General features: G+C 37.9%; 2 protein-coding genes across 5 annotated transcripts; both read right to left on the bottom strand.

Annotated features, from left to right (window-relative positions):
* Nucleotides 1-23474: 23474 nt before the first annotated feature.
* Nucleotides 23475-54659, bottom strand: LOC133248151 (killer cell lectin-like receptor subfamily F member 1). Of its 4 annotated transcripts, XM_061417935.1 has the most exons (9): nucleotides 54569-54659; nucleotides 49883-50001; nucleotides 43186-43772; nucleotides 39930-40041; nucleotides 35923-36009; nucleotides 33934-34032; nucleotides 30750-30922; nucleotides 24723-24829; nucleotides 23475-23765 (listed from the first exon to the last, which is right to left on the bottom strand). In XM_061417935.1, the coding sequence occupies exons 4-9, from the start codon at nucleotides 40000-40002 to the stop codon at nucleotides 23657-23659; spliced, it is 648 nt and encodes a 215-aa protein (XP_061273919.1). In that variant the 5' UTR covers nucleotides 40003-40041; nucleotides 43186-43772; nucleotides 49883-50001; nucleotides 54569-54659; the 3' UTR covers nucleotides 23475-23656. The 4 variants fall into 4 exon arrangements, 3 of the variants coding, with proteins under 3 accessions (XP_061273919.1, XP_061273918.1, XP_061273920.1); XM_061417934.1 differs by lacking the exon at nucleotides 43186-43772; XR_009736626.1 differs by lacking the exons at nucleotides 43186-43772; nucleotides 49883-50001; nucleotides 54569-54659 and having other exon boundaries at nucleotides 30745-30922; nucleotides 39930-40315.
* Nucleotides 53773-60967, bottom strand: CD69 (CD69 molecule). Its single transcript, XM_061417937.1, has 5 exons — nucleotides 60733-60967; nucleotides 57975-58097; nucleotides 56637-56836; nucleotides 56152-56255; nucleotides 53773-54906 (listed from the first exon to the last, which is right to left on the bottom strand). The coding sequence occupies exons 1-5, from the start codon at nucleotides 60800-60802 to the stop codon at nucleotides 54798-54800; spliced, it is 606 nt and encodes a 201-aa protein (XP_061273921.1). The 5' UTR covers nucleotides 60803-60967; the 3' UTR covers nucleotides 53773-54797.
* Between the last annotated feature and the right edge of the window lie 11122 nt (nucleotides 60968-72089).

Here is a 72089-nt window from a genome sequence, read left to right as displayed (position 1 = left end):
AGAAGAGCCGAGTATGCAGTAGTCTCCAATTTTGAGACCATAGAGGCTAAGCCTCTGCCACCAGCCCAATTAGCTGAGCTCATAGCCCTGACTTGAGCTTTAGAGCTGGGAAAAGGAAAAAGATAGTCATTTACACTGACTCCAAGTATGCCTTTCTGGTGCTACATGCACATGCGGCTATTTGGAAAGAAAGGGACCACTTGATTACCCGAGGATCCCCAATCAAATATGGTTATCAAATTCTTCGATTCTTGGAGGCAGTCCATCTGCCCACTGAAGTTTCAGTCTCCCACTGTAAAGGACACCAAAAAGGGAACACAGAAGTGGCATGAGGGAACCAAGCAGCTGATCAGGCAGCTAGGAGAGCAGCATTACAAAACCATGACCTAATAGGGGTTGCCACCTTAGTTCCACAGACTAATTTGCCAGAAACTGCTTCATAAACTGAAGGCGAGACTCTTAAAGCTAAGAGCAAGGGCTTTCAAGAAGATCATATGGGGTGATTCCAAAAGGAGGGACTCCTTTTTCTGCCTGGAAACCTCCAATGGAAGTTGGTTAACTCCTTACATACCACTATTCAGTTAGGAGAAAAGACCCTCCAAAGATTACTAGAAAGGTCCTTCAGAGGAACAGGCTTCCAAACAACTATAAGACAGGTGGTCTCCTCTTGTCCCACTTGCCAATTAAACAACCCCCAAGGAGCTCGAAGACCCCAGCTGGCCCAGCCCGTCCAACGACGTGAGGCCTACCCAGGAGAGGATTGGCAGATGGACTTCACCCAGATACCAGTTTCTCAAGGGTATAAATACCTATTAGTTATGATAGATACATTCACAGGATGGATTGAAGGCTTTCCCACCCAGACTGAGAAGGCTGAAGAGGTAGTAAAAAAAAACTGCTCCATGAAATCATTCCAAGATTTGGTCTGCCCAGGTCATTACAAAGTGACAATGGGACACCATTTACTTCTAAGGTCACCCAAGGGGTCTCGAAAACATTGGGCATTACTTATTATCTTCATTGTGCCTGGAGGCCTCAATCTTCAGGAAAAGTAGAAAGAGCCAATCAATTCTTAATATCAGCGATAAAAAAGATAACCCAGGAGACCTCCCTAGGATGGAAAGAGGCTTTACCAATAGCTCTCCTCCACACCCACATTGCCCCTAAAGAACAAGCTGGTCTTAGTCCTTATGAGATGCTATATGGGAGGCCTTTTGTTTATGTCAATGACCTCTTCCTAGATACAGAGGTTCAGATCCTCCAGTCTTATACCATGGCCAATGGGCAATTCCAACAGGATATACACTTGTGGGGTATGAACCAGGACCCAAAAGATTCTAAAGAGTCACCACTATATGCTCCAGGAACTCAAGTCCTAATTAAAGTCTGGAAAGATGAGTCCCCAAAGGCTCAACTCCAGCCCACATGGAAAGGCACCTACCCTGTAATACTTTCTACCCCCACAGCAGTCAAGGTACCAGGACATGACTGTTGGATTCATTATTCATGAGTCAAGCCATGGAAGAAAACTGAAGAGGACACTCAATACACCCTTGAGCCCCTGGGAGATCTCAGATACCTATTCAGGACTACCAATGAGTGTCATTCTAACGAACGCCCCCAAAATCTGGTTGCTGGGAATAAGATTTCTCAGGATAACTCTAAAGAGCCAACACAGCTTGACAGAGACTGTACTCCAAAACAGACAGGAGATAGATCTTCTGATCCCTGAACAAGGAGAGACTTGAGCCATCCTGGCCATGTGAATTTAAAATTGACCAGTGTCCCTACTAGTCCTTGTTATGCTATACTGATGATGCCCTATGACAATTCCATGTACTGTCAATTGTCTAACCTGTTTTGTCTCTGCCCAGGTCAACCAGCTACAACATGCAGTACCAATTCAACAAAGATATAAAACTACAGCCGACCACAGAAAATATCACACACCCTTGGACACTGCTATAAGGACTCTGAGGATTGAGACTAGCAAGAGGGGAAGGCCTAATACCCCTCACCATCCCAGTTCAGCAGGAAGTAGCCAGAAAGACCTCGACGCCCCTATTCCCAAAGAATTGGGCCTCCCATCTCTTGAGGGGAGAATGTTAGGTAGGTAGAATAGGGAAAAGGAGTCCAAAATGGCAGTGGCTAAAAGACAAGGAACGTCAAAGGAAGGTCCGAGGACCAGAGTGAAGACTTCAGGCAGAACAAACAGCACTCCTGGCTAAGCCCAATTTGCATAGGGCAGGCCCAGGTGGAGGAAAAAACATATAAAAGGAGGAGCCAAAGCACTTTCTCACAGACTCTCTCTCCCGCGTGCGTGCGCTCTTTCTCTCTCTCTCTCTCTCCCTCCCTCCCCACGCACTCTTCCACTCTCTTCTCTTCCAGTCTTGGATTCTCCTGCTATCTTCTAAATAAAATGGAGCTATAACACTGATTTGCCTAAGAGCTGTAGCTCAGTTTGTCCAAGACCCGAGAGCTGTGACGAGCCGAGGGCTTAATGTCTGTTGCTCCAAATCTTTGTCGTGATGAGACAAAGAACCGAGGAACATATACTCGCGTGACACTATGACCAGTGCATTCTCTTGGCAAAACTCTATTAGTCTTTGCCCTGCTTCATTCTGTACTCCAAGGCCAAATTTGCCTGTCACTCCAGGTATCTCTTGACCAATCTTACAATCTCTTTTTATCTTACAGACTCATGTGTCTGTTTAGCCCATAAAATCAAGTTAATTTTCTTCTTAGAGGTATTGGATAGAAATAATTTCTGTTAGAAAACATGAAATTGAGAGATTAATAAACTCATTGTTGTTAATAATGGACGGACATGTATTTTGTTTTAGTTTCAATTCTCTTTGTGGTACAAAAAATTAGTATCAAACAATGTATCCAAAATAAATAAAGGGTAATATAAACTTTGGTCATTGTTCAAATAAGTATCTAATCTGATCGGTAGTCACTAAATCATGTCTGATTCTTTTGTGACCTCATGGACTGTAGCCCATCAGGTCCTCTCTCCATGGGTTTTCCCAGTCAAGAATACCATGGTGGGTAGCTATTTCCTTCTCCAGGGAATCTTTTCCTGGAGATCAAACCCAGGTCTCCTGCATTGGCAGGCAGATTCTTTACTACTGAGTCACCAGAGAAGCCCCAAAAGAATATAATATAGCTCTAAAATTGCAAATACTGACACTGTACTTTATAGCATGTATAGCAACATAGAATAGGTCTATGAAATGTTGGGAAGTAAAGCACAGAACACAGAATTGTGTAGAAACACTGTTATTCTTCCACTGCACTGTCTGGGGGTCATGGTGAATCCTCATATTTCCCAGTTTTTACAGTTTCTGGATTTAGGTATGTTTTCAGCAATACCAACAGACAGTTTGCCTGACTGCAGGGGCCTTAACATCCCCTCTGCACTTCTCCCTTTCCCAGTCTCTGGAAAATCCAGATATACTTCCTTTATTTCTGGAAATCACCAGAGATGTTTTCCGGTGTGTGGAATCACACAGTGTATGGCCAAGCTCTGAAGACAGATTAGGGCACACTCTATGCTCTTGTCTCCGTATCCATTTGCCTCTCTTGAGGTCAGAGTTTTTTAAAGATTTTTTTCTCTTATTCCTTAAGGTTCTTATAGGGTATCAACTCATTGCCTTTTCCCCCTTTTCCTTCCTTATTACTAATCTCTAATGGGGAAGTCAGTTACTGATTGTTTTTAAATTTTCTGTTTTTGAAAATCGAGGTATTCTTGATGTACAACAGGATCTTAGTTTCAAGTATATAGCATAGTGATTTGTTATTCATATTGAGAGAGTCATTTCCTAGGCAGGTTGATAGAAGTCTAGAGGTCCCCAAGGAGAGAGGGATCTGGACTTCTCAAGGAGAAAGGACAAAGAAAGGACAAACTTTTTTTCCTCTACATTCCTTAGGATTATATAACAATAATGTATCCTGCCTGAGGACAGTCTCTGGATTAAACCTTCTGGCTAATCCTGTTATCTTAAAATGTAAATTATGGGAGTAGGTCTGGTCTTTAAAGTGAAGTTGCTCAGTTTTGTCGACTCTTTGCTACACCATGGACTATAGCCCACCAGGCTCCTCTGTCCATGGGATTTTCCAGGCAAGAATACTGGAGTAGGTTGCCATTTCCTTCTCCAGGGGATCTTCCCAACCCAGGGATTGAACCCAGGTCTCCTGCATTGCAGGCAGATGCTTTAACTTCTGCATCACCAGGGTCTTTACAAGGATTATATAATAATAATGTATCCTGTCTGAGGACAGTCTCTGGATGAAACCTTCTGGCTAATTATTTTATCTTAAAATGTAAATTATGGGACTAGGTCTGGTGAGGTCTTTACAACCTCCAGACATTTTTGGATTCATTGGAGAGTATATAACTCCATTGCTAACACTAGCAAGGGGGTACTCTTTCTACCCCCTTCTAATGTCTATGTCAGAAGCGTTCCCTAACTCCTTTATACTTTAATAAAACTTTATTACACAAAAGCTCTGAGCAATCAAGCCTCGTCTCTGGCCCCGGATTGAATTCTTCTCCTCCAGAAACCAAGAATCTCAGCATCTTTGAGTGGTTCAGCAACAACCCTTCAATATGCACCATGAAACAATCACAAGTCTAGCTTACATCCATCATCACACAGAGTATTTTCTCTTGTGATGAGAAATTTTAAGATCCAGTCTCTCAGTAACTTTCAACTATGCAACACGGTGTTATTAACTAGAGTTGCTATGCTTTACTTGACAGCTACGGGATTTACAGAATTTATTTGTTTTATAACTGGAAGTTTGTATCCCTGACTTCTTTTATCCTTCAACTTCTTTTGCCCATCTTCCACCCTCTGCACATGGTAGCCACCAATATGATTTCTGTATCCATATCCAGGAACTTTTTTGTTTTTTAGATTTCACATATGAGTGAAGTCATATGATATTTGTCTTTCTCTACTCTGATTCATTTCACTTAGCATGATACTCTCAAGGTCCATCCAGCTTGTCACAAACGGTAGTTTCATTCTTTTTTATGGCTGAATTATACCCTTGTTTATATGGTACATTTTCTTTATCCATTCAGACATCAGTGGACACTTAGGTCATTTCCATATCTTGCCTGTTGCAAATAATTCAGCAGTGGGTATGAAGGTGCATATATCTTTTCAAGTTACTATTTTCCTTTTTTTTTGGTTGCACTGCAAGGCTTGTGGGATCTTAGTTCCCCAACCAAACATAGGCCTGTGGCAGTGAATGTGCAGAGTCCTAACTATTGGACCACCAGGGAGTTCCCTCAAGTCAGTGTTTTCATTTTCTTTGGATAAATGTCTAGAAGTGGGGTTGCAGGATGGCATGGCAGTTCTATTTTTAACTTTTTTTTAAAAAGCTTTCTCTCAACTCTTTGATTTTATTTTTAATTTTTTATCTCAGTGTTCTAAGCTTTAGGAAACTAATTCCTGATGTTAAAGTTCTAGATTCCCACCCCCCCCCCACCCCACCTTGAGGGATAGTTGCTTTACAGAATTTTGTTGTTTTCTGTCAAATCTCAACATAAATCAGCCATAGGTATGTATGTATGTATGTATGTGTATATATATATATATATATATATATATATATATATATATATCCCCTCCCTTCTGAACCTCCTTCCCATCTCCCTCCCTATCCCATTCCTCTAAGTTAATACAGATCCCCTGTTTGAGTTTCCTGAGCCATACAGCAAATTCCCATTGGTGATCTGTTTTACATATGGTAATGTAAGTTTCCATGTTACTCTTTCCATACATCTCACCCTCTTCTCCCTCTCCCCATATCCTTAAGTCAATTCTCTATGTCTGTTTCTCCATTGCTGTAAATAAATTCTATGTACCATTTTTCTAGATTCCGTATATGTGTGTTAGAATACTATATTTATCTTTCTCTTTCTGACTCATTTCATGCTGTATAATAGGTTCTAGGTTCATCCACCTCATCAGAACTGACTAAGTTGTGTTCCTTTTTATGGCTGGGTTAATATTCCATTTTGTATATGTACCACAACTTCTTTATCCACTCATCTGTCTATGGACATCTAGATTGCTTCCATGTTCTAGCTATTATAAATAGTGTTGCAATGAACAATGGGAACGTGTATCTGTTTCAACCTTAGTTTACTCAAGGTATATGCCTAGGAGTGGGATTGCTGGGTCATATGGTGCTTTTATCCCTGGTTTTATAAAGGAATCTCCATATTGTCTTCCATAGTGGCTGTATCAATTTACATTTCCACCAATAGTGCAAGAGCATTCCCTTTTCTCCACACCATCTCCAGCATTTATTGTTTGTAGACTTTTTGATGATGGCCATTCTGACTGGTGTGAGGTGATATCTCATTGTGGTTTTGATTTGCATTTGTCTAACAATGAGCAATGTTGAGCATCTTTTCATGTGTTTGTTAGCCATCTGTTTGTCTTCTTTGGAGAAACGTCTGTTTAGGTCTTTCCCCCATTTTTTGATTGGGTTGTTTGTTTTTCTGGCATTGAGTTGTATGAGCTGCTTGTATATTTTGGAAATTAATCCTTTGTCAGTTGTTTCATTAGCTATTATTTTCTCCCGTTCTGTGGGTTGTCTTTTCACCTTGCTTATAGTTTCCTTTGCTGTGCAAAAGCTTTTAAGTTTAATCAGGTCCCACTTGTTTACTTTTGTTTTTATTTCTGTTACTCTAGGAAGTGGGTCATAGAGGATATTGCTTTGATTTATGTCATCGAGTGTTCTGCCTATGTTTTCCTCTAAGTTTCATAGTTTCTGGTCTTACATTTACGTCTTTAATTCATTTTGAGTTCATCTTTGTGTGTGGTGTTAGGAAGTGTGCTAATTCATTCTTTTATGTATAGCTGTCCAGTTTTACCAGCACTATTTATTGAAGACGCTGTCTTTATCCCATTGTATATTCTTGCCTTCTTTGTCAAAAACAAGGTAACTATAGGTGCATGGGTTTATTTCTGGGCTTTCTATCTTGTTCCATTGGTCTATATTTCTGTTTTTATGCCAGTACCATACTGTCTTGATGACTGTAGCTTTGTAGTATAATCTGAAGTCAGGAAGGTTGATTCCTCCAGCTCCATTCTACTTTTCTCAAGACTGCTTTGGCTATTCAGGGTCTTTTGTGTTTCCATATGAATTGTGAAACTTTTTGTTCTAGTTCTCTGGAAAATGCCATTGGTAATTTGATAGGGGCCCCATTGAATCTGTGGATTGCATTTGATAGTATAATCATTTTCACAATATTGATTCTTCCTACCCAGGAACATGGAATATCTCTCCATCTGTTTATATTGTCTTTGATTTCTTTCATGAGTGTCTTATTAATTTCAGTGTATAGTTCTCTTGTCTCCTTAGGTAAGTTTATTCCTAGATATTTAATTCTTTTTGTTGCAATGGTGAATGGGATTGATTCCTTAATTTTTCTTTCTGATTTTCCATTGTTAGTATATAGAAATGCAAGTGATTTCTGTGTATTGATTTTGCATCCTGCAAATTTGCTAAATTCACTGTTTAGCTCTAGTAATTTTTTGATAATATCTTTATGGTTTTAAAGCGCAGGCGGCTGCGATGGGCGTGCTAAAGCGTGGCTGAGAGGAGCTACCCCACGTCCAAGGTCAGGGGCAGCGTCGGCGAGTGCCAGACTGCGACAGCACAGGAACGGCCGAGAGGAGCTACCCCACGTCCGAGGTCGGGGGCGGGGGGGGAGCTGAGAGGAGTTACCCCGCCTCCGAGGGCATGGGTGGCAGGCAGGAGGAGCTACCCCACCCCGCTAAGCCCAAGGCCAGGGGCGGTGGCCAGGAGGACCAACCCCACGCCGTGGCTACGCGGGCACAGGAGGGCCTAGAGGAGCTATCCCACGTTGAAGGTCAGGAAGGGCGGTGGTGAGGAGATACCCTTCATCCAAGGTAAGGAGCATTAGCTGCGCTTTGCTGGAGCAGCCGTGAAGAGATAGATACCCCAGGCCCAAGGTAAGAGAAATCCAAGAAAGACGGTAGGTGTTGCAAGAAGGCAGACACACTGAAACCATACTCACAGAAAACCAGTCAATCTAATCACACTAGGACCACAGCCTTGTCTAACTCAATGAAACTAAGCCATGCCCGTGGGGCAACCCAAGATGGGCGGGTCATGGTGGAGAGATCTGACAGAATGTGGTCCACTGGAGAAGGGAATGGCAAACCACTTCAGTATTCTTGCCTTGAGAACCCCATGAACAGTGTGAAAAGGCAAAATGATAGGATACTGAAAGAGAAACTCCCCAGGTCAGTAGGTGCCCAATATGCTACTGGAGATCAGTGGAGAAATAACTCCAGAAAGAATGAAGGGATGGAGCCAAAGCAAAAAGAATACCCAGCTGTGGATGTGACAGGTGATAGAACCAAGGTCCGATGCTGTAAAGAGCAATATAGCATAGGAACCTGAAATGTCAGGTCCATGAATCAAGGCAAATTGGAAGTGGTCAAACAAGAGATGGCAAGAGTGAATGTCGACATTCTAGGAATTAGCGAACTAAAATGAACTGGAATGGGTGAATTTAACTCAGATGACCATTATATCTACTATTGCGGGCAGGAATCCCTCAGAAGAAATGGAGTAACCATCATGGTCAACAAAAGAGTCCAAAATGCAGTATTGGATGCAATCTCAAAAATGACAGAATGATCTCCGTTTGTTTCCAAGGCAAACCATTCAATATCACAGTAATCCAAGTCTACGCCCCAACCAGTAACGCTGAAGAAGCTGAAGATGAACGGTTCTATGAAGACCTACAAGACCTTTTAGAACTAACACACAAAAAAGATGTCCTTTTCATTATAGGGGACTGGAATGCAAAAGTAGGAAGTCAAGAAACACCTGGAGTAACAGGCAAATTTGGCCTTGGAATACGGAATAAAGCCGGGCAAAGACTAATAGAGTTTTGCCAAGAAAATGCACTGGTCATAACAAACACCCTCTTCCAACAACACAAGAGAAGACTCTACACATGGACATCAACAGATGGTCAACACTGAAATCAGATTGATTATATTCTTTGCAGCCAAAGATGGAGAAGCTCTATACAGTCAGCAAAAACAAGACCAGGAGCTGACTGTGGCTCAGACCATGAACTCCTTATTGCCAAATTCAGACTTAAATTGAAGAAAGTAGAGAACACCACTAGACCATTCAGATATGACCTAAATAAAATCCCTTATGATTATACAGTGGAAGTGAGAAATATATTTAATGGCATATATCTGATAGATAGAGTGCCTGATGAGCTATGGAATGAGGTTCGTGACATTGTACCGGAGACAGGGATCAAGACCATCCCATTGGAAAAGAAATGCAAAAAAGCAAAATGGCTGTCTGGGGAGGCCTTGCAAATAGCTGTGAAAAGAAGAGAAGAGAAGTGAAAAGCAAAGGAGAAAAGGAAAGATATAAATATCTGAATGCAGAGATCCAAAGAATATCAAGAAGAGATAAGAAAGCCTTCTTCAGCGATCAATGCAAAGAAATAGAGGAAAACAACAGGATGGGAAAGACTAGAGATCTCTTCAAGAAAATCGTAGATACAAAAGGAACATTTCATGCAAAGATGGGCTCGATAAAGGCCAGAAATGGCATGGACCTAACCGAAGCAGAAGATATTAAGAAGAGATGGCAAGAATACACGGAAGAACTGTACAAAAAGATCTTCACAACCCAGATAATCACGATGGTGTGATCACTGACCTAGAGCCAGACATCCTGGAATGTGAAGTCAAGTGGGCCTTAGGAAGCATCACTATGAACAAAGCTAGTGGAGGTGATAGAATTCCAGTTGAGCTATTCCAAATCCTGAAAGATGATGCTGTGAAAGTGCTGCACTCAATATGCCAACAAATTTGGAAAACTCAGCAGTGGCCACAGGACTGGAAAAGGTCAGTTTTCATTCCAATCCCAAAGAAAGGCAATGCCAAAGAATGCTCAAACTACCGCACAATTGCACTCATCTCACACGCTAGTAAAGTAATGCTCAAAATTCTCCAAGCCAGGCTTCAGCAATATGTAAACTGTGAACTTCCTGATGTTCAAGCTGATTTTAGAAAATGTGAAGGAACCAGACATCAAATTGCAAACATCCGCTGGATCATGGAAAAAGCAAGAGAGTTCCAGAAAAACATCTATTTCTGTTTTATTGACTATGCCAAAGCCTTTGACTGTGTGGATCACAATAAACTGTGGAAAATTCTGAAAGAGATGGGAATACCAGACCACCTGATCTGCCTCTTGAGAAATTTGTATGCAGGTCAGGAAGCAAGAGTTAGAACTGGACATGGAACAACAGACTGGTTCCAAATAGGAAAAGGAGTATGTCAAGGCTGTATATTGTCACCCTGCTGATTTAACTTATATGCAGAGTACATCATGAGAAACACTGGGCTAGAGGAAGCACAAGCTGGAATCAAGATTGCCGAGAGAAATATCAATAACCTCAGATACGCAGATGACACCACCCTTATGGCAGAAAGGGAAGAGGAACTCAAAAGCCTCTTGATGAAGGTGAAAGTGGAGAGTGAAAAAGTTGGCTTAAAGCTCAACATTCAGAAAATGAAGATCATGGACTCCGGTCCCATCACTTCATGGGAAATAGTTGGGGAAACAGGGGAAACAGTGTCAGACTTTATTTTTTTGGGCTCCAAAATCACTGCAGATGGTGACTGCAGCCATGAAATTAAAAGATGCTTACTCCTTAGAAGGAAAGTTATGACCATCCTAGATAGCATATTCAAAAGCAGAGACATTACTTTGCCAACAAAGGTTCATCTAGTCAAGGCTATGGTTCTTTCCTGTGGTCATGTATGGATGTGAGAGTTGGACTGTGAAGAAGGCTGAGCACCGAAGAACTGATGCTTTTGAACTGTGGTGTTGGAGAAGACTCTTGAGAGTCCCTTGGACTGCAAGGCGATCCAACCAGTCCATTCTGAAGGAGATCAGCCCTGGGATTTCTTTGGAAGGAATGATGCTAAAGCTGAAACTCCAGTACTTTGGCCACCTCATGCGAAGAGTTGACTCATTGGAAAAGACTCTGATACTCGCAGGGATTGGGGGCAAGAGGAGAAGGGGACGACAGAGGATGAGATGGCTGGATGGCATCACTGACTCAATGGTCATGAGTCTGAGTGAACTCCGGGAGTTGGTGATGGTCAGGGAGGCCTAGCGTGCTGTGATTCATGGGGTCGCAAATAGTCGGACAGGACTGTGTGACTGATCTGATTTGATCTGATCTGATATACAGTATCACATCGTGTGCAAACAGTAAGAGCTTTACTTTCTCTTTTCTGATCTGGATTTCTTTTATTTCTTTTTCTTTTCTGATTACTATAGCCAGGACTTCTAGGACTATGTTGAATAATAATGGTGAAAGTGGACACCCATGTCTTGTTCCTGATCTTAGGCGGAATGGTGTCAGTTTTTCAACATTGAGAATAATGTTTGCTATAGGCTTATCATATATGGCCTTTACAATGTTGAGGTGGTTCCATCTATGCTCGTTTTTTGAAGATTTTTAGTCATAAATGGGTGTTAATTTTGTCAAAGGCTTTTTCTGCATCTATTGAGATTATCATATGGTTTTTAATCTTTCAATTTGTTAATGCAGTGTATCACATTGATTGATTTGCATATCTTGAAGAATCCTTACATTCCTGGAATAAACCCAACTTGATCATGGTGTATGAGCTTTTGATGTGTTGCTGAATTTTGTTTGTTAAAATTTTTTTGAGGATTTTTGCATCTATATTCATCAATGATTTTGGTCTATAGTTTTCTTTTTGTGTGCTGTCTTTGTCTGTTCTTGGTATCAGGGTGATGATGGCCTCGTGGAAGGAGTTTGGAAGTGTTCCTTCCTCTGCAATTTTTTGAAATAATTTTAGAAAGATAGGCCTTAAATCTTCTCTAAATGTTTAGTAGAATTCTCCTGTGAAGCCATCTGGTCCTGGGGGGATTTTTGATCACAGCTTCAATTTCAGTGCTTGTAATTTGGGTGTTCATAATTTCTGTTTCTTCCTGGTTCAGTCTTGGGAGATTGAACTTTTCTAAGAATCTGTTAATTTCTTCTAGGTTATCCATTTTATTGCCATATAGTTGTTCATAATAGTCTCTTATAATCCTTTGTATTTCTGCATTGTCTGATGTAACCTCTCCTTTTTAATTTCTAATTTTGTTGATTTGATTCTTCTCTCTTTTTTTCTCAATGGGTCTGGCTGAAGGTTTGTCTATTTTGTTTATCTTCTCAAAGAACCAGCTTTCAGTTTTGTTAATCTTTACTATTGTTTCTGTCATTTCTTTTTCATTTATATCTGCTCAGAGCTTTATGATTTTTTTCCTTCTATGTTTTTGTTGTTGTTGTTGTTCTTTTTCCGGTTGTTTTAGGTGTAAAGTTAGGTTGTCTATTCAATGTTTTTCTTGTTTCTTGAGGTAGGATTGTATTGCTATAAACTTCCCTCTTAGGACTGATTTTGCTGCATCCCATAGGTTTTGAGTTGTCATGTTTTCATTGCCATTTGTTTCTAGAAACTTTTTTATTTCCCTTTTGATTTCATCAGTAACCTGTTGGTTATTTAGAAACGTGTTGCTTAACCTCCATGTGTTTGTGTTTCTTACAGTTTTTTTCTTGTAATTGATATCTAGTCTCATAGTGTTGTGGTTGAAGAAAATGCTTGATACGATTTCAATTTTCTTAAATTTACTGAGGTTTGATTTCACCCAGTTGTGGTCTATCCTAGAGAATATTCCATGTGCATTTGAGAAGAAGGTGTATTCTTCTGCATTTGGATGGAATGTCCTGAAGATATCAATGAGATCCATCTCATCTAATGTATCATTTAAGACTTGTGTTTCCTTATTAATTTTATGTTTTTATGATCTGTCCATTGGTGTGAGTGGGGTGTTAAAGCCTCCTACTATTATTGTGTTACTGTCAATTTCTCCATTTATGTCTGTTAGTATTTGTCTTATGTATTGAGGTGCTCCTATGTTGGGTGCATAGATATTTACAATTGCTATCTCCTCCTCTTGGATTGATCCCTTGATCATTATGTAGTGTCCTTTCTTATCTCTTGTAATCTTCTTTATTTTAAGGTCTATTTTGTCTGATATGAGGATTCCTACTCCAGCTTTTTTTTTTTTTTTTTTTGCTTCCCATTTGCATGGAATGTATTTTTCCATCCTTCACTTTCAGTGTATACGTGTCTTTAGGTCTGAAGTGGGTTTCTTGTAGACAGCATATATAGGGTTCTTGTTTTTGTATCCATTCAGCCAGTCTGTATCTTTTGGTTGGAATATTTAATCAATTTACATTTAAAGTAATTATTGGTATATATGTTCCTATTGCCATTTTCTTAATTGTTTGGGGTCGATTTTGTAGATCTTTTTTCTTCTTTTGTATTTATTGACTATATAAGTCCATTTAACATTTGTTGTAAAGCTGGTTTGGTAGTACTGAATTCTCTTAACTTTTGCTTGTCTGAAAAGCTTTTTATTTCTCCATAAATTTTGAAGGAGATCCTTGCTTGGTACAGTAATCTTGGTTGTAGATTTCTCCCTTTCAGTACTTTAAATATATCCTGCCATTCCCTTCTGGCCTGCAGAGTTTCTACTGAAAGATCAGCTGCTCAGTGTATGGGATTTCCCTTGTATGTTACTTGTTCCTTCTCTCTTGCTGCTTCTAATATTCTTTCATTGTGTTTAGTCTTTGTTAGTTTGATTAGTATGTGTCTTGGTGTGTTTCTCCTTGGGTTTTTCCTGTACGGGACTCTTTGTGCCTCTTGGACTTAATTGACTATTTCTTTTTCCATGTTGGGGAAATTTTCAACTATAATCTCTTAAAAATTTTTCTCATACCCTTTCTTTTTCTCTTCTTCTTCTGGGACCCCTATTATTCGAATGTTGGTGCATTTGATATTGTCCCAGAGGTCTCTGAGACTATCCTCAGTTCTTTTCACTCTTTTTACTTTATTCTGCTCCTCAGAAGTTATTTCCACCATTTTCTCTTTCATCTCACTGATTCGTTCTTCTGCTTCAGATATTTTGCTATTGATTCCTTCTAGAGTATTTTTAATTTCAGCAGTTGTGTTGTTTGTCTCTGCATATTTATTCTTTAATTCTTCTAGGCCTTTGTTAGTTGATTCTTGCATTTTCTCCACTTTGCTTTCAAGGTTTTTGATCATCTAAACTATCATTATTCTGAATTCTTTCTCAGGTAGTTTGGCTATTTCCTTTTCATTTATTTGGATTTCTGTGTTTCTAGTTTGTTCCTTCCTTTGTGTCATATTTCTCTGCCTTTTCATTATTATTTTTTTTTAAACTCACTGGGTTTGAGATATATTTCTCCCAGGCTTCAAGGTTGAATTCTTTCTTCCTTTTGGTTTCTTCCCTCTAAGATTGGTCCAGTGGTTTTTGTAAGCTTCTTTTAGGGTGAGGTTTGTGCTGAATTCTTGTTTGTTTGTTTTTCCTCTGATGGGAAAGGCTGAGTGAGGTGGTGATCCTGTCTGCTGATGATTGGGGTTGTATTTTTGTTTTACTTGTTGTTTAGATGAGGTGTCCTGCACCAGGATGGTATTGGTGGTTGGGTGATGCTGGGTCTTGTATTCCAGTGGTTTCCTTTGTGTGAGTTCTCACTATTTGATACCCCAAGGGTTAGTTCTCTGGAGTCAGTGCTCCCACTCCAAAGGCTCAGGGGTTGATCTCTGGTTAGGAACGAAGATTTTGCAACTGGTTTGTTATGATATTAAGTGAGATTAAAACAAATAACCAAAAATGAGAAACCAAATATGAACCCCAAATGGCAGTAAAAATGCAAATAATAATTAAATTAATGGAATATACACATATACATATACACCAATAAGCAAAATCAAACAGTTCAACAAAAATAAAGTACAATAGATTGACCCAGTAAACACAGGAAAGCAAAAATTATATTTACCAGTTAAGAACAAAACTAACTAAAGCAAAAACTGGAAAACAATACTAAAGCAAGGTGCCAAGTGGGGAATAAAGCAATGAAAACAAAATAACAAATATGTTGAGAGGAAAGGAAAGAAAGAAAAGAAAGAATAGATATGCAAAGTTAATAGAGGTAGATGAAGAAGATTTACATACATTAAAGATTAAATGCAAGGGGGAAAGAACATTAAGAAAAGCAAAAAAAAGGAATAAATGTAGAAAAAATATAATAAATTAAAAAAAATTAAAACAAAATTATGAAAAAGAAAAAAGGAAAAAAAAACAGAAGAAGATAGAAGAAAGGGAAAAAGGAAAACTCGACAGAACTTCAAAAGTCCAACATAGAGGCAGAGGTTTATAACAAAAAAAATGTGACTGAATAAACACATACACACCCATAAGCAAAATCAAAACTGTCCAACAAAAATAAAAAGTACAATAGAATGATCTGGCAAACAAGTGGAACCAAAAATTATGTCTACCAGAACAAAAATAACTAAAGCACTAACTGGAAAACAAAACTAAAGCAAGGTGTCAATTGTGGAATAAAACAATGAAAATAAAACTAACAAATATGTTGAGAGGAAAGGAAAGAATAAAAGAAAGAAAAAAATAGATATGAAAAGTTAAATAGAGGTAGATAAAGAAGATTTATATACATTAATGATTAACTGCAAGGGGAACAGTACAGTAGGAAAAGCAAACAAAGGAATAAATGTAGAAAAAATAATAATAGGTTTAAAAAGTTATAATTAAAAAAAGAGAGGGGAAAAAAAGGAAAACTCACTAGAATTTTATAACAGAGGTTTATAACAACAATAAAAATGTGATTGAGAAAAAAAAAAAGCTCAGAATCTTAATTAGATTTCATAGTGCCAATAAAATCGACAACTGGGGGCGGGGAGTGTGGGAGCAGGAAAAAAAAAAAAAAAATCCTAAAGAATCTAAAGAACAAGTCAAAACATAAGAATAATAAATGTTTTTCTTAAGCCACAGCTGTCAGAGTCTTTTCCCTCACTGGGAGTTACAGTCCACCTCACCTCCCCAGGATGTCCTCCAATACTGTCCTTCATCTCTGAACCTACTGTGGGGGCAGCTCATTTTCTAATCTGGTCCTCCTCCTGTGTGTTCTTATCTCCAATGTCCACAGCTATCAGAACTAGTGCATTTTCTTTTGTGGGAGTTCTCAATGACCTTTTATATATTCCATAGACACAGGGTCTGCCTAGTTGATCATGTGGATTTAATCTGCAACTTGTACAGCTGGTGAGAAGGCTTTTGGGTCTTCTTCTTTAGCCACACTGCCCCTGCGTTTCAATTGTGGCTTTATTTCCACATCTGCATGTGGGTCGTCTACTGGGGTTTGCTCCTGAGGCTGCCCTGGAGGACTTAGGTTTGCCCCTGTGAGGGCCAGGTGTGGAAGTGGTGCAGCTGCTTGGGCCCACGGGTTCTGGCAGTGCCAGGTATTCAGGGGAGTTGGCAGCTAGGGCAGCAGGAAACACAGTGCTTTAGAAGGGTATGACAACCAGTATTGGCCAATGTGCTCCAGTATTTTTGCCTGGAGAGCCCCCCTTTCTGACAGAGAAGCCTAGCAGGCGACAGTCTACAGGGTCACATAGGGTCGAACACAACAGAAGTGACCCTGAGCGAATAGGTGCAATACTTTTTTGCCTGTGGCAGCTCTGCCCCAGTGAGAGTTGAGCCTGAAGGTGGCACAGTTGCTTAGCTTGCAGGGACCCTGGCAACGACAACTGTGCAAGGACACAGACTGCCTCCACCACAGGAGTTATGGCCCTATCAGAGTCTTTTTTTCTGAGCCTCTTGTGGCTGGCGATCAGAAGGCCTCTTTGGCCAGTCTTTCTCTGTAGCTCAACCCATTTAGGCACCTACAAGGTTTCCTTGCCTGGGGTCCTTCTCTGTTGTTTGGCGAGTCAGGCACATAGAGGCCCCCCCTGGCTGGGGTCCTACTCTGCAGACTGGCAAGTCAGGCATTTAAGGGGCACCCAGGGTGGGGTACTACTCTGTAGTACAGTGCATCAGGTGTTTGATGGGCCCGCCTCTCTATTGGTCAGCTGCTGATGCTGGTGTGTGGGGGAAGAGAGACTATGGTGATGGCTCCACCCGGTCTTACACTCACATCTTTAATTCACTTTGCACTAACTTTGTTTATGAAGTAAGGCAGCGGTTCAACTTCACTACCTTTCATGTGGCTGTCCAGTTATCCCCACACCATTTACTGAAGAGATTGTCCCTTCCTTTGGGGTATTCCTTGTTCCTCTGTCATGAATTAATTGACTGTATACATGTGGCTTTATTTCTGAGATCTCTATTGTGTTCCATTGATCTATATGTCTGTTTTTATGCCAGTATGATACTGTTTTGATTACTATAACTTTGTAATAAATTTTGAAATCAGAGAGAATCATGCCTTCAGTTCTGTTCTTTCTCAGTTTCTTTGGCTACTCTACATCTTCTGTGTTTCCATACAAATTTTAGGATTTTTTTTTTGTTCTATTTCTGAAAAATGCCATTGCAATTTTAACAGAAGTTACATTGAATCTCCAGATAGCTTTGAGTAGGAGGGACATTTTAACAATATTTATTCTTTCAATGTATCAGCATGGAATGTCTTTCCTTTTATTTGTGTTATTTTATTTCTTTCATCAATGTCTTATAGTTTTCAGTGTATAGGTCTTTCAGTTCCTTGGTTAAATTTATTCCTAGGTATTTTATTCGTTATGATACAATTATAAATGTGATTGCTTTCTTAATTTCTCTTCCTGATAATTTGTTATTAGCATATAGAAATGCAACATATTTCTGTATATTGATTTTATATCCTGCAACTGTACTGAATTCATTTATTAGTCCTACAGCTTTTTTGGTGGAATCTTTAGGGTTTTCTGTATATAATATCATGTCATCTGCAATAGTGTAAGTTTTACTTCTTCCTTTCCAATATGAACGCATTTTCTTTCTTATCAGTTGGGCTTTCCAGGTGGCTCAGTGGTGAAGAATCTGCCCACCAAAGCAGGAAGCGTGGGTTTGATCCCTGGTGGGGAAGATCCCCTAAAGAAGGAAATAGTAACCTGCTCCACTATTCTTGCCTGGGAAATCCCGTGGACAGAAGAGCCTGGTGGGCTACAGTACATGGGGTTGCAAAAAGAGATGGACACGACTTAGCAACTAAACAATAACAACAAATTTATTGATTATTAATGTTAAGAGTTGCTCTCCATGTCCTGAAAACGATAAACAGGAAACCTTTCCTAATAATGCCTTTCCTAAGAATAACTTTTTTGAACGGCTCCCTCTGCTGGATAGAGTCTGCACTGCTTATTGTTGTCAGACACAATGCTGGGACAATCTAGGCACAGCACAAGCAAGTTCCTAGAAATATCTGGAATTTTCCAGGAAATAAGATTTCCTGAAACCACTGTTAGCTGCGTTGTGAGGGGGAGTGGAGAGAGAGTTGTTCTGTATTCCCAACACTGCAGACCTCTTCTGTTAACATTTCAACACTAATTATAAAGGAATGAGGTCTTGAAAACTAGAATGGGGACATATGGGAAGATTCCAAACAAACTAGGGATATGGAACTCTAACTCCTATCGAGTTAGACTTATCTTTAACTTATCGAGTTAGACTCTTCCCTTAAGTGGAAGAGTCCTGGGTGAGTGAACAGAATGATAACTTGAATCAACAAAACATCATCCCTTCAGTCAACTCCTAGACATGAGCTGGTTTATAGAGCCAGAATCTCCTCGTCCCTTGAGGAAGTGCCCTGCTAAACTGACAGACTTCTTATAGTTAATCTTTTCCCCATGTTTCCCCAAAGAAATCTGTGACCATTTACCTACGTGACTATGATTTGAAGAATCAGACTTTGGGAGAGTTATGGAAACACCGACTCTGACTGACATTAATTTCAGGAGACCCAAGACATCACTAGCCAGAGTAAGTCAGTAGATCAGTATAAGAAGTGAGTTCTGTGACTGACTAGACAGTGAGTTCAATGGGTTGTAGAATCAATCATGTGGTTTTTCTCCTGGTTCTCAGTAGGGACATGAGAGCGAGGGACCAGAAAGTGTGGGATCCGGCATGGATGGAGAGGGGAGACTTGAGACCATCAAAGTCAGAGTCCAAAAGAGCCTTGGGCAAGAAAAAAAAATCACACCTGGAGTGTGATACACATTTATTTCTCTAGATGTTACCATTCCAGTATCAGTTTTTGCTAATATTTGCGAAAGACATCAATTAGATAAGGGAAATCTAGGCTCAGCCTCTAGCAGATTCTACATTGGTCCTGCAGTCTTCACACTTTTCTACCTCTATTATGTAAACTCAGAGAGACAATGAAGATGGGAACTCTTAGAGAATAGTAGGATATCATTCTTCTCAGAGGACAGATTGCACTAGGAAGGAGCAGCATGGATAGAAGCTCTCAGACCTTCCAGCTAACTATGGTTTTGGGCTCCAGAATAAAATCCTAAACACAATGATTCAATGGCTATTATTTATTATAAGAATTCAGAATACTTGAAGAATGAGAGAACTTTATCCATGTTAATCAGTCACTCACCCATATCAAGTATAATCAAAGGTAGAAGTTGACTTGGAATATTGGCACAAGTGTTTTAATTTTATTATATTTTTGATTCATAATTGAGAAAAAACAAAAACTGGACTCCATACAGAATTATTGTGAGTTTCACATGGGATACTAGATATGTGTATGATTTCTTTGTGTATTATTAAGCAACTCATACACACATTGTATACTCATCTTACTCTTTTGATGTTGATCATTTGGCCTTGTATACTAAAGACTGGAGATACCAAAATCTAATCTCTCAAGGGATTTTCCCTAGGAGTATGTTCTACTCAGCCTCACATAAGACAGTCTTGAACACTTGTAATAGATTCTCTTCGTTTTCAGTCTTTGAGAGCTTGACCCAAGATTGGCTTTCTTTTCTGAAAAGGTAATGAACTGACTTTCATTCTTTCCTGTATCCTTCTTCAACACACGAGGTATGAAGCTCCAGAGCCCCAGCACAGTTTGCATTGACACTGAGTAGGGGAAACCACAGGCAGGGCCATATGAAGAAAGTCCTCAGTTGAGAGTAAAAGGGATGAGGGAAGTTGGGGATATGGGGAAAATGACCAGATCCTCCTGTTCCTGTTCTGCTTATGGCTGGAGCCTATATCTTCTGTTTCTTGCAGCCACGAGAACAAACTCTATCTTAAGGGACACTGTCAGCAACTCTGCTGTAGCAATGGTGGCAGCTGGCTGCTGCGTGAGGAACTTGTGGGGAATGTGTCTTCCTCTTTGTCCTCTTTAGTTTCCTCAGCTCTGTGGTTTTAGCTTTCTGTAGCTCTGGTATCCCCTTTTTTTCTGGCAAATACTCCATAGTCACCTTTCCAATCACTAACCACAAGTCCACTAACTCCAATCACTAACCACGCCCTGCTAAGCACTGTCTATTTCTGGTCTTTTTGCCCCCTCTTTCCCTGATAGCTCTAAAAAAGCTCTTCTCGTTGGTTCTGATCTATTCTCCCTCACATCTCCCATCTTCTTATTTTTGTCACAACTTCACACTGGGTTCCAGTGATGTGAGTAAAAGGACCCATTGTCTCCTCTTTCCCTGAGAGCTCTATACAGGCTCTTCTCACTGGTTCCTATCTCAGTTCTGATCTATTCTTTATCACATCTCCCATCTACTTATTTTGTCATAGCTTCACACTGGATCCTTTTACTCACATCATTGGGTATCTCCCTATTACCAGACACCATTCTGACATTGGTCAACACGTATTAACACATCAATTTCCTCATGTCCAACCAATGGTCTTATATCCTGTCTTGAGTCTTCTTGGCCACTGGGTTCTGCTAATCTTTCAAGTGTTCTTTGTTGACTTTTTTCCTTGTCTTATGAACACTACTGTGTCCCTAAAATGAAACAATTTTTTTGTTGTTGTTGGGATGTAGTGCCAACATGTTATTGCTGTTCAGTTGCTAAGTCATGTCTGACCCTTTGCGACCTCATGAACTGCAGCACACAAGGCTCCTCTTCCTTTACTATCTCCCTTAGTTTGCTCAGACTCATGTCCATTGAGTCAGGGATGCCATCCAACCATTTCATCCTCTGTTGCCCCCTTTTCCTCTTGCCTCAGTTTTTCCCAGCATCGGTGCCAACATGCCACAGTTTAAATGCTTTGCTCACCAGTTTATACACAATGTTCAACTCAGCACATATAAGGTGGTTTGTGTTACATATGATATGCAAGAAAACTTGTACAGATATCATCACCTGTGAGCATAAACATCACAAGAAAGTTTGTCTCTGAAGCACTTAAAGTCCTTTGTTATTTATAAGATTCTGTTTCCATATCAGTCGTACAAGCAGACAAGTACTTGGGTTTTCAGTTGGCTTTTAATGATGTAGCAATTAAACCTCTGTTATCTCAGTCTGCTTCTTTCCCCCTCTCTTCTCCCCAACCACATATCAGCATTTTTACTTCTATGGTCTCTTAGGGAAAACTCAATACAATATATTTATATATATATATATATATATATATATATATATATATATATATATATATATATTTGTAGTTATTATGTAGTAGGTAATTTAAGAGGCAGTAGAAATATAAAAACAGTGATTGGACCCTCATGTTATTTACAGTCAAGTGAGGGCAGAGGATAAGGATATTAATCAAATATTCACTCAAAAGACTGGTATAATTAAGACTAAAAATGTAATAGGTGTTGGGGAGGGGAATGTAATGTCAAAATATTCAACCCTGTCCTGGAGCTCAAGGGAAAATTCTTAAAAACTGAGCAGAGATGCAGAGAATGTTTGGGAGGTAACTTGATGGAGGAGAGAGGAAAGAATTCCAGGTCCAGAGAGCAACTTCTGTTAAGGCAAAGTGGTGAACTGTATTATGAGTTCCAAAAGCTAGTTCAATGAAGTTGTGGTCCTGAGAGTTTGGGTAAGTTTGGTGTGCATGCTCAGTCATGTCTGAATCTTTGAGACCCCATGGATTGTAGCCCACCAGGCTCCTCTGTCCATGGAATTTTCCAGGCAAGAATACTGGGGTGGCTGCCATTTCCTACTCCAAGGAATCTTCTCAACCCAAGAATCAAACCCGTGTCTTTTGCATCTCCCCTATTGTGAGGCAGATTCTTTACCACTGGGCTACCTGGGAAGCCCAGGTGGAGGAAGAGACAATAAAGAAAGATTAGACCTGATAGGGATTGTTAGGCTTTGTTATGGAATTTGGTATTATTACAAGGAAGATAATGAGGTGTTTTTTAAAGGGAAAAATTGCATTGTCAGTATTTATTTTTAAATTGTCACAGAATTCATGGTAGAGAATAATTGAAATGGAGTGAAGATGTTGTTATTAAAGCTATTTAATTATTTTAGTGTCTTTGTGTTAAGATCATGAAAGTTGTGCTAAAGAGAGGAGGACATGTTTGAGAGATATTTCTGCTGTTTTTCAGTTGCTCAGTCATGTTCCATTCTTTGTGACCCCATTAACTGCAGCATGCCAGGCTTTCCTGTACTTCACCAGAGGTATTTAGTTAAAAATAAATAAAACTTGGTATTTTTCCTGGTGGCTCAGAGCATAAAGAGTCTGTCTGCAATGCGGGACACCTGGGTTCAATCCCTGGGTTGGGGAGAGCCTCTGGAGAAGGAAATGGCAACCCACTCCAATATTCTTGCCTGGAAAATCCCATGGACAGAGGAGTCTCATGGGCTATGATCCACGGGGTCGCAAAGAGTCAGACATGACTGAGCGACTAACACACACACAAATAAAACTTGGTGATATGAGATGAAGGTGGAGAGCAGCCTAGAGGTATGCATGTGAGAGAGAGTAATATCAAGATGAGATGGTTGGATAACATCACTGATTCAAGAGACATGATTTTGAACAAACTCCAGGAGATAGTGAAGAGCAGGGATGCCTGGTATGCTGCAGTTCATGGGGTTGCAGAGTCGGACACGATTTAGTAACTGAACAACAACAACAACTGGTTTTTAGATGGCATAATTGTCTTGTATGGCATATCCTTTACTGAGATATGGAGTGCTGGAAGATGGTTCCTTTTATGATGAAATTTAGTGGACTACTGTTGTAAGTTGAGTTGGAAATACCTTTGGGGTTTTATACTTGCTGTGTTAAATAGCCGGTAGAGTATACAGGTCTGGTGATCAGAGAATGATCTGAACGGCAGATATGACTTTGATGTGCACTGCTTTGTATGTGGTAGTTGAAACTGTGAGAATGTAAGAAATTAACTAAGGATATCAAGTTAAGCTAAGTGAAAGTGTGAATCACTCAGTCTGAAGATACAGAAAAGATAAAGGCTAAAATTAAAAAAAATACTGGCATGATGAGATGGATGATTGAATCACCACATCATTCAGATGTAAAAATATATTCATCATGTACACTCATTTTCTAAAATATTTTATTTTGTGTATCTCCCTTTCCACACTTCTGAGAATAGTGCTATAAAACACACACACACACACACACACACACACAGCCCTCTGAGCTTTCTTATGATCTGAGCTCAAACTTCATGTGGTGTCTCTTAGTCAGACAAATAGAGACTTATTTTCTGCCAAGTGGATTATAGTTGACAAATCCATGGATAACTTTTCTGACAATCTTCTTTGGTTATCTTGGTAGAAGACACCCAGGCACATTTCATACTCCGGGTTTCTCGTTGATTTGAAAACCTACAGAAAGAAAGCAGATGGTTTTCTTTACATCAGCCATGAGTATATGCATATGGCCAGAGGCTTACAAGGACTTCAGAAAATGTTTTCTATTTTTTTAAATAAAGAGTAAACTCATTAAAACTATTTAAATACACAACCATATGATAGGCAAAGCAATCCTTCCCACTTTATGTTAATTTCTCAAACGTCTCTCCAGAGAAGTTAATAGTTCATTTTTGTTGTTTAGTCTCTCAGTTGTGTCTGACTGTTTGTGACCATATAGACCATAACCTGCCAGACTCCTCTGTCCATGGCAAGAATACTGGAGTAGGTTGTCATTTCATTCTCCAGGGGGTCTTCCTGACCCAGGGATTGAACCTGCATCTCTTGCATTGCAGGCAGATTCTTTACGACTGAGCCACAAGGGAAGCCCTGATAGTTCATTAAAGAGAGCTAAAACATCACCTCTGACTTTTTTTTAGTCCATTCTGAGCAGTGTGTGGGATCCTAGTTCCCCGTGATAGGAGATGGGTTTGAATCCATGCCGCCTGAATTGGGAATGCGGAGTCTTAACCACTGGAACGTCAGGGAAGTCCCTCAGCTCTGACACTTTTATTGCTTAAAAATTGATCACTGTAAGAAGTGAGCAGAAAGTTATGCTCTGTAAAACAAGCATGTGCACTCATAAAAGAGTTTATACTTGCTAATTTACCTTTTATATAAAAAGCTAAAATCAGGCAACAGGGCAATCCTGTTTCATACATAAGTTTTCTGAGTGGATGGAGGGAGATTTCTTTCTCAACTTTCTGTGTGAATCATTTTATAGAAATATTTATCAGACTGTAGCAGTCAGGAAATTTATACCCATTAGATCACTTCAAAGCCAATGATGTCATATGTCTCTTTCTTGTCACATACAACATGGGATTAAAAACCACAAAAAGAAAAAATGCAAAAGAAATGCAAAAGACTTACAGCTGAGGGTCAAAAGTGCTGTTGTCCAACCAGGTCCATAATTTCCCTCCAGGAGGAATCCTCAAACCAACCCAAAATGAATGATGTATATTTTGCCATAGGAAAGTCTAAAAAGAATAGAAAATGTTGTATGAAATCAAGTGATTCTTACAGATGCAAGATAAAATACCACAGGAGCACCTTCTATGTGGCTAGCACTGCACTAGAAGCTAGGAATGAACAGGTAAGACAGGCTTCACATTTTCAAATAGATCACAGTGGAGGGGAAATCCACAGTAATGCAATGGGATAAAAGCCAAAGAAAAATTACTAAATGTCTATCGACAAATGAATGGATAAAGATGTGGCACATATATTACTCAGCCATAAAAAAGAATGAAATTTTATCATTCGTCATACAGAGTGAAGTAAGGCAGAAAGAGAAAAACAAATATCGTATGTTAACACACACATATATATAAGGAATCTAAACATAAATTAAAAAAAAATCTAGATGTACCTATTTGCAAGGCAGGAATGCAGACATAGAGTAAGAACATGTGAACACAAGAAGACAGGGAGAGTGGGAAAAATTGGGAGATTGGGATATATATATATTACCATGTGCAAAATAGATAGCTAGTGGGAAGCTGTTGTATAGCACAGGGAGCTCAGCTCAGTGCTCTGTGATGACCTAAAGGGGTATTATGGCAGAGTGGGAGGGAGGATCAAGAGGGAGGGAATATATGTACACCAATTATACTCCAATATAAAAACATAAACTGAGACTGCAAAGAAAAAAAGAACTATTATGGACAGTGTTAGTAGACACCAAGGCTGTGGCGTCAGGCTGCAGCTACTATTACTACTACACATCTTTGCACAGTTATTTATTCTCTTTATTTCTGCATTTTTCCAGTCACTAAAACTCTGACTATGATAATATTCATACCTATCTCAAAGAACTGTTATTGTTTTGTTAATAAGTAATATTAAACATGGCTTGGCCCATAATGAATGCTTCTTGCCTAAATAATAGTGATTATTACTGAATACAAGTATTAAACAATAATCTAGAAGCAAGAAAACACACAGGAAAAACACACAGAAAGAAAGTAGTCTCTGAGCTGATGGAGCACATATTGTTTATAAGTTTTTTTTTTTTTCTTTATAATGCCTTTAATAAACTGATTTTATAAGTATTAGGTGATACCTTATGTGACTATTATTCCATAGATATTTCCTGCATATGGTGATAAGAGTGTACATTACTGGAAAGATTTAGCTTCATCTCTATTAATCACAAAGTTTTATTGGGGTTACTGTTGAATGGTTAATAATGTAAGAACCTTTCTCTCTCTATATATATAAGGTAATTAAATAGCTAGCCAGTTGAAATAATCACTGTAGCATTAAAGCACTCGCAGGATTGTCTGGAAAAAACTGCTTTGCAGCTAACAAAATATAGCCAGATATTTTTGTATGCTTATTATGTAAGTACTTTTCTTTTTTTTTTAATTTAATTTAATTTTATTTTTTTAATTTTTTAAATTTTATTTTATTTTTAAACTTTACATAATTGTATTAGTTTTTTTTTTTTTTTAATTGGAGGACAATTGCTTTACAATATTGTGTTGGTTTCTGCTATACATCAACATGAATCACCCATAGGTATACATGTGTCCCCTCCCTCTTTAATCTCCCTCCCACCTCCCATCCTATCCCACCTCTCTAGGTTGTCAAAGAACACCTGATTTGAGCTCCTTGCATCAGATATAGCAAATTTCCACTGGATGTGGTAATTTATGTGTTTGCATGCTACTCTCTCAATTCCTCTCACCCTCTCCTTTCCCGACTATGTCCACCAGTCTGTTCTGTATGTCTGCATCTCCATTGCTGAAAATAGGATCATCAGTACCATCTTTCTATATTCCATATATATGCATTAATATATGACATTTGTTTTTCTCCTTCTGACTTACTTCACTTTGTAAAACAGGCTCTAGGTCCATCCACCTTGTTAGAACTGACTCAAATGTATTATATTTATGGCTGAGTAATATTCCATTGTATATATTTACCATAACTTCTTTATCCATTCATATATTGATGGACATCTAGGTTGCTTCCATATCTTGCTGCTGCTGCTGCCGCCGCTAAGTCGCTTCAGTCGTGTCCCACTCTGTGCGACCCCATAGACGGCCTTCCACCAGGCTCCCCCATCCCTGGGATTCTCCAGGCAAGAACACTGGAAATGGGTTGCCATTTCCTTCTCCAATGCATGAAGTGAAAAGTGAAAATGAATGTGAAGTTGCTCAGTTGTGTCCGACTCTTAGCGACCTCATGGACTGCAGCCTGCCAGGCTCCTCTGTCCACGGGATTTTCCAGGCAAGAGTTCTAGAGTGGGGTGCCATTGCCTTCTCCTTCCATATCTTAGCTATTGTAAATTGTGCTGCAGCAAACATTGAGATACATGCGTCTCTTTCAATTATGGTTTTCTCAGCGTATATGCCCAGTAGTGGGATTGTTGGGTTATATGATAGTTTTATTCCTAGTTTTTTAAAGGAATCTTCATACTGTTCTCCACAGTGGCTGTATCAATTAACATTTCCACCAACATTGCAAGTGCATTCCCTTTTCTCCACACCCTCTCCAGCATTTATTGTTTATAGAGATTTTGATGATGGCCATTCTGATCCATGTGAGTTGATACCTTATTGTAGTTTTGATTTGCATTTTTCTAATGATGAGCGATGCTGAGCACCTCTTCATGTGTTTATTAGCCATCTGTATGTCTTTGGAGAAATGTCTGATTAGGTCCTCTGCCCATTTTTTGTTTGTTTGTTTGGGCTGTTTGTTTTCCTGATATTGAGCTGCATGAGCTGCTTATATATCCTGGAGATTAATCCTTTGTCAGCTTTTTCCTTTGCAATTATTTTCTCCTATTCTGAGGGTTGTCTTTTAATCTCGTTTCTTTTGCTGTACAAAAGCTTTTAAGTTTAATTAAGTCCCATTTGTCTATTTTTGTTTTTATGGCCATTACTCTAGGAGGTGGGTAATATCTCCTTTTTGTACAATAACATAACCCCTGAAACAAAGTATATGGCTGTCCATAATGTGCTAAGTTGCTCAAGTTTTGTCTGACTCTTTGTGACCCTGTGGACTGACTGTAGCCTGCAAGACTTCTCTGTCCATGGGATTTCCAAGGCAAGAATACTGGAGTGGGTTGCCATTTCCTCCTCCAGGAGGTCTTCCCAGCCCAGGGATCAACCCTGTGTCTCTTGTGTCTCCTGCATTGGGAGGTAGATTCTTTACCACGGCCCAATTCACATGTATGCCATGCCGTGCTCAGTTGCTTCACATGTATAATTGACCCCTATTACAGGCTTCAGGAGCCAGAGGATAGAATATTACGGCCTCAACTGTGTCTCTTCAAAATGTATGCATTTGAAGCTCTAACCCCCCATGCTTCAAAATGTGACTGCCTTTGGAGACACAGCTTTTAGAGACAGTGACTAAGCAGAAATGAGGCTGTTAGGGTAGATCTTAATCCAATCTGATTACTGTCCTTATAAGAAGCAGAAATTTGGACATACAGAGAGACACAGATGCATGCATACAGAGGAAAGACCGTGTGAAGACAGAGCAAGCAGGTGGCCATCTAGAAACTAAGGAGAGAGGCCTTGTAAGGAACCAAATCTGCCAACACCTTGATCTTGAACGTCTAGCCTTCAGAGCTGTGAGTAATGAATTTCTGATGCTTAAGCCGTCAAGTCTGTGGTACTTTGTTATGTTAGCTCTGACAAACTCATACAACCCCTTTGGGTGCTTGTGTGCTAAGTCCCTTCAGTTGTGTCTGACTCTTTGCAACCCCGTGGACTGTAGCCACCCAGCTCCTCTATCCATAGCATTCTCCAGGCAAGAATCCTGGAGGGGTTGCCATGCCCTCCTCCAGGGGATCTTCTTGACCCAAGGATCAAACTTGCATGTCCTGCATTGGCAGGCAGGTTCTTTACCACAAGCACCACCTGGAAAGCCTTACAGCCCCTTTATTATTCTGTTGGTGGCTCAGATGGTAAAGAAACTGCTTGCAATGTGGGACATCTGGGCTCAATTCCTGGGTAGAAACAGACAATAAATCAATGCATGGAGAAACAGTGCAATGAAAGACTTCCCTAAAAACCTTATCTGTTTCCTGCTCATCATCAAATGGAAAAAGGCAGAAATGCAGAAAAGATGTGTTTCCTGGGCAACAAGAAACCTAACCAATCACTTAATAATGAACTGAAACTCCACTTTAAAGACCTAGGAGGAACTGTGTGTTCATTTCCAAATACAAAGCTATGTAACTCAGTCTCTTTTTATTAGATGCTTTCTTATTATTATGTCCTAAAAAGTGGCTCTGCTTCAGCAGATACTTGCCAGTTTTTAATTTATCCATGACTTCTCACCCTATCCCACTCCCATATACCTCCTAACATCAGCTGTCTTTTTCATCACTTCTCTGGGGTTCAGTGTGCAGTGAGCAATTTTTGTGTCAGAAATCCCCTGTCATAATGAATAGATTTAACAAACTCAACTTACGTAAAGCTACCTGTGTTCTCTTCACATATCTGTAAAAAGATGTCCCTAATTGATTATGTAGTGTAAGAATAGTTGAAGATAGACCAGAAAGACTATCCATGAGTTAATTATCCTGCCTATGTAGAACAGTGATCACTGAAGAAAACTGATTAGTTGTTACTAGCCAGTTTAACTTATTCAAAGCCTCTGTTATTTTATTGCATACTAAACTAGTGAATTAGTTGAAGAAGGCAATGGCACCCCACTCCAATACTCTTGCCTGGAAAATCCCATGGACGGAGGAGCCTGGTAGGCTGCAGTCCATGGGGTCGCTAAGAGTCGGACACGACTGAGCGACTTCACTTTATTAGGTCCTTTCAAGTTGATACCTTCTTCCCCTTTTTTGTCTTAAGCTGACTTATAAGAGAAGAAAAAAGTCTCTTTTTTAGTTCTTCACCCATTCTGGATTTGGTTCATATTCAAACCAATTTGGACTGGATCTGACAAAGAGTTTTACAGTTTGATATTTGGGGTCACATTGGTTACACTGAAGATAACTTACTTCCCATTTTGATTTTCTTGTTTTTGTGGATTTCTATGAAACTCAGAGGAATTTTTTCTTCCCCCTACAAAAGTTTCAACAGCTGTCTTTATATAAACCCTCCAGACTTAACCAGGCTTGTAAAGCACTGTTCATCACTGAGTTTTCTGAAGCTGAGCCTTTGACATCGTTTGTAATTTCAACATACTAATTCTTATGCTAAGAATCCTTATTTGATGTTTGCCAACTAATATCTATACTGGTCTTATTTAGGTTTAGTGTCCAACCTTCGTGTAAGAAATTTCAATTTAAATTAAGCCAGAGTTAGAAAAATATTTGTTTTCTTCAACAAAAAACAAAGCTTAATAAGAAGGGTATACTCTATTTCCTTTCTCTGAACATCATTTTTAATTTCAGCTGCCATGCTGTCTGACTACAAACTTTGTGAGCAATGATGGATTAAATATGGGAGATGAGAGTGATGTCATACATTTAAAATGCAATCTGGGAAATGGATACCTTATAGAGAAGAACTTAGGTATATACTACTAAAAGGATTTCTTCTATCCCTAGCTAAGTGAATGTGAAAGTAAAAGTTGCTCAGTCGTGTTTGACTCTTTGCGACCCCATGGGCTATATAGTCCATGGAATTCTCCAGGCCAGAATACTGGAGTGGGTAGCCTTTCCTTTTTCCAGGGGATCTTCTCAACCCAGGGATCAAACCCAGGTCTCCCGCATCGCAGGCAGATTCTTTACCAGCTGAGCCACAAAGGAAGCAAAAGAAGACTAAAATAATAATATAGTTTCAGTGATTCATTCAACCAATAATTGTGCAGTTAATATCAATGAGGTTTAAATTTTTTTCACCGATATTTTCAAATTTGTAGCACAAAGAACTACTGCAGTTGTGAAGGATGCTATAATCTTAAAATTTTATACCTCACCGTATCAGTGAAGTCTCGGACCACCATGAGATGTGATTTTTTCGTGACACAGTCATTTTTACTTTCATTCCAAGATTTATTTTCATGTTCAGCAACCCAGTAGCATTTCCCCCCATGTAGCTTCCAATCTTTGGTGGGGCATGATGTATGAACAGTGGAAGAATTGAAAGAAACTGGAAGGAAAAAGGATAAATAATTAAAAGAAACATGAGAATGCATCCCTAATATTGCATAATAATTAATGCCTCTCAAAAGTTGTTAAATTATGGCCTAAGCTTCTTTGACAAAAGTATGTGCTTTTCTCAGGATGGATTTTGAAACAAATAAAACCTAACAGAATTTCAATTGTATTTTTTTTCTTTCTCTCTTTTCTTCTTTCTCCCATTTAATTTATTCTCTTTAAAGTATGTTATGTTTTCTATGAGCTAGGCAATGCACAGACACTAGGATAAAGCGATCAACATCCAAACTTCAGGAAGATAAAAATTTGGGAGGAAAAGTAGAAATTAGAGATTTCAACTAGTGATTTCAACAATGAACCAGACATTTTGAGAATTATGTATCACTATAATTTTGAGAATGATAAAATCATGAGAAGAATTTTTATTGGGCAAAATTTGTGTGATAGGTGATCTCTAAAACTCAGATAGATTGATCTTCCTATGTATAAAAGGGTCTGGACAGAATTTAAAGCAATTTTATTCAACACCATGTTACCACCTCTATCAAGGGTAGAAGGAGGACAATGTGCTTTTGTGTTGGGAATAATGTCCCAGAAAATTTGCTATCATAGTCTCACTAGTTTAAAAAAATTAAAGTTTTTGGAATGAGGTTGAGGAGACTTGGAAAAATTAAAATCCATTTTAAAGTTTTAATGAGTTCCCAGAAGCTGAAATTACTCTATAACATGGACTGGTAAGTCTTTCTAATAACATTATATATGCAGGTTCAAAAAAAGAAAGGAATATAGTTTTTCAATATAGAATAAAAACTTAAATCAACAGATTAAAAATAATAAAGGAAACAGAAAGAAAAAGAAAACAGAAAAGCTAAATAATTGAGTGTTTTCTTGACTTTTAAAAATATATAAATATGTGAAAGATAAAAACGCATAAAATAATCATTTATAACATTTTTCATGTAGTGCCATTAAAAAACTGACAAAAAGCTATGTGGTGTGATCATGAATTTTAGGAAAGAAAATATTTTTTACCATATTGTACACCTGCACATGTCCCAGTAGAAATAAAAATACTAATAAAATGATTTCAACATAGTACCTTTAAATTCATTTAAAACACATACAAGTTTATTTTTCTCATTTGTCTTCAGTCTTTAAATAGTTTTGTCAAGAACTGTAATAGGCCCATGAAAAACAATGGTCTAAACCATGCCTCTGTAGGGGTAGAGGAATTTCCCCTTTATTCAGATATACCCAAGTAAAATACATGCTACTGTCCACACTTGCTTATTCAGGAATTCAGTTCAGTTCAGTTCAGTTCAGTCACTCAGTCATTTCCGACTCTGCGACCCCATGGACGGCAGCACACCAGGCTTCCTGTCCATCACCAACACCAGGAGTTTACTCAAACTCGTGTCCATTGAATCAATGATGTCATCCAACCATCTCATCCTCTGTTGTCCCCTTCTCCTGCCTTCAATCTTTCCCAGCATCAGGGTCTTTTATAGTTAGTCAGTTCTTCACATCAGGTGGCCAACATATTGGAGTTTCAGCTTCAGCATCAGTCCTTCCAATGAATATTCAGGACTGATTTTCTTTAGGATAGACTGGTTGGATCTTGCAGTGCAAGGGTCTCTCAAGAGTCTTCTCCAACACCACCGTTCAAAAGCATTAATTCTTTGGTGCTCAGCTTTCTTTATGGTCCAACTCTCACATCCATACATGACTACTGGAAAAACCATAGCTTTGACTAGATGGATCTTTGATGGCAAAGTAATGTCTCTGCTTTTTACCACTCTCTAGATTGGCCATAACTTTTCTTCCAAGGAGCAAGCGTCTTTTAATTTCAGGGCTGCAGTGACCATCTGCAGTGATTTTGGAGCCCCCCAAAATAAAAAGTCAGCCACTGTTTCCACTGTTTCCCTATCTATTTGCCATGAAATGATGGGACGGGATGCCATGATCTTAGTTTTCTGAACGTTGAGCTTTAAGACAACTTTTTCACTCTCCTCTTTCATTTTCATCAAAAGACTTTTAGGTTTTTTTCACTTTCTGCTATAAGGGTGGTGTCATCTGCATATATGAGGCTATTGATATTTCTCCCGGCAATCTTGATTCCAGCTTGTGCTTCATCAGCCTGGCATTTCTCATGATGCACTCTGCATATAAGTTAAATAAGTAGGATGACAATATACAGCCTTGATGTACTCCTTTCCTGATTTGGAACCAGTCTGTTGTTCCAACAGAAACTTGGATTAAAGATTTACTACGCATGGCCCCGCCCATCAGAACAAGACTCAGTTTCCCCCTCAGTCAGTCTCTCCCATCAGGAAGCTTCCATAAACCTCTTATCCTTCTCCATCAGAGGACAGACAGAATGAAAACCACAATCACAGAAGACTAACCAATCTGATCATATGGACCACAGCCTTGTCTAACTCAGTGAAACTATGAGCCATGCGTGTAGGGCCACGCAACACGGACGGGTGATGGTGGAGAGTCCTGACAAAATGTGATCCACTGGAGAAAGGAATGGCAAACCACTTCAGTATTCTTTCCTTGAAAGTCCCATGAACAGTATGAAAAGGCAAAAAGACAGGACGCTGAAAGATGAACTCCCCAGGTCAGTAGGTGCCCAATAAGTTACTGGAGATCAGTGGACAAATAACTCCAGACAGTATGGAGAGACAGAGTCAAAGCAAAAACAACATCCAGTTGTAGATGTGACTGGTGATAGAAGAAAGGTCTGATGCTGTAAAGAGCAATATTGCATAAGATCCTGGAATGTTAGGTTCATGAATCAAGGCAAATTGGAAGTGATCAAACAGGAGATGGCAAGAGTGAACATTGACATTTTGGGAATCAGCAAACTAAAATGGACTGGAATGGGTGAATTTAACTCAGATGACCATTATATCTACTACTGTGGGCAAGAATCCCTGACAAGAAATGGAGTAGCCATCATAGTCAGCTCAAGAATTAGGCAATATAAAATAACATTACCTATTGAGTTGTTTGCTTCAGATTTACTTTGCTCAGTACAATATTTCTTCTTTAATTCATTATCCACTTCAGTTAGTCTTGCAGATTTGAACTGAATAACTAGTGAAAGAAACACATCTTTTCTTAATTAAATATAAAGCAGAAAACAGTTAGGTTGTAGTGACTCAGTGAAGTTGATTAATGTGGAAACTCCAGAGAAATTAAAGTGATTAAAATTTATGGGAAAAAATTCCTTTTCCCAAGATTGGACCTTCTTTTGCACATACTCATGTTAATTTTATTAATATCAAATTTAGGGGAATTGGTAAAATATGATCTGGGACCAGAAGGAAACTCACTTGATTTTTTTCTGGAGTTTTCATATTTTTTTTAATAAACACAAAATAACCAGCTTTGAATTTAAGCTTCATTTGGATAGTTTGTGTTTGGTAAATTCCTATTAACTGTACCAAGTGTCACCTGATTCATGGAAAGAGCTTTCTGTGTTTTGATTTCAGTTCATGATTCTGTTCCTTTTGAGGTTGTTAAAGTCTACATATGGAAGGACAGGGTGAGCCCAGAGTACTTTTCTATCATGAGAAAGACATTTGTATTTCTGATGGCCATTTCACTGAAATTACTTTTGGTTATTTATAATCTCACAATAGTGTGTATTAATCAGTTAAATCTTTAAAATTTATCATAGTAACAAATCTGTTACTAACAAACTACTGTTTTGATAACAAGCAAATCTATTAACCTATACCAAAAAGAAACATAACAGAGAGGGTATTTTTTTTTTAATGGCCATGCCCCATGGCATGTGGGATATTAGTTCCCTGACCAGGGATCAAACCTGCACCCTCTGCAGTGGAAATGCAGAGTTGTTTTAACCACTGGACTGCCAGGGAAATCCCAGCAGAGGTGTTGAATATTAAGTATTTTTTGCTTCATCCCTTCAATGTTAAAGTCCCAATTTGGCCACTGCCTAGTTATATTAAACTACTCAAACCACTTATCACTCTGGGCTTTACACTGTTCACCTCAACTGGAGGCTTGACCTTGTTGATTTCTAGGGCCCTGTCCAGTTCTAGAATTCTGACTCTGCTCATTGACCTCTAGTACCTAATGACATACATAATTACTAATATCATTCACAAGGACAATACAGGCAGATATTGCCTTGATCTGTTCTAGGGTTTGGTTGAATCTGGAAACCTGAATTCCTTAGAGTATACATCATCTGGAAGTTTTTCTCCAAGCATTTACTTAATAAACAATTAAAATAATTGCCATATAAAGTTGGACTATATTTCACTATATCCACAGCATATGAGTATAATTTTTAAGTGCCTGAGTGAATTGATTGGTTTTAGACAAAATTTTCACCCATGGATGCAAGATTGAGGATGCCCCTGAGTAGATAATGGGACTTCCCTTGTGGCTCAGCTGGTAAAGAATCTGCCTGCAATGCAGGAGGCCCAGTTCAATTCCTGGGTTGGGAAGATCCCCTGGAGAAGGGAAAGGCTACCCACTCCAGTATTCTGGCCTGGAGAATTCCACAGACTGTATAGTCTATGGGGTCACAAAGAGTTGGATACGACAGAGTGACTTTCACTTCACTTTCAGGATGCCATGATTTTATTTTTCTTTTTTCTTTTAGGATGCCATGATTTTAGTAAGCTTGAATAAGATCTTGAATAAGCTTAAACAGAAATATGCTTCATAGTTTAGTTTGCTTTCACAGAACATGGTTCAGAGAAGCTGATTTTGATCATAAAATATAAATCTAGCCTCCTTCATATATCAATGAAATGAATCCATAATATATGTAATATCACATGATGAAGTTCTATGGAAAATCTCTAATTTTATTTGTGTACCAAATTTCCTGCTTTTTGTGAAATTGTACTGAATTGTGTAGAAACCACTTTAACAGCAAACACAATTACAACAGGTCATGATAAAATAATACTTTGGGGTAAATAAAGGTTATTGGTAATTACTTACCAAGCATGCTCAGCACAATTACTATTACAAGAAGAATGATAATCATTGCACACCCAACTTTCAGGAAAATTCCGTGGTGGTGAGAATCTATAAAATTGGATAAATTTCACTAGTAAGCCCAGTTAAGTAATTCCTTAGGTGGTAAGGAAGGGATGAATAAACTTTGTCGGTTATGCTCTTGAGTTACTTTCCTTTGAAATATGTAGACCTAAATTCCTCTTACATACAAATTTGGTCCCCTGATTTGTGAAGAAGGGGGAATTTATAAAACTGAATGAATATATTTTTTTCCTTTTGATTCACCATTCATAATCTTAACTTATGATTTACTCTCTGCATTCCTACATTTTTATATAAGACTGACATTCTCAAGATTCTCTAATAAACTTACTGACAGCCCTCACTTATTTGAGTTGATCCATTCTTTTATGTCTCTTTTATGCATTCTTATACAATAAACCTATTTCCTGTTATATGTAATTGCAATTTCATAAAATTATACATTTTAAAATAAAAGTAATTTTAGGGATAATCTTGTCCAACATTTGAATGTTAAAATGGGGATTTTTAAGTCCACAAAACACAGTTACTTGATAGTAGAGTTGAGATCATAGCTCAGGTTTCTTGACTACCAAATTAGACCTTTGTTCACTATCCATTCTATCTCTTGTAATCAGATAAATAAGTCATACAAAGAAAATGACATTTTTAGCTCTGGGCTGATTGATGACTAAAACCAAGAGGCTCTTATCCAAAATAGTTACAGTATATCAATTCCACTAGATATGTGATATATACACATCTACATGGGGCTTCCCTGGTGGCTCAGGCAGTAAAATGTCTGCCTACAGTGCGGGAGACCCAGGTTCAATCCCTGGATAGGGAAGATTCCCTGGAGAAGGGAATGGCTGCCCACTCTACCATTCTTGCCTGGAGAATTCCATGGATAGGGGAGCCTGGTGGGCTACAGTCCATGAGGTTGCAAAGAGTCAGACACAACTGATACTTTCACAAACTGAGAGCCTACTATAACTGATGTGAAAATACAACCAATTACAAAATCAAATGTCAAGAATGACTAACATGAATGCTTATTTAGTAGAATACTATTAGAGAGTGCTTGTTCAAATTATTATTAAGTAAAACATCTTTAATGAGAATTTATTAAATTCTCAAAACACTAAAAGAAGTCCATGCATTTTCTTTTATCAGGCAAAACGATGCAAATTGTGCCTGACTAGGCAATAGTGAGAAGAATGTGATAATATCCCAACACACATTTCTAGGGTGAAGAACTGATATTTCAGACCTAAAAAGTTGGAGAATAAATCATCAGAGTTCATGAATGGAACTAATACAAGGAGTACTATATCATTCCTTTAGGCCCCTGAAGTAAAGTTTAAGAAAATCATGAATTTCTGAGTTTTAGTCCAGAATATTCTTAATTGTATTACCTTTTCTCACTGATATTTCACTCAGTTTCATGGGGGTACCCTCTTGTTTTATGTCTTGGAGAACCAATGAAACTATAATATTTAAAATATTTAAAATAAATGAGATCCATTTATTTAAAATCCATTTATACATTCATCTGCCTACCAAGCATCTATTCATTGCCTACCAAGGACTTAGTACTGTGCGAGGCAGTGGAAATACAAAGATTAAGAGATCAGGGAGAGAGTTTCAACAGACATGAAGCTCTGAAATAGGAAGGACTATGATAATTCTAAAGAGGAAAGAGAAAGTCACCACCAGAGTTAAACAAGTGAAATTTAGCAACTTCGAAGAGAAAGCTCGGGGACAATTGTGTAGGGCTCTGTGGGACATTACAATCCAATGTAGCAAATCTGGATTGTACTTTGGATTGTAGCATCTTTCTTTCCCTCTTGAATATGACACATGGGAACAGAAGTTGCATTTATCCACAACAGAGATATGCAGTGAAAGAGTAATAAAATATTTGACTTCTAGTCATGACTATAGGTAGGTAATTTAATTTTTATGCATTCATATTTCCTCATTTTTAACATTACAATAAAATTGGACTAGATAACATTAAAGACATTGTCCCCAAATCTCTTTTCCTTGTTCTATTCTTTTTTAAATTAATTTTTATTGGAATATAGCTGACTTGTGTGCTTAGTCACTTAGTTGTGTCCGACCCTTCATGACCCTTTGGACTGTAGCCTGCCAGGCTCCTCTGTCCATGGGATTCTCCATGCAAGAATACTGGAGTGGGTTGCCATTGCCTTCTCCAGGGGATCTTCCCAACCCAAGGATCGAACCCAGGTCTCCTGCATTGGCAGGCTGATTCTTTGCCACTGAGCCACCAGGGAAGTCCATTTTATAAATTTGTATGTCAATCTCAATCTCCCAATTTATCCCTCCCTTCTTTTCCCCTTGGTAACCATAAATTTGTTTACTAAGTCTGTGACTCTGTATCTGTTTTGTAAATGGGTTCATTTGTACCATTTTCTTTCCTTTTTTTTTTTTTTTTTTTGACCAGGATAAAAGTAATGTTCTCTCCGTGAATAGACGAAATTAAATCCTGGCATGCAGAATCAAAAATCTTGATCTTGTAGCTTAAAGTGAGTTAAAACAATCTCTAGAAAAATGGACCAGTTATATGAGATTTGTGGGAAATGGAGGAATAAGAATACAGGTTTCGTCCATATTACTTCTCAAACTAAGTTCCATTAGCTCACATAAAATGAAAGCTCCCAGTCTATCAAGAAAAGAAAGCAGATAAGCCCGTATTGAGCAAGTCGTGCTGTGCTGTGTTAAGTCACTTCAGTCATGTCTGACTCTTTATGGCACTATGGACTGTAGCCCACCAGATTCCTCTGTCTATGGGATTCTCTAGACAGGAATACTGGAGTGGTTTGCCATGCCCTCCTCTAGGAGATCTGCCTGACCCAGGGACCAAACCCACATCTCTTACATCCCCTGCATTGGCAGGTGGGTTCTTCACCACTAACACCACCTGGGAAGCCCCATTGAGCAAGTTAGAGAGAGACCATTTAAACACAGGAAATTTCTTTCAACTGGAGAAAACCATACATGAGATCCACTTGAAAACTGCAAGCTTAAAAATATGAAAGAAGAAATGGATACTTGGGAATAACAGGAAAGCAAGACATCAATTTTATTCCACAAGGACAAGCTTGTGGAGACTTTAAACATTTTATGTGACTTTAACAATACAAAAATTCTTACCCTAGAGGAGATAATATAAATGCAACATGGAATTTTCCCTAAAGCTTCATTTGTATAGAATGTATGTAGAACATACACTGGATTTGAAAAAGCTATTGGTTTTTAGGTGATTTGTGATTAAGGTACAATCTTATCTTTAGCTGTATGCCTATCTACTTGTGCTTCAAAAATATTCTGTTACTCAGATAATCATTAATTCTAAACTTCAGGAATAAGATATTAACATTTTATATCTTTTTATTTTAGTTTAACATTTTTATCCTACCGATACACAACTTCCAAAAGGCTAAATAACAATGTGAATAATTGTCAGGGATATTTTCCTCAGTGTGAATGAGTTTATCATGTTATTTTCAGATTTGGATGAGTAAAATTATAGAGCAGAAAGAGGTTATGAGTATCAATGTCACCACAGAAATATAATAAATGTCCACCACAAGAAATATAAGGAATAGAGTTCATGGAAACCAAAAGCAAAGGTCTACATATTAAGACTAAAGTTACAATTAACTTATGAACACTTTGTGTCATTAAAATCCTTCACTTTTACCCTGGCATTCAGTAGATTTTGCTTTGCATCCAGTCTCCTATTTCCAGTAAATCTCCTGGAGAAGGAAGTGGCAACCAACTCCAGGATTCTTGCCTAGAGAATCCCACAGACAGAGGAGACTGGTGGGCTACAGTCCATAGGGTCGCAAAGAGTTGGACACGACAAAATGACTTAGCACATTTCCAGTAAGACAGATGTAAACACAGGACAGAAACAAGGGAGAGTTCTAGATTCAGCTTACCAGATTTCTGGAGTGAAGATGAATGTTCTGAAGATGTATGTTTGATATCAGCATAGACTATCTCTCCAGCCATTGCAGAAATTAAAAAGAATCCTATATTTTTGCAAACCTCCTGTAAATGAGATATATTGAGACAGATAATTTCCTTCCTCTCTCCCAAGTTTGGTAGATTCCCTCAATGAATAAAAAATAAAAACAATGTGCTCAGCCTTATCAATCAAGGCAATAGGTTATTGGACACTTGCATGATCTGAAAGAAAACTACTCTCCATGCAGTAGTTTCTTGCACTTCAGTTAGTTTTCTGCCCTCAGTTGGAATGATTTTGAACTTCAATAGTACCACAGAAGAGATTGCATCACTTTCTTCTATAAACCACTTCCTCTTTTAGATCAGACATATTTTCAGGCAGAAACCCTTTGACCTTCTAGCATTTTCTCTAAAGTGGAATAACAACTGGGAAGGATGGACAAGAAAAAGAGGATTTTTTTTTTTTAATGAAAGTAGTAGAAAGAATTGACAGAATCCTCATCTTTGAAATGCATTGTAATTACCTAGGCAATACTTTAAAATTCCTTTAAAGCTATTTCTTCTCTTGTACACTTTATAATATTAACAGCAAGCTAAGTTGAAGCATATATTATGCAGAAGATTTCCAAACTGAAAAATAATCTATATGAAATAGAAATAACTCTATGTCAAAATATCTCAAGGTTCTGTCATAAAAGAAAATAAATCTTATTTTTTAAATGAAGTTCACAGAAATTTACCACTGAATGCAATGTATTAAGCATAGATTTTAATTTCTCATTTTTTCTGTGCTGTGCTCAGTCTCTCAGTTGTGTTCAACTCTTTTGGGAACCCCATGGACTGTAGCCTGTCAGGCTCCTCTGTTCATGGGATTTCCCAGGCAAAAATACTAGAGTGGGCTGCTGTTTTCTTCTCCAGGAACCACAAATTTTCGAATTGATTATAAGTCTGATTCTTGTTATTTCATTGTGGCTGATAGAGTTTACATTTTAAACACATTTTCTTTCATATTGTATTCTATAAACAGAAGTTTGAAAAGTTGAATATTATAAGGCTAAATTGTTTTAGTTTCATTTTTTTTCTACATTATTTGATTATAAGTTTCCATCACAGTCTATTGTAAGCTAGATTGGAACTTTAAAAGCCTGGGCCTAAATCTTGACTTCAAAATGTAACAGTTAAACACCTTTGGACAAATTTATCTTTTCAATGCCAAAGTACTAATCTATAACAGATATAATCATATGAGAGTACTATTATATTTTTGAACATTGTAATATATAATAAAGTATATGATATAGTTTAATAAACTATAAATAAAGTATACAAATATTCCTACTTTTTCTTGTACACCACTGGCTTCCTTTGCCAGTATTTTTCTAACTTCTTCCTTATCCTTTTGTGGTACTTTACTTTTCTTCTACTTACCTCTGAGAGAGGTACCTTTGTGTTTAGAAAGAGAGACTAAAAATAGTAATGCTTAAGGAAGACTGATTATTTAACAATAGCTTGCATGCATCCTTAAGAATTTAGAAAAGTCCCTTTTTCTACCAACATTGTTAAATTGCAATGAAGAAAAATAAGATGCAACATCATGATAAAAAAATGAAGGTCTGTAATGGTTAACGTCCAAGACATAGATAATACAGTGGGTTAAGTAATTAACCACATTTTGGGGAGTTGTAAGAACAGGAAAGTGTGCAAATCAGGAATGTGAGATGGTTACAAAAGAGGAAATATGTTCTAAGATGTAAAGTGAAATTTTACATTAAAAGAAAAATAGAATCTTTAATTTCAAATACACGAAGTGAGATTAAGGTTTAAGCAAAAATGGAGGGACCAGTAGTCTCTAACTAGTAATTGATTTAAAATACCTGAGACATCTTTTATTTATCAGCACAGAAATTTGTCCAAAATAGTGAAAGGTTGTTGCTGAACTATGAAAGATGCCAGGATTCTTGGCCTCTGGAGGAGAAAGATTCAATCCAGGTCCAGAGACGAGGCTTGATCACTCAGAGCTTTTGTGTAATAAAGTCTTATTAAAATATAAAAGAGATAGAGAAAGCTTCTGACATAGGCATCAGAAGGGGGCAGAAAGAGTGCCCCCTCACTAGTGTTAGCAATGGGGTTATATACTTTTAATTAGTTATTACAGTGAATCAAAAGAATGTCTGGAGGTTGTAAAGACCTTACTAGACCCACTCTCATAATTTACATTTTAAGATAACAGGATTAGCCAGAAGGCTTTTTCCCCAGAAACTGTCTTCAAGCAGGATACATTATTATTATATAATCCTAAGGAATGTAGGGGCTTGCCTGGTGGCTCAGAGGATAAAGCATCTGCCTGCAATGCAGGAGACCCAGGTTTGATCCCTGGGTTGGGAGATCCCTTGGAGAAGGAAATGGCAACCCACTCCAGTATTCTTGCCTGGAGAATCCCATGGACGGAGGAGCCTGGTAGGCTACAGTCCATGGGGTCGCAAAGAGTCGGACACGACTGAACAGTCAACGGTATGGTAAGGAATGTAGAGGAAAAAAAAAAATTTGTCCTTTCCTCTTCCTTGAGAATTCCAGACCTCTCTCTCCTTGAGGACCCCCAGACTTCTTATCAACCTGCCTAGGAATTGACTCTCTCAATAGAATCAAAAGATTTTTGTCAACAAACACAACGTAAATGATGTTAGAGAAATGACAGTTTTTAGTAATTTGTCTGAATAGGTTTTTATATTTGTGAACTTAAAATGTAGTTTGAAAGTTTAGATGGGTAGTCACAATTCCCCTGTATTTTAGTGGCACTTTCTGTCGGATGACACATTGTTGTTAAAATACACAGAATCATTCCAATTTATGTTCCTGTGCCTGGCTGGATTTATTTATATGTTGTGAGGTATACATCAAAAGAGAGAGAGATCTCCAAATATTTTCTGTTCAGGGAAACATTGAGTGTATTTCCATTAGTAGATCAATTTTCATGAAATATATATAAAGCTTATAATATTTATATAAATTTTTCACAAATTTAATATAGATAGTCTCATAAAGACAGTAAACTAATTTGCATTAAATCTGTAAAAATATACTGGAGATTGCATTAGCTAAAAATTAACATTTATTAAGATCATCATGTGTTTCAGATATTAGCTTGTTTAAACCTCACATATTGCAACAAATATAAAAAGGTAGGTGACTATTATCCTTATTTATTGATGACGAAGCAAAGTAACTTACCTAAAATCACACAGAAGGATAGGAGCTGATCAGAAATCTGAAAGATTTATTTGACACCAACACATATAAACTCACTGGCTAAACTCAATGGCTTCTCTTGGAACCAGAAGCTGAGATTCAAAAAAGTATCCTTTCCCCAGGAAGCTGAGTTTTTAGTGAGTTAGATGAACCATTTACTAACATTTAATATATGAATCAAAAAAATTATCCAGCAGAGCAAGCACGAGGTTCTACTGCAGCCTAGAAGTTCATCAGAGAGAAACTTGAAATGAGACGTGAATATCAAAGAAAAAAACTAATTTAGTTTTAGTAACAAATAAGACTGATGAACAAATGGACCAGCCAGGCAGAAAGGTACCGTAAAGAAGTACCTTCAGGATTTATAGCAATCCTTGTCACTCCAGGGTTTCAAAGAGCTTCATAAAAATAGAATTGCGCAGTTTGTAGTCTTTTATTTCGAGCTGCTCTACTCATCAGATTTTCAGTCCTTATTTGTGCTGTCACAGATACAGAGCATCATAGTACAGTTGTACTACAACTGACCTGTTTTATAGCTGATGGACATCTGTGTTGTTTCCAGTTCAGGGCTGTGATGAATAAAATTGCTGTGAATTTTTTTTGCACCATTCTTCATATGCATACCACTTTTATTTTTGTTAGCAAATAAGTCAAATTTCTGGATCCTGAGCTACCTGCATGTTCAGTTTTAGTAGACATTGTCAAACCGAGGGTGTCCTCCTCAATTTACACTCCCTTTAGAAGTTTTTCTTTTTTCCAACTAAAACAAATTCTCACTAACATTTGGTATTCTCTTTTTATTCTTGTTCATTTTTTAATTTAAATTTTGATACTGTAGTAGATGTACAGTCACTCCTTTTAGTTTTCATGTCATTTCTCTGATGACAATTTTGAGGGTTTTGATAAAGCTGATGTGACATTTTGATGTCTATTTTTTGTGCAACTCCCTTTCAAGTCTTTTGCCCCTTTAAAAATTTGCATTTTCTTGTCTATCTTTTTCTTATTGATTTTTCTTTTTTTTAAGGTGTAATCTCAGTCTTTGTTAAGAGAATCTGGGTGGCTATGGACACAGCTTCATCACTCACACAGATAGCTAAAAACTTCCCGTGGCCTTCAATTCCGATTGGTACAGCATCTCAAGATCAGTCAGAGGTGAGAGTTTTGGGCTTTTTGAAATCATTCCTGGACATTCATACTCTAAATGTGCATGACCTTCCAGATTGCTAGGAATAGGTTTAAAGTCCACTTTTCAAAATCCACATGCAACAGCACAAATAAGTATCAAAAATTTACCAATGAGCAAAATTTTTCCTTTTAAATTTTGGTCAGCTTTTTGTCTCCACGGATGGTATTGCTGCTTTAGAAAATGAAGCAGTTGTCACTGATGTTTTTGACAGACACCTAAGCAAAGTTATAGCTGGACATGGAACAACAGACTGGTTCCAAATAGGAAAAGGAGTACGTCAAGGCTGTATATTGTCACCCTGCTGATTTAACTTATATGCAGAGTACATCATGAGAAACGCTGGACTGGAAGAAACACAAGCTGGAATCAAGATTGCCAGGAGAAATATCAATAACCTCAGATACACAGATGACACCACCCTTATGGCAGAAAGTGAAGAGGAACTAAAAAGCCTCTTGACGAAGGTGAAAGTGGAGAGTGAAAAAGTTGGCTTAAAGCTCAACATTCAGAAAATGAAGATCATGGCATCCGGTCCCATCACTTCATGGGAAATAGATGGGGAAACAGTGTCAGACTTTATTTTTCTGGGCTCCAAAATCACTGCAGATGGTGACTGCAGCCATGAAATTAAAAGATGCTTACTCCTTGGAAGGAAAGTTATGACCAACCTACATAGCATATTCAAAAGCAGAGACATTACTTTGCCAACAAAGGTTCGTCTAGTCAAGGCTATGGTTTTTCCTGTGGTCATATATAGATGTGAGAGTTGGACTGTGAAGAAGGCTGAGCGCCGAAGAATTGATGCTTTTGAACTGTGGTGTTGGAGAAGACTCTTGAGAGTCCCTTGGACTGCAAGGAGATCCAACCAGTCCATTCTGAAGGAGATCAGCCCTGGGATTTCTTTGGAAGGAATGATGCTAAAGCTGAAACTCCAGTACTTTGGCCACCTCATGGGAAGAGTTGACTCATTGGAAAAGACTCTGATGCTGGGAGGGATTGGGGGCAAGAGGAGAAGGGGACGACAGAGGATGAGATGGCTGGATGGCATCACTGACTCAATGGACGTGAGTCTGAGTGAACTCCGGGAGTTGGTGATGGACAGGGAGGCCTGGCCTGCTGCGATTCATGGGGTCACAAAGAGTCGGACATGACTGAGTGACTGATCTGATCTGATCTGAAGGTATTTGGAGAAGGCAATGGCACCCCACTCCAGTACTCTTGCCTGGAAAATCCTATGGACAGAGGAGCCTGGTAGGCTGCAGTCCATGGGGTCGCTAAGAGTCGGGCAAGACTGGCGACTTCACTTTCACTTTTCACTTTCATGCATTGGAGAAGGAAATGGCAACCCACTCCAATGTTCTTGCCTGGACAATCCCAGGGACGGGGGAGCCTGGTGGGCTGCCATCTATGGGGTCGCACAGAGTCGGACACAACTGAAGCGACTTAGCAGCAGCAGCAGCAGCAAGCTATTTTGCGACCCCGTGAGCTATAGCCTGCCAGGCTCCTCAGTCCATGGAATTTCACTCAGTTTTAAATATTCCATATTTTTATATGCCTAAATAAGCCAAATTTCCCCCAGTCTGACTATGGGTCCTAGATCTGAAATGTAAAGACTTTGGGCAAAGTACTTAATTTCCTTGTGACTTGGTTTCCTTCTACATAAAACACCAATAGCAGTAACACCTGAGTCAGAATGTGAGAATTAAGTAAATTGATCATATTTATTTAGTCACTGATATAAATAATAGTTGTCGCTCAGTCATGTTTGACTCTTTGCGACTCCATAACTGTAGCTCGCCAGGCTCCTCTGTCCATGGAATTCTCCAGGCAAGAGTACCGGAGAGATGCACCAAATAAAACTGTTATAATTATTGCATTTAAAAATTATGTTTATTGGAACAATATCATCATTCAGTGTGAAGTTTTGTCACTTTTATATTTTTGGTGCTTTGGATAATATAAGGAACAGATGTCCTCAAATTTAGTCAAGTAGTATGAGTTGAAACTTGTGCCACATGGAATCAGGTATAATTCAGCAAAATGTGACTAAGGAAAGCCTGGGACAACAGTTCAGTGTCAGAGATAGAAAATAACCAACAAGTTTCTAGGCACTCAACAATAAGTTTGAGAATTATTCAGAAGAAATTTCTTAAAGGGAGCATGAGACTTCAAGTAGTCTTATTTGGCTAGTCATAAAAGGCATGGGTAATCATTCAATAGGTCATACTAAGCCTGTCCCTACTGAGGGCAACTTATAAAGTAGGTAAAATATTTTAAACCATATTAAAGGCATCAGTGAGATGGCAAAGTAATGAAAACCGGCATAATGCAAATCTAGAAGAAGCTGAAACCAGGAAAGAAGAGCTCCTTTATCTATAGAAGATTTTCAAAGACGGACAAAAGAAACTGAGTTCCTGAACAAGGCTTTGGTGTCTTAGAAGTGAGAATAATTCTGGTCTTCGAGTGGGATTGAGGGACTGAAAAATCAGTATATCTGGCTGGGTTGGTTCACCAAAATCTACACCCAAGGACATGAGTTTGCAGTCTGGAAACTACTGACAATTTAAGTCAGATGATTCTTTGTTGTTGGGGCCTGTTCAGAAGTTTCCTTTACTTCTACCTTCTGGATGCCAGGAGCAAACCTCCTCCTGCTTTTACTCCGTACCATGTTGAAGAATCAAAAATATCTCTAGACATGGCTAAATATCCTTTGAGAAACAAAATCCTCCCAGGTTGAAAAACACCGCTCTAGGAGGAAGACTGATCTGAAAGCAGGCTGGTCTTTGAAGGAGACCAAGCTCAACTTCAAGTCCCTTCAGTATCTAAAGTTAAAGGAAGGGATCCTAGATTGTTCATGACTCTGATGATTTGCTAGAAGCAAATTTAACCTCTGCCAGATGCCAAAGAAAAATTATACTGAATGAGTTGTATAGGAGAGGAAGAGTTTACTGAAGCCTATTTTAGTAAGTGAAGAAATTGAAATAAATTCTACTGAAACAAAAGGCAAGAGGATTTCTGAGTGTTGGAGTCAAAGGTGCTGGAGAATGTTAGAAGGTAGTCAATGTGCTTAGGCCATTTGTGTTGGCTTATTGGTGCTTATTTGCTCAACAGTATTTTAGCCACATTGTTCTATGGTGGTTCTGTGGTTTTTAAAAAAAAAAAATCTGCCAGGATTGGGAAAGACCTGGGTTTGATCCCTGGGTGGGGATGACTCCCTGGAGAAGGAAATAGCAACTCACTCCAGTATTCTTGCCTGGGAGATCCCATAGACAGAGGAGCTTGTGGGCTACAGTCTATGGGGTCACAAAAAGTTGAATACAGCTGAACACAGCACATACATTTTGCTCTTAGGTTAGGTTCCTACGCTTCTATTGAGACTGGGAGGCAGGGCTGCTCTCTCCTTGGTGATTATACTTCAAAGGGATGGCTCACAGGTGCCTGAGAAAAGTATTTGTGGGCTGTCAAACTTGCAAGAGGCTGGAAGAAAATTTATATCTGAAAGCAACAGAGAAAGAATTTTCAATTACAAAATTTTTTGAATAATGCTCTAAGAAGAGGGAGGTCAGGAGTCTGCAGTCAGGAAGAAACCTAAGATTTAGTTACTGTAAGAGGAATACTAAGTCTGGCTTGGTTAAAGAATATAATATTATTTTAGTTCTAAGACATTTATTACAGTCTTTCACAGACAGAATCTAGTATTCCACAACAGTGGTACAAAATGGGTATTTGAGTAAATAAGGAACATGAAAAATAACAATTAGAAATAATAGCAGTTAAAGACCTCCAAGGGCTCTAAGTAAAGTAAGTAAATGAAGGTCACTCAATCGTGTCCAACTCTTTGTGACCCCGTGGACAGTAGTCCATGGAATTCTCCAGGCCAGAATACTGGAGTGGGTAGCCTTTCCCTTCTCCAAGGATCTTCTCAACTCAGGGATAGAACCCAGGTCTCCCACATTGCAGGTGGATTCTTTGCCAGCTGAGCCACAAGTATTAATAAACTTGAAAGTATTAATACAAAGTCAAGCAGACTTTGACATAGGAAAATCCAAATATAATTTAAAGATAATTAGCCTTGCATATAATTATTTCTTAAATATACATATTTTGTATTTTAAAAAGAAATACAAATAGTTGAAATAATAGCATATTTAAAATGAGTTCAAGGAAATAAAATACATTAGAATTTAGGCTGAAACTTGGAAATTACAAAAAATGATGAAAATGGAATTTTAGAACTAAAAATTATAATGATAAAATTAATATCTCAGAAGAAATAGAATTTTTCTTAGTTTGATAATATGTATCACTACCACCACCCCTCCACAAAGAATAAACAACCAAACAAGCAAAGAAAACTATATTAAACATCATGTTAAAGGTAATTGTTGAAAACTTTCTCTTTGAGATTGAGAACAAGACAAAATATTCACTGTCATCACATTTACTTAACATGATTACTGATGGCCTTAGCAAATACAATAAATTTTTTAAAGTTATAAAGATCTGAAAGGAAAAATCGCAGCACACATCAGCCATAGATGCAATCCCACTTATAGAAAATTCAAGTAACCCTACTGATAAATTATTAGAATTAATAAGTGAGTTGAGAGGTCCCTGGATATGCAAAATGAATATAAAAATATCAATTGTATTTTTATTCAACAGAAACTAGCTGAAAATGAAAATTATTAGTTTTCTCTTGATGCCATAATTACCACAAATCCCACATTTTAAAATTACATGTATTTATTATCTTAATGTTTCTATAACTCAGAAGTTCACGTTCAGTGTGACTCAGTTCTCTCTGCTTAGGGTTTATGAGGCCAAAATCAAGGTGTCAGCAGGGTTTCCCTTCCCTGAAGGTTAAAAGAGCAGGAACTTAAGATGAACTCTCAGTAAACTAAGACATCTAATTAGTCATCTGTGGAGAAATGTTTGAACTGCCAATGTTTGGGGTGGAGAAAGAACAGAGTTGGATAAGGGATCACTAAACCAAGCTGAGTGTAGGTAGCAGAGATTTATAATGGATTTTACCAGCAGTGTTACGATGTTCTTTATCAATGTGTGTTCTTTGAAGCTTGTGCAAGTAGTTGGGAATGCCAGTTTCTTTGGCTGAAGTGGTTTAATTTTCACTTACTTGCTGACTGCCCGCCTCTCTCATCTTCTTAAGGCCAATGGCCTTCTTTATCCTGCTGCCTACTCCATCTTCAAGCCAGCAAAAATGCTTCTAATCTCTCTGACCTCTCCTTCAGGCCAGTCTCTCTAACTCTAGCCAGAGACATTTCTCTGCTTTTAAAGTCTCATACACAGGCAGAGTTCAGAGATAGTACAGGTTTGTTTCCAGACCACCACAATAAAGGATATGTCACAAGGAAACAAGTCAGGCAGACTTTTTGGTTTCCTGATGCATATAAAAGTTATATTTACATCATACTGTAGTCTATTAAGTGAGCAATAGCATTGTGTCTAAAGAAAAAAAATCAATGAACATACCTTAATTTAAAAATATTTTACTTCTGGGACTTCCCTGGCGCTCCAGTGGTTAGGACTTTGCCTTCCAGTGCAGAGGGTGTGAGTTCCATCCCTGGTTGGGGAGCCAAGATCGCACATGCCTTGAGGCAATAAATAAATAAATAAGTAAAACAGAGACAAATTCAACAAAGACTTTAAAAATGGTCCACATTAAAAAAAATCTTAAATAAATACTGCTGATAAATTCTAATCATCATCTGGACCATCAGTGAGTCATAATCTCTTTGCAATAGAAACACCCAAGATTACTGACCCCAGATCATCATAATAAATATAAAGAAATATTGTTAGAGTTACCAAAAAGTGACACAGAGACATGAAATGAGAAAATTCTGTTGAAAATATGGCACTGATAGGTTGTTTGATCCAGAGTTGCCACAAGACTTCAAGATGTGAAAAATGCAGTAGGCAAAGCACAATAAAACAAAGTATGTTTGTAATTAGTTTGTGGCTACCTATACAATTCAGGGTAATCTATCTGAAAGCTTATAACAGTAATTCCATCAGAATTTCTTGCTTGTAATATGACATATTCATATTTTCCAAAATCATTAATTTTGGGGGGCGGATTATCTTGCCTAATGTGGGGATGTGTGCTAAGTTGCTTCAGTTGTGTCTGACTCTTTGCAACCCTGTGGACCGTATCATTATTGCCAAATTCAGACTTAAATTGAAGTAAGTGGGGAAAACCACAAGACCATTCAGGTATGACCTAAATCAAATCCCTTACTGTTATAAATGGAAGTGACAAATAGATTCAAGGGATTAGATCTGATAGAGTGCCTGAAGAAACTATGAATGGAGGTTCGTGACTTGTACAGGAAGCAGTGATCAAGACCATCCCCAATAAAAAGAAATGCAAAAATATAAAAAGGTTGTATGAGGAGGCCTTACAAATAGCTGAGAAAAGAAGAGAAGTGAAAGGCAAAGAAGAAAAGGGAAGATATACCATTTGGATGCAGAGTTCCAAAGAATAGCAAGGAGAGATAAGAAAGCCTTCCTCAATGATCAATGCAAATAAATAGAGGAAAACAATAGAATGGGAAAGACTAGAGATCTCTTCAAGAAAACTACAGATGCCAAGGGAACATTTCATGCAAAGGTGGGCACAATAAAGGACAAAAATGATATGGACCTAACAGAAGCAGAAGATATTAAGAAGATGTGGCAAGAATACACGGAAGAACTATACAAAAAAGACCTTCACGACCCAGATAATCATGATGATGTGATCATCCATCTAGAGCCAAACATCTTGGAATGCGAAGTCAAGTGAGTGTTAGGAAGCATTGCTATGAATAAAGCTAGTGGAGGTAATGGAATTCCAGCTGAACTACTTCAAATCCTAAAAGATGTTGCTGTGAAAGTGCTTCACTCAATATGCCAGCAAATTTGGAAAACTCAGCAGTGGCCATATGACTAGAAAAGGTCAGCTTTCATTCCAATCCCTTAGAAAAGCAATGCCAAAGAATGTTCAAACTACTGCACAATTGCACTCATCTCACCCACTAGCAAAGTAATGCTCAAAATTCTCCAAGCCAGACTTCAACAATATGTGAACCATGAACTTCCAGATGTTCAAATTGGATTTAGAAAAGGCAGAGGAATCAGAGATCAAATTGCCAACATCTGTTGGATCATTGAGAAAGCAAGAGTTCTGAAAAAACATCTACTTCTGCCTTATTGACTACACCAAAGCCTTTGACTGTGTGGATCACAACAAACTGTGGAAAATTCTTCAAGAGGTGGGAATACCAAACCACCTTACCTCCTGAGAAATGTGTATGCAGGTCAGGAAGCAAGAGTTAGAACTGGACATGGAACAACAGACTGGTTCCAAATAGGACAAGGAGCACATCAAGGCTGTATATTGTCACCCTGCTTATTTAATTTATATGCAGAGTACATCATGAGAAATGCCAGGCTGGATGAAGCACAAGCTGGAGAAAAGATTGCTGGGGAAAATATCAATAACCTCAGATATGCAGATGACACCACCCTTATGGCAGAAAGTGAAGAAGAACTAAAGAGCCTCTTGATGAAAGTGAAAGAGCAGAGTGAAAAAGTTGGTTTAAAACTCAACATTCAGAAAAGTAAGATCATGGCATCTAGTCCCATCATTTCATGGCAAATATATGGGGAAACAATGGAAACAGTGACAGACTTTGTTTTGGGGGGGCTCCAAAATCACTGCAGATGGTGACAGCAGCCTTGAAATTAAAAGACGCTTGCTCCTTGGAGAAAAGCTATGACCATCCTAGACAGCATATTAAAAAGCAGAGACATTACTTTGCCAACAAATGTCCGTCTAGTCAAAGCTATGATTTTTCCAGTAGTCATGCATCACTGTGAGAGTTGAACTATAAAGAAAGCTGAGCGCCAAAGAATTGATGCTTTTGATCTGTGTTATTGGAGAAGACTCTTGAGAGTCCCTTGGACTGCAAGGAGATCCAATCAGTCTATCCTAAAAGAAATCAGCCCTGAATGTTCATTGGAAGGATTGATGCTGAAGCTGAAACTCCAATATTTTGGCCACCTGATGTGAAGAACTGACTCATTTGAAAAGACCCTGATGCTGGGAAAGAGTGAAGGCAGGAGGCAAAGGGGATGACAGAGGATGAGATGGTTGGATGGCATCACCGACTTGATGGACATGAGTTTGAGCAAGCTCCGGGAGTTGGTGATGGATAGGAAAGCCTGGCGTGCTGCAGTCCGTGGGGTCCAAAGTGTCGGACATGACTGAGTGACTGAACTGAACTAGGGTTCAGTTTGAGCTAAGTACTGTTCTAAGTCCATTTTCTTGTATTAGCTAACTTAATTTCTAGCTAATAATGAAATTTCTACCGAATTCTAAATAAACAGCTGGTCAACTAGTGAGGTAGAGATGAAACTCGTGAAAGGTTGTTGTTGAACCACGCAAAGATGTCAGCATCCTTGGCCTCTGGAGGAGAAGTATTCAATCCGGGGCCAGAGACGAGGCTTGATTGCTCAGAGCTTTTGTGTAATAAAATTTTATTAAAGTATAAAGGAGATAAAGAAAGCTTCTGACATAGGCATCAGAAGGGGGTAGAAAGAGTACCCCTTTGCTAGTGTTAGCAATGGAGTTATATACTCTCCAATGAATCCAAAGAATGTCTGGAGGTTGTAAAGACCTCACCAGACCTACTCCCATAATTTACATTCTAAAATAACAGAATTAGCCAGAAGGTTTAATCCAGAGACTGTCCTCAGGCAGGATACATAATCCTAAGGAATGTAGAGGGAAAAAAATGTTTGTTCTTTCTTCCTCCTTGAGAATTCCAGACCCTTCTCTCCTTGGGGAGAGAAACTTGTCTAGGAAATGACCCTCTCACTTGGACAACATTTGCATCAACATGTACAGGCTACTATATTTAAAAAGGATGACCAGCAAGGGCCTATTGTATAACACAGAGAACTGTGCTCAATGTCGTGTGGCATTCTTAACGGGAGGAGATTTGGGGGAAGGAGAGATGCATATATAGGTATGGCTGAGTCCCTTTGTTGTTCATCTGAAACTATCACATTATTAATAATCTATACTCCAATACAAAATTAAAAAGTTTTAAAAAAGAAAAAACTGAAGTTATAGAGTGAAAATTTTTTAACTGACATAAATTCCTCTCAAGTCAATTAGACTATTTACTGAACTTTTTCTGTATAGAGCTCTCTGAAAACACACATGAAAACAACTTTCCAGGTACAAATAATTATAAAGTTAAGGTTTTATAATAGGTATGTCTTCCAAAAAATGTTATATTATTCTGTTTCTTTCTTTCTAGTATGAGATGTAAGTTTTAATATATTTTGTAGGCATCACCACTTCTTAGAAACCATTTTGTTTATTTTACTTTTATTTTAACATACATAAAGGCAGCTTGTAATTGCACTGGATACAAAAGACAAACAAATAAACACACCTTATTGCACTTAGGAAATATTTCACATGAAGTATTGCACATGATAGAATTGTATCAGGAAAGCCACAAATTGATAAGCAGATAGAACTATTATTTTTCCAGATTTGAACAATACAGACTTTTTCCTGAGAGACATTTGCCACATCACATATTGCACATTTTCCAACACGTTTATCTGTTTTACAAATATTCCTCATGTTCTTCTTGTCCTTACCTTTGTGAGAGACTGTATATAAGGCAATACTTTATATACTTTTGAAAAAGGCAAGTTTACAGTGAAGAAGTGAAAAAAAATAACATAAATACCTAACCACCCCATTCTTTGGGGGAGAAATGACAAAAAAAAAAAAAAAGAAAAGAAAAGAAAAGAAACTTGACAAACTTCTTTAAAAAGAGAGAAATATTACAAAGCTTCATTTCATAAGCATTGCCCATTTACTAATGTCCTTGGAGTTAGCAAAATGCATTTAGACTAAATCTCTGTGCTGCTAGTTAAAATTTTCTTTGTTTATGTTCAGTTTTTAATACCACCATCTAATTCCTTCATACAGTACAAATGCATGAAGGGCATACATTGTTTGTAGTCATTCAACAATAAATAATAACTCTAAACCTAGTTATTTTATTATCTCTGAATCAAAAATATATAAAGTGCACTCAAAAGCTTTGCAGTCATTTATCTCATCCTTGGACAAGATTTATCAGTCACCTGTGACACTTTCAGATCATGGCAGGAGTACTCCATAATGCAGACATGCCTGGAATTTTTCTCCCTTTTTTCCAGTCTTGTGTGGAAGAAAGTTTCCCAAATAATACAAACGTTTTTTTCTCACAAAGTCTTAATGGGAAACTTCTGACCAGAGAGCGGCATTTGCCCACAGTTGTCATATTTCCTAGAGTTCCATGTTAGAATGTCTATAAGCAAATATGATTCCTCTTTATTTGGAGGGTTTGCTACATATCCAGTGTAAATTCTTGTCACATTCTGTGCTGCTGATCTCTGCACTGTTCAGAACTGCACAGTTCTCAGACCCCGTAAGGTTGAACCTGTCAAACAATAAAGAAACCGGAATTAGTTTCAGCCTATCATTTCCGTTCAGTTATATGAAAATCAACTTTGTGGTGGTGGTGATGGCTTCTGCTTTTTTTGTTGTTGTTTTTTTTAAGATGTAATGCATGAGGCAAGTATGCCAGTCAAATGATCACAGAACAATCTGTAGAGACAGTAGACAAAGATGGAAAAGAATAGTATGTGGAGAGAAGATACAAACTTAAGAGTGAAGAGCTCCATTCATTTGGCTGGTGTGTCACTACAAGAGTGACTCTTATTCATTTTTGAGTGCAGAAACCCTTCGAGAAACTTCCCAGAAAGTGCGCACGTTCAACAATCATGCATATTAGTTCATACAGTTATGGGGGGTAACAGCCCCTGGTGCCCATTTGTGGATGTGGGGCATACTAAGGATTCTTTTTCTAGAGATTTAAACTAGTTCTCTGAATCTCTCATTTTCATGAAACTAGAGACCTAACAGTTCATTCACATCTGAGTGACAAAGATTAATACTAAACTTATACGGTGTCCTTCAAACTTGAAAATGTACAGGTAATGGAAATTAAGTAAGCATCTTTAATTTTGGGGCAAGTTTTCTCTCAGACCCATAGAAGCTTCTAATTATCAATAGGTACTGGAAATATTGTTCTTTATCCCTGTGGATATGAGAACTGGGAAAGTTAAAAGGGAATTCCTTTCCAAAAAGTATCTTGTCAATTAAATAAAAATATTAGATTGGAAATTTTTTTCACATCATCATAATTATACCTGGAATATTTGAATCTTATTTCACTAGAATTTACTGAGATCAAGTTACTAGAAGTACTTATTGTATGAACTCCAAGCAGATAAAAAAGGATATTACTATTAAAGCCCTTCTTTAAGAATTCCATAGTTTAGCTGTCCTCAACCATTTTGGTACCAGGGACAAGTTTCATAGAAGATAATTTCTCCATGGACTGGGGCAGGGGGATGGTTTTGGGATGATTCGAACACATTACATTTATGGTACACTTTATTTTATATTTTTTTAAATCAGCTCCGCTTTGAATCATCAGGCATTAGATCCTGGAGGTTGGAGACCCTTCCCACAGAGTATAACATACAAAAGAGAATGTTAAAGCTCTGCTTCTAAGAGCAAAACCCTCATAAAGAACAACACTTTGAAAGAAAAAACAGGAAAGCTGCCAGCTTTGGGAGCTGGCAGCCTTGGAAGCATAAAGAGATATCTTGAAACTCACCAGTTGTTAAATTCTTGGCCATTTGACCATTTCCACGTCTGGCCAGCTTCATTTTTCAGCCCGATCCAGTGTTCAGCTCTACCCACATGTTGTTTTAAAAAGTTCTTGAAGGAAGAACAAAGGAAGTGTATGTTAAACCACCCCTCTTGGTATGTATGTAATACATTCTGTTTTTCAAATCGGCAAGTAGTAAGCATTGTAGCTCAGCTGATCATTTGTATTAACTAATGATTAATAGTGCGATGTGGGTTCAGCTCATTTGGATTTCTGATCTTTGAAGCTAAACACATCACACTTAAAGACTACACTGGACTCTCATTTGGACCTTAGACTGATCATGTGGTTTCTTGTGACTAAGTTTTCCCGGGTCAGAGACAGACAGAATATCTACACTTAGAAGGAAACAGAAGAAAATCACGGATTAGCTATATAAAATAAAAAAGAATACCAACACTTTATGGAATTCTTTTTGAATGCCATCTTACCATGTCCTCTTTAGAATCAATGACAGCAAGCGTGGCACCATGTTTGGAGCAAGAGTTTTGGGCCAAGGTCCAGTTCTTTGTTTTCTTGGAAATAAGGTAGTATTTCCCCTTGTGTCCAATCCAATCATCTGAGCATGGAAACACATGGGTGTTTGGTGGCGCTGATGATGCATATTGTCCTGGACAGTTGTACTGGCCCACTGTGAACATAAAAATGGTGTGTTTTAGCAACACAAGGAACCAAGTACCCATAGGATACAAAGTAGTTCAGGGATACTCTACTAGGTGATAAAGGAAGAGAGGAAAGAAGATGAACTAAAAAAAAATTTTATGGAAGTATAGTTGACATACAATATATTAGCTTCAGATGTACAGCACACTGATTCAGAATTTTTATAGGTTATGCTCCATTTAAAGATATCAAAAAAGGAAGGTAAATTCCATAGAGAGCAAGAAGGCAGTTTTTCACTTTATCTGATCTCTTATTGTACCTCATCATCATTGTACAAGGTCTAAGAAATAAGAGGGTGTCACTTTGGTCAGAAAATGGAGGGGAAATTTAAAAATCTTGAAAATAGTCTTTTGACTCTAGTTGAAAAAGGGTATAAGGTATAGGGGATGGCTGAAAAGTTGGTTCAAGGTAACAGAAAAACTGAATTTTATGGCCAGCCCTATATTATAAATTCCAATTAAGGTTTTGCATTTGAATGCAGAGGGGGAAGAATTTGAAGACGTGATAGATATAACTCTATATGGCAAGGTGGAGGAGAGAATACTAGCAGAGTAGCAATTCAGAATACAAAAAGGTTTATGGCTGGGGAATGTATCCTAACATTGTAAAATTTCATGTGTGTATAAAACACAAATGAATCTTGGTATAGCTGTATGCTTCAAATACCATAACAAAACTAGCTCTTGGAAGCTTCTAGATATATTCTTAATTATCTCAATTATCCATACCCACTATTGTGTGTCTTTTGAGATAAGAGACTGTCCAATTCCTGATTAATCTATGGCTTAGATATCATTTTTTAATCAACAATGAATGGGCAGCCCACATTTTTCCAATTAAATATCAATTTGTTTAGAATCTAAATCAACCCTTTCTGTTCCAGAGTTAAATATCTTCTCACATGTAATTTTATCCCATGGTATTATATAAATCATAGACAATTTTTAATAGTTCTAAAGCACTAGAAAACTAGAAAAGTATTGTATCAGTTATCTAAGGAATGTGGAACCATATTTTATATTTCCTAGGAAATTGACCATGTACGAAAAATGAGATGATTTAAGATTAATCAGAATTTTTGATGAACTCATGAAGTGCAGACTCACCTGATAGAGCAACGAGAGCTATAATTAAAGTGGTGATGAAGACCACGTTTACTACAGCACATGGGATAGGAACTTGAATGGACCCTTCATGATATGTTGCAGAATAAGTCCCAGTGGCATGACCTGAAGAGAGAAAGTGGATGATGAGGCAGGCTATAGAAGTAAGAAAGAGATATTTGATTTTCTCTTGAGGCATTTAAAAAAATATATGTCTCCCTACCTTCTTATGTGAAATTTATAAGTTACGTTTCCTCAAATTTTGAATAAGTTATTTTTGGCTAGAAATGAAACAATCCAGTCACAATAATGAGATTATAAAATATTTGCCCAAATATGTACTGAGTAGCTATGAAAATCAACATATATTATAATTGTATTCTTTAAGGTTTAACTAGACAAAGAGATGCTGTTTTCCTTCAAAGCAATTTACTATGCAATGGATGTTAAGACAACTTTTGCCTCTTCTGAAGGTTGTTTTTCCCAGCATAGATCTGCTTTCAAATTTTCCAAGAGAAGACTTTTCTTCACTCCTATCTGGTTCTATTTCTCTCAACTTGTTAAAGCAAATCTTTATTTTCTCATCAGCATACAACTATTACCAGAAGCAGCGCTTGGTAGTTAGGGTAGCAAGTTCAGAGCTCTCTGTCTAGTTTCCCTTCTCACCATGTGAGACTCAATGAAGGGGCTCAAACTCAATGCAGGAACATCTCTGGCTCCTCAGCAGGTATCAACACATCCAAGTAGCTCATGGATGCCAGAGTCCACAGGCTTATCCACTGGACTCACACTGTTAGCTTGGACATCCAGTGGATAAGCTGAGGAGGTGATTCTCTGATTTTAAGTTATATCATTAGTTCATTAGTTAGGGCTATTGTTATTCACAGTTTGTTTTATCACCTAGGCAACAAAACACTCCCCTAAGAGTATACTTCCGCTTTGGTTACAAGCCCTGTCCATTAATGGAGAAATTTGAAAATAAATCCTCTAGTACATATTGAATCCCTCAAGGGTGGTGCTCAAAGATTGTTCACACTGATAAAGCTACAAGAGCAGCATAGACTTAATATTCATAAATCAAGTATTCAATAGAAGATTGGGATGATTTCAGGAAAAGTTCACAATTCCTACAATTAATTCCTTCTTATTTCAACTATGCTATTATTGAATGGTTTTATTCTTAAATATACATTTTCTTTCAGGAAGCTCAGCTGAGTCATCAAGTTATGGGTATCTGGTCACCAAAAAATTTGTGTGGCTTGCAATATCCACACTTGATTTTGTGTTCCTAAGTGAAAGATAGTTTTATCAGAGACAATGAATGCTTTTCTAAAGCAAACCATGCTAGTAGACACATATTCAGAAAACAACCCCCTCCTTTAGGTATTTTCACCTCTGTTGTTCTGAACACATTCTTTGTTACTGGATAGTTGTGTTTACAAGTAAACTCTAGTTCCTACCTTCTAGTGTTTGGGGCACCTCATTAACATGAGAGGAAGAGAGAGAGAAATGAAATAAGTCAAGAAAGTTTCACCAAAAAAGTTATTGGAAAACAATGGGAAAATCCTGGTGACAAGAGATGAAAAGGTCTGTGGATAGATTAGACAAACAGAAAAGGAGAAAAGTGATACAGCAAAAGTGTAGATTTTGATGAAAAATAAAAGAAAGGAAGAAAAATGTCTGATTCATATAGAATTTGAAGTCCACGATTAGAAAGGTGAAATAGAAAAGTGAGTGCCAAAGAAGTGATGCTTGCAAATTGTGGTGCTGGGGGACTCTTGAGAGCCCCATGGAGGGCAAGATCAAACCAGTCAATCCTAAAGGAAATCAACTCTGAATATTCACTGGAAAGACTGATGCTGAAGCTCCAATACTTTGGCCACCTGATGCAAAGGGCCGACTCATTGGAAAAGACCGTGATGCTGGTAAAGATTGAAGGCAGGAAGAGAAGGGGGCAGCAAAGAATGAGATGGTTAGATAGCATCACTGACTCAAGAGACATGAATATGCACAAATTCTGGGAAACAGTGGAGGACAGGGGAGCCTGACATGCTGCAGTCCTTGGGTTCACAAAGAGTTAGACACAACTTAGTGACTGAACAGCAACAACAACAAATAGAAAAGTGAAATGGAGGGAAAGAGTACCCATAGGACTAGAGAAGAAGACTGTGTTTTCAAGAATTCTTTATGAGGTTCTCACAATAAATTGCCTTTGGACACTATAAATATTCAGATGCTTATATGGCTATTCTCTCAAAGTCTGGAAACCTGTGTTCCTAGCAACTGGAGGATGTTTTCTTGAGAACACAAGATAAAGCCCATGAAAATCACACAATGGTACAAGGTTCAGCCAGTCAAGAATGAAAAATAGAATTTTTCATAAAGAGAGGCAGTGCTTCCTAAGGGATGTCCAGATGGCTATGAAAAAATGATACTTCACTGGGCTAGGGAGGGGATTTTCTAATTAAATCTGAAAAACTGAGATGGTATAAAATAAAACAAAGACATAGATTTTTAAGAAGTTTCTAAAATTCACCTTTGTGATTTCGTTTTGTGTCTCAGGTATTCTGTGTTCACATAGATAAAGAAATATTTACTTCTTCCCACTTTCTCTTGTATCCTGATCAAATAGAACATAGCCAAGTTTTTCCACAAAAGGCAAGCTTGATTTTCTCCCTAACTACTGGTGTATATCATAGATAGATAGATATAAACATAGATGTAGATATTACCAGTATTTAGAGGAAAAGAATCGACTTACTTTGTTGTTCTCTTTTCAGGTGCAAGGAGCTGGTCTCTGTTGCAGAAAAATCTTCAGAATTCATCTTCATCCTTGTCACAATCCCCCTGGTTAATCCCACGTGGAGCCAACCTACAGTGAAAGTCTCTGCTGGAGCTCTTGTTCCGTCTCTGTGTCTTTGAGATACCTCAGCATTTATATTCAGCTATGTTGTCTCCACCCCCTTCCTCTCACCTCCTAATCGCTCAGATACTCCTGTTCTCTTTAATTTATGCTCCAGAGGCTCAGACAGTTTACAATGTGTTGTTGTGGTGAGCTATGGGTTTCCCCTGCCATCCGAAATGTGCTTTCTCACAATTGTAGGTGCAATATGAAGAGGCAAGCGGGAATTTCCCAGAATCTGAGATATCCTTTTTAAATTTGTAGAAAACAAATAGTTTAGGAAATAGAATATCCAAGTAAAGAATTAAAAGTTAGAGATTCCTATATTTGAGATGGAAATAATTTGAAGAGTCATATTTCCCTGGAATCTCATTCATTCATTAAATCATACGTTTAACAACTAATATGCGTTGAACATCTGCTATGAACCCAACACCATTTGGGGTTAGAAGATTTATTGTTGGTTAAAAAATCTATCCTCATGGATCTTTCTCCAGTCTGGAAGTGTTTTACTTAGCGAGCTATAAACTGGCTTTTAGAAATGTGCCATTCACTTCTTCCCTGGGAACTAATTTCTTAAGTTATTATCTAGTAAGTAGTTGCTTTAATGCAGGAAATAGAAACCTTGTGGCTGGAACTTCCTTTCTATGTTCTAAAATTGTTTATCTTAAATGATCTATTTCATTTATCTCAATTTTCAGGTTATATATTACTGTCATTTGGACTGCCTTATTTCCCCTCAGTAATATCTTTTTATTCTATTTTTCTTCCATTTGCTAGATTAGAGTATAATTACTATAAAAATATATTACCATAGTATCAATGTCATCCAGGTAAGTTATTAAGCTCAATGCAAAAATAAATACAGAATGTCTATATCCGGTGATTTAAGGAGAGGATCAAAATACTGCTCTAATTAATAATTTTAGTACTCAAATTTTGTCATTAATGTGACTTGAATAAAGATATTCTGTTTTCAGAATAAGGCCTTTGTGAAAATGTTATGGTCAAGTGGGTAGGAAATTAACATCTACTGTAGGCTTGGGCTTCTCCTGTAGCTCAGTTGGTAAAGAACCTGTCTGCAATGCAGGAGACCCAGGTTCAATTCATGGTTTGGGAAGATCCCCTGGAAGAGGAAATGGCAACCCAGTCCAGTATTCTTGCCTGGAGAATCCCATGGACAGAGGAGCCTGGCATGCTACAGTCCATGGAGTTGCAAGAGTCGGACACAACTTAGCAAGTACACCACCACTGTAGACTGCTGCTGCTGCTGCTAAGTCACTTCAGTCATGTCCGACTCTGTGCGACCCCATAGATAGCAGCCCACCAGGCTCCCCCATCCCTGGGATTCTCCAGGCAAGAACACTGGAGTGGGTTGCCGTTTTCTTCTCCAATGCATGAAAGTGAAAAGTGAAAGTGAAGCCACTCAGTAAGTGTCCAACTCTTCGAGACCGCATGGACTGCAGCCTACCAGGCTCCTCTGTGCATAGGATTTTCCAGGCAAGAGTACTGGAGTGGGTTGCCATTGCCTTCTCCACCACTGCAGGCTACTAATTATCATTTAACACCACCATTATGGCAGAAAGTGAAGAAGAACTAAAGAGCATCTTGATGAAAGTGAAAGAGGAGGGTGAAAAAGTTGGCTTAAAACCCAACATTCAGAAAACTAAGACCATGGCATCCAGCCCCATCACTTCATGGCAAATAAATGGGGAAACAGTAGAAACAGTGACAGACTTTACTTTTTGGGCTCCAAAATCACTGCAGATGGTGACTACAGCCATGAAATTAGAAGATGCTTACTCCTTGGAAGGAAAGTTATGACCAACCCAGACAGCATTTAAAAAGCAGAGACATTACTTTGCCAACAAAGGTCCGTCTAGTCAAAACTATGGTTTTTCCACTAGTCATGTATGGATGTGAGAGTTTGACTATAAAGAAAGCTGAGCACCTAATAATTGATGCTTTTGAACTGTGGTGTTGGAGAAGACTCTTGAGAGTCCCTTGGACAGCAAGGAGATCCAACTAGTCCATCCTAAAGGAAATTGGTCCTGAATATTCATTGGAAGGATTGATGCTTAAGCTGAAGCTCCAATACTTTGGCCACCTGATGTGAAGAACTGACTCATTTGAAAAGACCATGATGCTGGGAAAGATTGAAGGTGGGAGTAGAAGGGGACAACAGAGGATGAAATGGCTGGATCACATCCCGATTCAATGGACATGAGTTTGACTATACTCCAGGAGTTGGTGATGGACAGGGAGGCCTGGCATACTGTGCTCCATGGAGTTGCAAAGAGTTGGAAAAACTGAGGGACTAACTTAACTGAGTCACTATTATCTCACTCTTTTAGTTTATAGAACATGTCATCATCTGAGATTTTGTTTTTAATTTTTACATAAATGCATATTTTCTAAACTATCAATTGTTTTATTTACTTCCCTCACTGGGAAGTAAGGTCTTTAAGAGCAGGGACATGGTTGTATTTTACAACAATGCATCTCTTGTACCTAGAATAGAGCTTAGAACATAGGAGTTCAATGAATACTTGCTGGATGGATACATCAAATAATATATGTGAATATCAACTCAAGCACTTGTTACCTATGCAGATTTGCAGATATACAACTCTACTGGACTTTGGCTTTGTTAAGTGTACAATGAAAATATTAATATCCAACTTATAAGGCTTTTATAAAGAAAACATCATAAATGAGAAAATTAGTTTTCTACCACTGTGTTTGCATAGATTAGGCCTTTAGTAATAAGTGAAGAAATAACAGTTTGATTAAGATCATGGGAAAGAAAAATTCCTCCTTTGATGGAAGATGTTAACAGATAATAACTGAGCAGTCACAGTATAGTTGCTGATATGACTCAATGTGACTCTTGTCTGTCTAGACTACAGGTGAAGAAGTTGTAGTCTCTTATAACTCTAACAGCTTTTGTGACACCAAAACACTTATTTGTGTTCAAGTTTTCTTATTTCTTCAGTCATAATCAGGTGAATGGATACTATACATATATACTTATATAAACATGGTTATATATATATGCACATGCATAAATACTTTATACGTATTGTATATTTATGTATAGTGTATGTAATAACATATGTATACTATATGTACTACATGTTATATACACTACTATGTAATACATGTAATAGATCTTCCCCATATATATATGTATAATATGTGTATTATATGTTACATGTGCCATTGTACACAGAAAACTGATGTCTGGTGATCTGATTTTATGAAAATAAATGTCTTTAAATGTTATAACATTGATCAAAATCTGTTATTTTTGTTCTGAAATAATTTTTCTCTATTTGTTTTTTATGAGAGCAGTATTTTGTTGAAATTAACACTTTGCAAGGTGGGAGTAATCAGACGCTGAAAACATAAAACCTAATCAAATTACCAAGAACATATACTATTGATGGGCTTCTTAGGTGTATCCACTGGCCCTCATACTATTCAATTCAATACTTAATTGAATACCTCATACCTGATATAATTCAAGTCTTCTGCAATAACTTGAATTTCATTGCAAAATTAATTTTTTAAATTTTATTTTATTTTTAAACTTTACAATATTGTATTAGTTTTGCCAAATATCGAAATGAATCCGCATTACTCCTCCCTCCCCTTCTGCAGTCGGTTTTTTTTTAAGTGTAAGAAATCTGCCTTATATTTGAGAAAGCAGTCAACTTAAATCCATGCAGAGGTGTGAACAATGAATAGGAGTTACCAAGCACAATTCTGGTTGATACCTGTTGTCATGATGTAATTATTAAAAGCCTATAGTTTCTCTTGCAAGAGTGTCTTCCCATGTGAATTCTATGTTTATATTACTAATCAGTGTTTGTTAAATCAAAGAAAGATAGCTCACCTATGAAATGGCACTAAATAGGACAAAGCAAAGTGTACAGGGTCAGGGCGATGTAAGAGAGACTTTGGGGTCAGAGGGTATTTCGGTTGCTCTTTATTCATCTAAATATGGAAGCCAGCTTCCTGTGTGGTCACCCCTGATCGATTCAGTTCTCTGAAGCAAAGAAACACATAAAAACCCTAAAGAAACCAAACTTGTGCAAATACACTCTTTCCTTACAAAACATACATGGTCATAATATATAACTTTCACTTTTTTAGAGATCTTTCTGAAGTTTCATTTCATAAAGAACATATCAAAACTTTGAGGGCTATCACAGGGCAAAGATTATCATTAAGATTTCACAGTTCAATTGAGAAAACTGAGACTTAGATAGAGAAATTAGTGCCTGGACAAATTTGGAAGAAGCCACTACAACTCAAAACAGTTCTCCTTCACGTTTGACCTTATATGAAGAATCCGGGGGAAGGTTCCAGAAAGGAAATGAAGTAATGTGAGCTGCATGCAAAGTGGTACAGAGAAGACAGGATATACAGTCCTTATTGGGCAGCAGTTCAGCAGAATCCTTTTTGGTGGCCTACGTTTACAGAAACCGCAAACTTCAGACCTGATACAATTTCCGGAGACAACCTGTTCATCTTTTTTTTTTTTTTTTTAAGTTTCCTTTTTCTTTCAATGGGTGAGTTAGGTTTCTAAACAACTTTTAATCTTCTTGAGAATCATGGCTTCCATTTTTTGTTTGAATTAAAACAAATTATGCAAATTGGTCAAATTTATTTTGAAATCACAGGTGTGTGAGTGATCTCATATTGGTTACCATAAAAGCTCAGAAGAGGTAGCCTTAAGTAAATAAGTGGGGAATTTCCACTGCTAACCACTTTCTTACCTTCTCTTCTCTTTGAATTGACTCTTTGAACTTTCTAATTTTCCTCTTTGGTGAAATATCTTCTCAAACACAGAAATGAGTTGGTTTGGAAAGTATGAGCTGGTATGTTTCTTCTTCCTAACTTGACATAGTAAAGGTGAAATACAATGTTCATTATTATGTAAACCTGGACTCTGAAAAATCTATTTTTGAAAGTAAAGGACATAAAAGAACTATACCAAGGATAAGATATATCTTTATGTAAATTAATTCCAGTCTACTTACATGTAGAAAATATTTTGGGAGAATATTCTCAAAGATAGTAGTATAGAAATAGCAAATATAACATGTAGAAATTTTAGGTAGATAAGGGCCTGTGTCACTAAATGATGAAACAAATAATTCTATTTGTATGTGAATCTTGATAGATGCATGATGAATTTCAACAGAACTGCTTCTCTCACCTCCTTTGGATATGTTTATATCTACTAACATAGTGAGAGAAAAACCTCCAGGCAGAAGACATCATCGTTCAGTTGCTCAGTCGTGTCTAACTCTTTGTGACCCCATGGACTGCAGCATGTCAGACTTCCCTGTCCTTCATCTCCCAGAGTTGCTCAAAATCATGTCCACTGAGATGGTGATGCCAGTCAACCATCTTATGCTCTGTTGCCCCCTTCTCAAAATCTTTCCCAGAATCAGTGTCTTTTCTAATGAGCTGGTTCTTCACATCAGGTGGCCAAAATATTAGAGCTTCAGCATCAGTCCTTCCAATAAATATTAGGGTTGATTTCCTTTAGAATTGACTGGTTTGATCTCCTTGCAATCCAAGGGCCTAAGAAACTTCTCCAACACCACAGTTTGAAAGCATCAATTCTTCAGCACTCAGCCTTCTTTATGGTCCAAGTCTTACATCCATACATGACTATTGGGAAAACCACAACTTTGACTGTACGAACATTTGTCGGCAGGTAGAAGACACTCAAGAATTATGACCACTCTTTTGCTCAATAAATTTGAAGTTCAAATGTATTAAACTATTTCTTGATAGATTTTTCTGGCCTTTACTGAGGCAAGATGTTAGGGAAGGAAGATGAAACCCATGAAAAAGGGAAGGTCAAAGCAGGCATGAAATGTCATAAGTGTATTATGTATAGTTTTAAGCTAACACACTTGACAATTTAAGCAAAATGGACATATCCTAGATAAACCTCTTCTACAATTAAAACAAGAATTTTTAAAAATCTTAATGGTTTTACAAATTTTAAATAGATTGAATCCATAATTGAATACATCTTCTTTGGGAAATAAATAAAACACAAAAACATAAGTAAAACACACCATACTCAGATTGTTTGGGGCATCTCAGGTGACTCTAGTGGTAAAGAACCAACCTGCCAATGCAGGAGACATAAGAGATGCAGGTTTGATCCCAGGGGCAGAAAGATCCACTGGAGAAGGAAATGGCAACCCATGCCAGTATTCTTGCCTGGAAAATTCCATAGATAGAGGAACTTAGTGGGCTACAGTCTACAGGTTGCAGGGAATCAGACATGACTAAGGAAATACAGTTTTATGTTCCCACCTACCAAACATTAAAGAAGAGATGTGTGTGTGTGTGTGTGTGTGTGTGTGTGTGTGTGTGTTAGTCACTCTGTCATGGTATCATGGACTCAATAGACATGAGTTTGACAAATTCTGGGAGACAGTGAAGAACAGGGAAGCCTGGCATGCTGCAGTCCATGGGATTGCAAAGAGTTGGACATGGTTGAGTGACTGATGGAACAACAACAGCAGAAACTAATACACCTTTGTAAAGCAAGTATATTCCAATACAAAATAAATACAAAAACATGATCCTGGATCCCTGGATGGCTTTCTCTAATACCACCTCATCAGGAGAGGGTGCAGCTGGAAAGTGTGGAAATTCAAGTTTGAACCTTGGAGTGTGCTAGTGTGGATGACAGTAGGACCATAATTTTTTTCACAGTGCTTGGCTGGAGTAGAGTAGCTATTCACTAAGTTTGCTGTTTTGCTAGTTTGCCTTTTCTTGGATTTTTGCTGGAAAACAGGGTTTCGTGGTATGGACATTTTCCTGTTTGCACTGGTTAGCATTTTTGGCTTGCTGGATTCTTCAGCCCTGTGTCTCTGGGACAAGTGAGACAAAAAGAGAACACCCACCACTGTACTGAAAGGTTGTTGTTGAATCACGTGAAGACACCAGGATTCTTGGCCCCCAGAGGAGAAGAATTCAATCCGGGGCCAGAGACGAGGCTTGATTGCTCAGAGCTTTTGTGTAATAAAGTTTTATTAAAGTATAAAGGAGATAGAGAAAGCTTCTGACATAGCCATCAGAAAGGGGCAGAAAGAGTACCTCCTTGCTAATGTTAGCAATGAAGTTATATACTCTCCAATGAATCCAAAGAATGTTTGGAGGTTGTAAAGACCTCACCAGACCTACTCCCATAATTTACATTTTAAGATAACAGAATTGGCCAGAAGGTTTAATCCAGAGACTGTCCTCAGGCAGGACACATTATTGTTATATAATTCTAAGGAATGTAGAGAAGGAAAAAAAAAGTTTGTTCTTTCTTCCTCCTTGAAAACTCCAGACCGCTCTCTCCTTGGGGACCCCTAGACTTCTTATCAACCTGCCTAGGAAATGACTCTCTCAGTACCATTTTTCTGGTCCTGAGTTTTCCAATCAGTCTTACCCTCACCATCTTTCATTTTTCTTGTGGAACTTTTATATGTAATATTCAAGGATTTTGTTGCACTTAAGTGGGGAGAATAGGGAAAATACTTCATATAGTCCTAGAAATAGATTCATAAATTTTAGTTTTCATAGTTGATATTATTGAGTGCATAAGAAATGCCAAGGAATCTACAAACTGTTAAATAATCTATTAGAATATTTAATACAGTTTAGCTAATTTTCTTGAAAGTAGAAGACTATATGCATATAACTGAATTTATAGAAACCAATAAAGAATATAAAATAATATTTTAAAAAAGATAATTTCAACAGTATCAAAAATCAAATATTACGGAATAGGTCTAGCAAAAGACATTTAACAAAACTATGAAATATTGATACAAATAATAGACATATCCTGTTTAAGGATTAGAGAGTTTATATTGTAAGTGTGGCATTCTTCTTGAATTTACTTCTTTATTAATTAAAAAAACTTTTTGGCCATGGTGCATAGTATGCTGGATCTTGGTTCCCGACTGGTGGTTGAACACATGCTCGCTGCAGTGGAAGTGGAGTCTTAAACCAGTGAACTGCTAGAAAAGCCTCAAATTAATTTTTTTTAAATTTTATTTTATTTTTAAACTTTACAATATTGTATTAGTTTTGCCAAATATCGAAATGAATCTGCCACAGGTATACATGTGTTCCCCATCCTGAACCCTTCTCCCTCCTCCCTCCCCATACCATCCCTCTGGGTCGTCCCAGTGCACCAGCCCCAAGCGTCCAGTATCGTGCATCGAACCTGGACTGGTGACTCATTTCATACATGATATTATACATGTTTCAATGCCATTGTCCCAAATCTCCCCACCCTCTCCCTCTCCCACAGAGTCCATAAGACTGTTCTATACATCAGTGTCTCTTTTGCTGTCTCATACACAGGATTATTGTTACCATCTTTCTAAATTCCATATATATGCGTTAGTATACTGTATTGGTGTTTTTCCTTCTGGCTTACTTCACTCTGTATAATAGGCTCCATTTTCATCCACCTCATTAGAACTGATTCAAATTTATTCTTTCTAATGGCTGAGTGATACTCCATTGTGTATATGGTCCATAGTTTTCTTATCCATTCATCTGCTGATGGACATCTAGGTTGCTTCCATGTCCTGGCTATTATAAACAGTGCTGCGATGAACATTGGGGTACACGTGTCTCTTTCAACTCTGGTTTCCTCAGTGTGTATGCCCAGCAATGGGATTGCTGGGTCATAAGGCAGTTCTATTTCCAGTTTTTTTAAGGAATCTCCACACTGTTCTCCATAGTGGCTGTACTAGTTTGCATTCCCACCAACAGTGTAAGAGGGTTCCCTTTTCTCCACACCCTCTCCAGCATTTATTGCTTGTAGACTTTTGGATTGCAGCCATTCTGACTGGCGTGAAATGGTACCTCATAGTGGTTTTGATTTGCATTTCTCTGATAATGAGTGATGTTGAGCATCTTTTCATGTGTGTGTTAGCCATCTGTATGTCTTCTTTGGAGAAATGTCTATTTAGTTCTTTGGCCCATTTTTTGATTGGGTCATTTATTTTTCTGGAGTTGAGTTATAGGAGTTGCTTGTATATTTTTGAGATTAGTTGTTTGTCAGTTGTTTCATTTGCTACTATTTTCTCCCATTCTGAAGGCTGCCTTTTCACCTTGCTAATAGTTTCCTTTGTTGTACAGAAGCTTTTAAGTTTAATTAGGTCCCATTTGTATATTTTTGCTTTTATTTCCAATATTCTGGGAGGTGGGTCATAGAGGATCCTGCTGTGATGTATGTAGGAGAGTGTTTTGCCTATGTTCTCCTCTAGGAGTTTTATAGTTTCTGGTCTTATGTTTAGATCTTTAACCTATTTTGAGTTTATTTTTGTGCATGGTGTTAGAAAGTGTTCTAGTTTCATTCTTTTACAAGTGGTTGACCAGTTTTCCCAGCACCACTTGTTAAAGAGATTGTCTTTAATCCATTGTATATTCTTGCTTCCTTTGTCAAAGATAAGGTGTCCATACGTGGGTGGATTTATCTCTGGGCTTTCTATTTTGTTCCATTGATCTATATTTCTGTCTTTGTGCCAGTACCATACTGTCTTGATAACTGTGGCTTTGTAGTAGAGCCTAAAGTTAGGTAGGTTGATTCCTCCAGTTCCATTCTTCTTTCTCAAGATTGCTTTGGCTATTTGAGGTTTTTTGTATTTCCATACAAATTGTGAAATTATTTGTTCTAGTTCTGTGAAGAATACCGTTGGTAGCTTGATAGGGATTGCATTGAATCTATAAATTGCTTTGGGTAGTATACTCATTTTCACTACATTGATTCTTCTGATCCATGAACATGGTATATTTCTCCATCTATTAGTGTCCTCTTTGATTTCTTTCACCAGTGTTTTATAGTTTTCTATATATAGGTCTTTAGTTTCTTTAGGTAGATATATTCCTAAGTATTTTATTCTTTCCGTTGCAATGGTGAATGGAATTGTTTCCTTAATTTCTCTTTCTGTTTTCTCATTATTAGTGTATAGGAATGCAAGGGATTTCTGTGTGTTGATTTTATATCCTGCAACTTTACTATAATCATTGATTAGTTCTAGTAATTTTCTGGTGGAGTCTTTAGGGTTTTCTATATAGAGGATCATGTCATCTGCAAACAGTGAGAGTTTTACTTCTTCTTTTCCAATTTGGATTTCTTTTATTTCTTTTTCTGCTCTGATTGCTGTGGCCAAAACTTCCAAAACTATATTGAATAGTAATGGTGAAAGTGGGCACCCTTGTCTTGTTCCTGACTTTAGAGGAAATGCTTTCAATTTTTTCACCATTGAGGATAATGTTTGCTGTGGGTTTGTCATATATAGCTTTTATTATGTTGAGGTATGTTCCTTCTATTCCTGCTTTCTGGAGAGTTGTTATCATAAATGGATGTTGAATTTTGTCAAAGGCTTTCTCTGCATCTATTGAGATAATCATATGGTTTTTATTTTTCAATTTGTTAATGTGGTGTATTACATTGATTGATTTGCGGATATTGAAGAATCCTTGCATCCCTGGGATAAAGCCCACTTGGTCATGGTGTATGATCTTTTTAATGTGTTGTTGGATTCTGATTGCTAGAATTTTGTTAAGGATTTTTGCATCTATGTTCATCAGTGATATTGGCCTGTAGTTTTCTTTTTTTGTGGGATCTTTGTCAGGTTTTGGTATTAGGGTGATGGTGGCCTCATAGAATGAGTTTGGAAGTTTACTTTCCTCTGCAATTTTCCAGAAGAGTTTGAGCAGGATAGGTGTTAGCTCTTCTCTAAATTTTTGGTAGAATTCAGCTGTGAAGCCATCTGGACCTGGGCTTTTGTTTGCTGGAAGATTTTTGATTACAGTTTCAATTTCCATGCTTGTAATGGGTCTGTTAAGATTTTCTATTTCTTCCTGGTCCAGTTTTGGAAAGTTGTACTTTTCTAAGAATTTGTCCATTTCTTCCACGTTGCCCATTTTATTGGCATATAATTGTTGATAGTAGTCTCTTATGATCCTTTGTATTTCTGTGTTGTCTGTTGTGATCTCTCCATTTTCATTTCTAATTTTATTGATTTGATTTTTCTCCCTTTGTTTCTTGATGAGTCTGGCTAATGGTTTGCCAATTTTATTTATCCTTTCAAAGAACCAGCTTTTGGCTTTGTTGATTTTTGCTATGGTCTCTTTTGTTTCTTTTGCATTTATTTCTGCCCTAA

Source organism: Bos javanicus, chromosome 5, assembly GCF_032452875.1.
Source record: "Bos javanicus breed banteng chromosome 5, ARS-OSU_banteng_1.0, whole genome shotgun sequence".
NCBI lineage: Eukaryota > Metazoa > Chordata > Mammalia > Artiodactyla > Bovidae > Bos > Bos javanicus.
The sequence above is the reverse complement of the archived record's forward strand: the minus strand, read 5'-3'. Positions and strand labels throughout refer to the sequence as shown.

Bases quoted from the DNA above. Each gene is read 5' to 3' on its own strand.
- LOC133248151 (XM_061417935.1), bottom strand. From the start codon at position 40,002: ATGGCTGGAGAGATAGTCTATGCTGATATCAAACATACATCTTCAGAA. The intron at 34,033-35,922 runs GTAAGTAATTAC...TTCTTTCACTAG, and splicing joins AATTGTGCTGAGCATGCTTG to TTATTCAGTTCAAATCTGCA. The intron at 24,830-30,749 runs GTGAGGTATAAA...TATTCTTTTTAG, and splicing joins TCCGAGACTTCACTGATACG to ACTTTCCTATGGCAAAATAT.
- CD69 (XM_061417937.1), bottom strand. From the start codon at position 60,802: ATGAAGATGAATTCTGAAGATTTTTCTGCAACAGAGACCAGCTCCTTG. The intron at 58,098-60,732 runs GTAAGTCGATTC...TTCTCTCTTCAG, and splicing joins CCTGAAAAGAGAACAACAAA to GTCATGCCACTGGGACTTAT. The intron at 56,256-56,636 runs GTAAGATGGCAT...TCTTCCTTCAAG, and splicing joins TTGATTCTAAAGAGGACATG to AACTTTTTAAAACAACATGT.